Below are 72,089 nucleotides of genomic sequence, written 5' to 3'. Positions count from 1 at the left end.
CTTAGATCTTTAAAGATGAAAGTCAAACTTTTGTTTTTCTTGCTTAAACTTCTTGAAAGATGTTCTCATCACTTTCAAAGTCCTTGGATAGAAGGTTGATCTCCTTCTCCGAACCATCGGATGAGTCATTGTCATCCCAAGCAATATACGCCTTCTTGGATCTTCTTTCCTTATAGCTTTTCTTCTCATTCTTCTCGGGCCATGACTTATTTGAGGGGCAGTTTTCCTTTATGTGACCGGGTTGATTGCACTTATAGCATTTAAGTGTTGGAGAAACTTCTTGAGATCTCTTCCCATTATCGAACTTATGGCGTCTCTCCATTCTTCTATTTTTGACGAATTTATAAAACTTCTTCACAAAGAGTGAGAAGTCCTCTTCACCATCAGATTCTTCTTCTTCTTTTTCTTCTTGCATTGAGGAGGAGGCTTTGAGTTCTATGCTTCTTTTCCTTTTGTCGGTCTCTTCATTTTGGTTGAGACGTTGAAGTTCCATTTCATGTTCCTGCAGTTTGCAAAAAAATGTGGGGAGAGACATAGAGGAAAGATCTTTACTTTCAGAAATGGCAGTTACCTTGGGTTGCCATTCCCTACTTAAGCATCTCAAAACTTTATTGATTAAATCTTCATTTGCAAAATTTTTTCCTAAGGAGGCAAGGTGGTTGACTATGTGTGTGAATCTTTTCTGCATGCTTTGGATGTTCTCATTAGTGTTCATCCTAAATAATTCATATTCATGTGTAAGGGTGTTGACTCTAGATCTTTTCACATCAGTGGTGCCTTCATGTGTAAGTTGGAGAGTATCCCCCATCTGCTTTGCATTTGAACAATTTGACACTCTAAAATATTCAGCTATTCCTAGGGCAGAAGTAATAATGTTTTTGGCTTTAAGATTATATTGAATTCTTTTTCAATCTTCTTCAGTCCCTTTATCTCTAGATTTTTCTGTTGTTGTGCTAGTGCTTGCATCTACTATGGTGGGAACATAAGGTCCTATTTCTATTGTTTCCCAAATGTTTAAATTTATGGTTTCAATAAAGATTTGCATTTGGGTTTTCCAATAGTGGTAACCCTCACCATTAAAGATAGATGGCCTATAGATGGAGTTTCCTTCAGGAAACAGAGAATTTAAGGAGGCCATGAATGTTGAAGTTGTGAAACTTTTCTCAAGAAACCTGCTCTGATACCACTTGTTGGATCAAGTGGCCTCGGAATAATTAAGAAGGGGGGTTGAATTAATTATTAATGATCCTTGACTAATTAAAAACTTATCCTTCTTAATGTTACTAGATTCAATTAGGCTTTACTACTAAGTTATTAGAAAGTAAAGAACAAAAACAATAACTTAGACAAAAGTAAAGCGGAAATAAAAAGTACACAGCGGAAATTAAAGAGTGTAGGGAAGAAGAAGACAAACACAAGATTTATACTGGTTCGGCCACAACCCGTGCCTACATCCAGTCCCCAAGCAACCAACGGTTCTTGAGATTTCTTTCAACCTTGTAAAATCCTTTACAAGCCAAAGATCCAAAAGGGATGTACCCTCCCTTGTTCTCTTTGAACAACCAAGTGGATGTACCCTCCACTTGAACTGATCCACAAGAGATGTACCCTCTCTTGTTCTCAATATAACAACTCAAGTAGATGTACCCTCTACTTGTACCACAAAGGATGTATCCTCCAATGTGTTAAGACAAAGAATTCTTAGGCGGTTAGTCCCTTGAATTCTCTGTGAGGGGGATACAAAAGATATCTCAGGCGGTTAGTCCTTTGAAATCTTTTGTAAGAAACAGAAGATATCTCAGGCGATTAGTCCATTGAAATCTTTTGTCAAGAGGGAGAATGGAAGAAACAAAGGAATTCTCAGGCGGTTAGTCCTTTGAATCTTTTGGCAAGAGAAAGAAGTGAATGAAGAAGAAGAGTAGCACAAGTTTTTGAACAATGAACTTTTCTTGGAAGAGAAAGTATTGAACAAAAACTCTATGAAAGAAATCTGTTAATCATGAAAGGAATCAGTCTCTTTTCAGTAAAATTCGTGCCATGGTCATATATTTACAATCATTTGATGACTCAAGTTAAAGTTTGTGACTCTTGGAAATTTCTTTAAAACTAGTCACCTTTTAAAAGTTGTGACTCTTTTGAGAAACTAGTCACTTTAAAGGTTGTGAATTTTGAAAAACTCTTCAGAAACAAGTCACTTTAAGAATTGTGACTTTTGGTAATTTATTTTTCGAAATCAGTCACTGGTAATCAATTACCATCAAGGTGTAATCGATTACACATCAACAGATGTGACTCTTCATGTTTAAATTTGAAAATCAAAACGTTTAAAAAACACTAGTAATCGATTACAAATATTGTGTAATCGATTACACAAGTTTAAAATGATTTGAAAAAGTTTTATCACAATTTGTGACTCTTGAAATTTGAAATCTAACGTTTTAAAACATTAGTAATTGATTACATGATTATGGTAATCGATTACAACTATGTAAATCAGTTTTGAAAACAATGCAGACTACTGGTAATTGATTACTACCTTCTGGTAATCGATTACCAGAGAGTAAAACTCTTTAGTAAAAGATTTATTGAAAAATTCTTGTGCTACTCAATGTTTTGAAAAACTTTTTTAGTACTTATCTTGATTGAGTCTTCTCTTGATTCTTGAATCTTGATCTTGATTGTTCTCTAATCTTGATTCTTGAAACTTGATTGTTCTTGAATCTTGATTGTTTGAAAATTGCTTAACTCTTGATTCTTTGGCATCATCAAAATAATCTTAGAAGGAGGCTACGATGATGCGTTCTTCCTCCGGTGTGTTCTGATAATAAAAAAACTAGGAGATCTTAGAGATCCATCCCATGGCGTCATGACTGTCGAAGCATGGAACCTCTAGCTTAATAGGATGTCAGTGATGGGTTTGGAAGGGTGGTGGTGTTGGAGGAGAAGAAGGAGGTGGGGGGTGAAGTTGAAGCAGGTGGAGCTGTTCCTGGATGGAGTCGAGTCTAATGGTGAGGTCATGGTGAGCATCGGTGAGGATGGACTGGTTTTGGTAAGACGAAGGAAAACTTCTTCTAAACAATTGGTGGTCTTGGAACGGGTGTGGCACTTATCCATGAGGCATGGCGGTAGGTCGAACCAAAATGATAGGACCTCTCCCTTGGATTAGAGATCAAGGGTAATCTCCGTGAGAAAGAAGAAAGAACAAAGGCTGAAGGCAATTTTCTCTATCTTATTCATTACTGTATGCGCTATTTAAAGAGCCAATCATTGGTTGCTCCTAGAATCTTCTATTACAGAATTAAGCGCTTGCAGAAAATGAAAATGACAAACAATAATAGCTTTTTCTAACAAACTAGTGAGAGCACTAACTACACTAGCTACAACACTAACTACAACACTACTAATGGCCCATTGGTTCACGTAGTCCTGAAGGTACGCTGGCCTTTGGGCATTCCTCTTAGGTCGAGACTGGTGCATCCCATCAATTTCTATAGTTCCCTTTTAATCATGTTGAACAATTCCGTGAAATATTGAATGTACACACATAACCCTAAAAAGGTTATTCTATGTCGGTTATTAACTGTCGTCATAGGCAACGTCATATAAAGTCTTAACTTTCTACGACGATTCCATAAAAAAAGACGATTCTTAGCTAAAAACCGTCTTATAAGGGTACCTTTTTAAGACTTTTTAAGATGGTTTTTCAGAGAACCGTCTTAAAATATATTTTTTTTAAACAAAAAAGTTAAAAGATTTGAAGATTCTAAGATGGTTTTTGACCGTCTTAGAAAGTAAACATTCTAAGACGATTTTTCAAAGAACCATCTTAGAATGTGTTTTTTTTATAAATATTATGTTAAAAAATTAAATATTCTAAGACAGTTTTGGCTTAAAAACCATCTTAGAATGTCATTTTTCTAGAAAAAAAAATATTTTCTTTATTTTTAAAATAAGATGATATTTGTAATTATGAAGAAAAATAAAAAGTACTAATTATCTATAGAACATACATAATATGTTGCTTTAGGAATACCTGCAACCAGATAAAAAATTAAATGAATGATTTTGATTACATGAATATACATAATCATTGTCAAAAACAACTAACTTTACAAATACCTGCAACTATATGCAGAAAAGATAACTACAAACAAAAAAAAATCTAACAAACATTTGGGACCCTAGTTACTTCAATTGTTCAAGTGTAGGGATTTTTGCTGGTTTGGACAAGTTGTACCTGCAACACGTAACCACTGATACCACATGACCACCGACACAAAAAACTTTTCCATTATCCTAGTAAACACTGAAAAAGAAAGGATATTTACTACTTCAATATGATAATGGAAACTAATCAAACAATCATATATGCATAAATAGGTACTTCAATATTCATTTAAAAAATAGTTCATTTAAGAAAAAAATTAATCAACTCAAAAGATAAAATATTTAACTAAATAAGAAACTGCAAATTTAATTGCATATGGCCATTCCCAATCAATGCAATAAGATAATTTATCTTTTACCTTTAATATCACAAGTTTGACTGATGGGCCATTCTCATACAACTTTAGATTCTTTTTTATTTGACAAATCTGAAAAATAGTAAAGAAGCCACTGTCATTCTTTTACAACAAAATATTTTTTTTTTACTTTTAATTATTTTAACATCATTTCTTTGTTTAATGCAAAATATCTTTAATTACTGTCTCATCCTTGCAGCTAGCTAGCAAATGAAAAGGGATATGTATATCCTTTAAAAACTAAACCACTTGAGATCTCAACAATGATATAGCTTCATTGGTCGATCTTCCGACGGTGAATAAAATTAAATAGAAAAGTACCACTTTGGACTTAGTTCCTCTATTCTCATCATCTCTTAGCATTGATTAAAATAATAGCAAGAAAGACATAGTAGGGTGATGGACAGGAACTTGGAACTTTGAACTTAGTTCCTCTATTCTCATCATCTCTTAGCATTGATTAAAATAATAGCAAGAAAGTCATAGTAGGGTGATGGACAGGAACTTGGAACTTTGAACTTAGTTCCTCTATTCTCATCATCTCTTAGCATTGATTAAAATAATAGCAAGAAAGTCATAGTAGGGTGATGGACAGGAACTTGGAACTTACTACTTCCATACTGGTGGGAGCTTTTTAGTCTTACTGTAGTAGCGAGCAAGTCGGTGGATTCTACTGTCAACAAGAATCAACCTGAACTTGGAGTCCTTGTCCTTCTTGTTCCTCTCAAGATGGTTTCTAATTGAAACTACCTTCTTAATCAAATGGTACAAATTCTCTGGAATTTCAGGCACAGGCCCTGAAACCAACCATCAAAACATTTTGCAATTATTATTATCAGAGTAGTTTTAATAAATATACACTTACTTTTGAATTCATCTCATTTTTTTAACACAACAATAGATAGAGTACCAAACACCAATATTATAATAACTATGAATCGACAAATGAAGTAAACAAATAAGAATAAATGACAGCGACAATACACACAATTTTTCATACTTGAAGCACATGATTTTTTGGAGTTCGGTTATATAGTCAATTATGAGTGAACTAATACTTTTTTCCCACACCACTGATATTAGGAAAAATTTAGATATTGACAAGGTAAGTGCAAAATGAATATGCATATATGAACATAAGACATGAATATAAACTTAGTGCATTTTTATAGTTATTGTACACTTATTCCATTCATGCGGCAACATTAGCAGGCAGAGATCCAACTTCTACTTTTTTCCTGATTCCAGCTAGAAGCTCTGCAAAATAAACAAAGTATATGATATATAGGAAAATCAATTTTCAGGATTAGGATCAATAAAATAGAGAAGGGATAACTAGAGATATGAGAAGTGCACTTTTATCAGTTGTAAAACTAATAAACTAAACCTTTCAATTTGAGATAGATAGTTGCAGCATAAGTGTATAACACACTTGGTTCCAAAAGTTAGTGTATAACACACTTAATATATATACCACTAATGTGTGTCTAATGCCTCCCTTAAAAACAATGCTAAAAGGTAGCACACAATCTGTGGGAACTAAGGAACTTACGCTATGTCACCAGCAGTTGATGGTGGTGCACCATACTCATCAAAGAGGTGCACGAGATCTCCAAATTGCGATGTAAATCACCATATATTTTATTAGAGCCCTAAGCTGTAAGACGCTCAATTCACTTGAAAATATGTGTTATGCATTATCACAAAGATCTGTAATTTAGATATATAGTGTTTATTGAATGTTCTACACTTAACCCTACTCATATTTTCCTGGATTTTATAGGTCAAGTAGACAATTTTTAATAGTTCATGTTAAGTTAAACCAATTAAATATAGATATATAGTGTACTTGATCCACTACCATGGCCTAATTATTAAATAAAATATGTATTACTTCTAATAAAATTTAATTTTGATCCACTAGTACTAGTAGTGTTAAAAGTTTCCACACTATCATCCAATCATGTGTTTTCAATTTTCACTTCAATAAAAAGAATTTGACCATGATAACCACAATTAGTAAGGTTAAACTCTTTCAACAATGTGGCAACATACTATTGATAATGGAAGAACATTGCTGGCATAACATAAATTTTCCTACAGCAACAACCTAATGCTCCACCAATCTCTAGAGCAACAACCACCTGCAGAAAATTCCAGAAAATAGATATGGGGCTTGAACATTACTAGCACAACATAAATTTTCCTTGGAAATAAAAAATATAATACCCGTAGCTCTGTGATCCAACCTCACTCCACCAAGTGTAATACTATTTGACCAAAGCGAGCATAAGAACAAGCATCTCAACTTGCAAGATCAACATGAATTGACTGGCCATCCATCCATATATATATATATACATATATATATATATATACATATATATATATATATATATATATATATATGTATATATATATATAAAGAAAAAAGAATTCAGCAACTGTGTTAATTGTAATTATCTCTTGTAGTTGTTCAGTTAGCCTGAGCCAACACACTCTATGTCATAAGTGTGTGTGAATATTAAATTAAACTCGTATGTATAACTTGTAATAGAAATGGGAGGGGAAATTAAAATTAAAAAAAATAGAAAATATATGATATCTATGAGTCTGACCTTGAATGACATAACCAATACATTTCAATATTTTCTCAACAAAGCGTTTGTTTTATTACTCTTCTCACAATACCAAGACACCTCATAGTAATCTGTTATCTGTCACCTAAGAACCAGAGATATGTAGTGAAAGCAAAGACAAGGAATCACATTGAATAACAAGGATGAAAATCAGAAAAAAATTAGAATGAGAATTAACAATGACCAAGGTGTGTAACTCTTAGAAGTCTTTAAACTAACTCTCTCCAGAAATGCCCTCAAAAAGTCAAATGGCTTGCTTCCTAACCTTATTCCTCATGCGGTAAAAATGATTTTCATTAACCATCATAAATGGCAAAAGATCAACTGGAACATTATCCAAAAGTACCAAGTTCAACCGAATGAAACACTAAATTCCATATTGCTTCCATAACTCTTGAGTTGCTTTGATAACATCCTTGTGAGGTTTCTAAGGAATATTGATCAAACATTTTTCTATTATCGTCTAATGAAAGGAATAAGACTTGAAACACTACAACCTTCATTGATGTGCTAGAATCTCATTTTATCTCAAACAACAAACCTCAGACAGTAATGTCTCGAGAAACTCTATGTTTCTTTTGGAAGGGGGTTAAAGTGCATCCTAAGAGGGATTTTATATTAGGATTTAAAATTTCCCACAGGGACCTTGTGCCACTTGAGCTAAAACTCTTGGACATGACTCACATTATTTATTCATATACTTTATGCAAGATTGAGAAGATCAAAATTGAAACATAACAGAACGGAGTGACTACAGATTCTTAACATTTTTATACTAAGTTTGAGCAACTAAAGACCAAGTCCACCTAATAAACAAGAACCATCGATGAGGCTTGGCTTAATTGATATGATCAAATTGAGTTGACAAGATCATATACTTAAATCCTATATATTGTCCTTGGTTGGTAGGCCATCTATAAGTACCACAATACTACTATTAGTCCTCATTGAGACTTGTAAATTGTAATATGCCTGACCTAGAAATGAGGCAAACTCATCTCCCTATCAACCTTATTCTTACCCAAAAATAATTGATAAATAACAGTCAGTTTCATTCCATCGTTCTTTTTAAAGGAAATGACACAACTTGCTCAAACTAACAATTTGAAAATGTACCATAGAGAAACTTGTAAATACCTATTTCCATAGGCTTTACAAGGTGAGAAGGAAAAGGAGAAAAAGAGGAAACATTGCTAAGAAATGGAAGCATGGATTATCACTTATATATGTCCAATCAAACAATTGATCAAATGGTAAGAAAACCAAATTAGAAATTGTTCATCTGCATTCCATTTTAATTTAGGAAATTACTTGTGAAGAAGCAAAATGGTCAGGTGAGTTCTTTGGATTTGCCCATGTGACAACTAATTAATGTAAATTAGTAGCATAGTTAGTTCAAGACTACACACCTTTATGAGCTCAGTGGTTTCAACTCTAGGACCAACACCTTCAACAACTTTCCTAAAATCATCTTCAGTCCAGGTTTTTGGAACATTACCAATGAATAATCTATGTTTGGTTTCAGAAAGTGAACACCTCAAAGTTTTCCCTTGAAATCTTGAAAAATGTTAAAACAACAATAATTAGGAAAGGTACAACATGACTACAAATAAGAAGACAAGCATTTGAATTTCTTGGTGTAGGCAATGGATTGCCACAAGTTCATGACTCGGTGTGTCATTCTTTTAATATGATATCCAAGTTTGCATTAGATTCCTATGATAAAGAAAACAAGTGCAATCCTATAATTCAGAAAGCATATTTAAAAATGTAGCAGCAGAGTATTAATCAAGAAAGTACATTCCACCAACTTTGATCATAATTGAATATTCCAGATATAAAAAAAAAGTAAGCATATGCCACTGCATCTCACACTTTGATCTTGTCTAAAAATTGCAGTTAAGTGAAGAAAGTTAAATATTGACTCACCTCAAGAGTTTTTCCATCAGGGGTTATATCCCTATCATGGAAGCACCAAAAGTTGACACCAAGTTTGCTAATGAACTCAAAGTTAGCTCTCACTGTGTTAATCAAGAGAATTTTATTTTGTGACACAAACAAATATCTGAATATGAAGTATATCAGCTAGAGAGTCAAGAATTAACATACTTCATCTTTTAGCCATGTTTAATGAATTAGTACCATCTTCCCATGGCCATTATTTGGTAGGTGCACCAAATGGGTCAGCACCTGTTCCATGGAATGTATGCCAAAATGCAACACTAAATCTTAACCAATCCTGTAGGTATTATATACAATAAATTCAATTCAAAAGCCAATGGGTGTTGGTGGATGATGAAGTATAGATAAAATTGACAACTTGAATATAAACGAAAACCAACCTTCATCTTCTTCTCGAGAATTTTCTCCTCTGCATTATACCATTTAAATGAAAACACATTCTTACTTCACAGACCCTGAAAATTAAAATTTTGCACCAATCAGTAATCACACAATAGCAGTCCCCCATAAAGAATTCTCAAATTATTAATTTTACGTTAGGATCTTACTGCAAAACAAAATATGAAAACCAATTAAGTTGAGGAAGATCAGCCTCTTTCTCCCTCTTCTTGAACCAAAGCAAAACCTTAATTGAATTGGTATAACAACATCAATTGGTCATCCCCAAACAATCCAAATTTGGTAGAGAGATAAAAGAAAAAAGTAGATGAAATAAAAATAAAGAAGAGAGGAGGAGATTACAGTGAGAGGGAGAAATGAATCAGGCATTGGCAAGTTTGGGAAGTGGGATAAGGAGTTGTTTGGGGTTGGATTTTTGTTGGTGTTGGTGGATCTTTTGCATCTGGAGCATTTTCTCCATGACGAGCTCGTACTCGCACTTTTCGTAGGAGTGGCACTCATTCTCGCACTTCCAAGGGAGGTAGAACTCGGGCTACCTGCACCTGTTGAAAGGGATGCACAAGTGGGTACGCTGGTCCCTATACGCCAACGAAACCCTGGCCTCCACCATCTCCTCCTGCTGTGTCACTATCATCTTCTCCGATGACCCTTCCACTTTCATCTCTTCCCCTTCGATTGATCGACTCGAGATCTAAGTTTTAGAGAATGAAACACACCACTTTGGGGTCGTTGCATTCTACTCCGCGCATAGAAGCGGAGGCTGCATGTGAGGGGAGAGAAGTCAAGGTGGTTGTGTCAGTGAAAACTAAAGGGAGGAAGATGAAGGCGTCCCCGTGGGAGGCCGAATCGGGCCGCTGTCATTAAGGCCGACCTGAATCTCCCTAACTATTGGGGAAAGAGGGAGGAGAAGGTGTGTTCGAAACCCTAGATGTTGTTGGAATAAAAAATTCTAGGAGAGGAGGAGAAAGGAGAAAAAAATGAAAGAAAAGAGAAAAACCATGCATTCTTCCATTCCTTTCGAAGATGGTTTTCTAAAACCGTCTTTGTATTCTTGCATTCTACGTCAGTTTTTAAAAAATAGATGTCGTAATGCATTTTCAAATACGGTTTTGGTAAAACCACCTTTAAAAAGTTACAATTATTTACAAAAATGTCACTGCTTAACTTACGACATCAGTTTTTGTAGAATCGTCGTAAAAGATCATTTTTTAGTAGTGACATATTTTAAATGGTTGTTCTCGATGAACATTTATTGCTTAAGCGCTACTGGCCTACTATAGAAAAAACATAGTTGTTTGTAAAACGGATTCCTTGTCAGTAAATCTCTTATTTTAACACAAACTTATTTAAGAGGGCTACCTTATGATGGCTTGGATCTCTTTTTGAAATGTTCACGGTATTTTTTTTATAGTGTATTACGGTTTTTATGTTGAAATTAACTTTAATCTAGAAGATTCCATGTGACTTTTGTTCTAGTACCACACATGCCTACTTTGTGTGGGATAGTAGCATTATGAAATTATGGGTAAAATAAAGTAAATTAAATTTAAAAAAAAGTACTCCAAACCCACAACAGTTGAGAAAGAAGGATGGCATTTAACATTTTTGTTTACAATGAATTACTCAACACTGCTTTGATGCATCTCATGATTCATCCTGTAAAGAAAATCTTGAATATGCGGATCACTTGTTGTTTGCTTGCCCGTTTTCTTATTTGGGGTGGTAGAAGTGTTACAAATGGTTGGGACACCAGAAAGCCCTGCCATCTTGTAGCGAACCTCATTTTTGGCAACATTTGGGCACTTGGGCATGCCACAAATTCCTAACATGGGTCTTCCAAATCAGTACATGTGACACCCTCTGCCCGCACAAATATAAATAAATAATAAAAGGAAATAAAATCATACAAAATTTATTTAAAAGTTTTTAAACACATAATAGTAAAAGGAAAGAAAACCATGCGAAATTAATTAATAATTTTTTTAAAACACATTTAATTTAAATCAATTCGAAAGAGTAAAAGGTTCACATTCACTGAGTGAAATCATAGTAGAAATTGTTCGAATAAAAGATAAAGTTATCCTGGCTCAAAACAAGGTCGTCCATTCTAAATAAATATAAAAGAAAAACTAAAACAGAAAACATAACACAATTATATCATTCACAGAATTATAACATATGAAGTAAAATTCTATACCCCGATGTCACACTTATCAGAGCATATCCCTATCACAGGCTAAGTATCTTTATCTCCAACATGAAATTTATCATATGTTGGCTCACCTGAAACAAAATGGCAATCAGCCCAAACACAAACACACACCGGGAGTGAGTTATCACATTTCTAAATAAAATACAGATAAATAAAAGCATAATAAAAAATACATTATACAACTATTTATAACATAACTCAACTTAATTCAATTCATGTTATTTCAACACTTTATCATTTAAATTTCATATTTCAATCACCCATCACATTATTCATGAATCACCCACTCAATCAAGGCATAACAACACTCGTTGATTTCATAATAAACAATTCACATGTGTTATACAACAATTATATATACTAAGACTCAAGCCTAGATGCAATGTGGTACCATATCAATGAAATACCACTCTCACTAAGTAAAATCATAAGGTGACCAGTCAGGGTTACTCTGTTTTGTGAGAATGTTCCAACCACATGGAATCAACATAGGCTTAAAGGAGTACTCAAATCGAGTGTCTTTACCCCCAAGGCCTAGACTCCAAAGAATCCGTTTGGGTCTCACCTTCCTGATTCATGTCCAACCCCTAAAACAATTTTTGCATGCAGACACTGTTAATGAATTATACAATACTCATGACCTCACACTCATATTTCAAACATATTTAACAAGTTGCGCTACAGTTTAACCCTTCAGGATCTTAACTAGGAATCCTACATTTTTCCTTTAACACTGTGCATAAAAAATTTCTCGAGGTAAACACTGGTCGGGTTATTGTATAACTCATACCTCACAAGATAAGTAATATCACTACAAGTATTAATCACACACTCATTCACAGCCATATCTCATGTCTACAATTTAACATTTCACAATTTAACTAATTACAAAGTATACTTAACAATTAGAAAAAAAATATAATAATAATAACATAACACATCTAACTTCAAAACTTATAAACAAATAGATCTAACATATCAGTGTACAATCACATGTAATACTTTATATATATATATATATATATCACTAGATAAATATTATGTGCATATCAGTGCATAAAAAAACATTAATTAAATTTATAAGAAAACAGATGTATTATAAATATTAATATGCATATATAAGTAATTAACACACTAAAAACATTAATATAAATACATCAAAAGCTTATTAAGTATATGTATATAAATGTATTAACATAACATTAAAATACTAACATAATTATATATATAAATTATATTAATGTAAAAAAAATTAATATATATATATATATATATATATATATATATATATATATATATATATATATATATATATAACAGACATATAAATTCAGTACTTTTGTGCTTACGAGTCAAAGTTTTTATACAAGAAAGTCGAAGTATATATCTTATTTGATACAAACTCTTTTTTTTTTTTTGCAGATCCATTGTAATAATGAGAAAAATTTCGGCATATCCAAAAAACCGGTCAATAATATCAAAATTAGATAAATTGGCCCAAACCGGCTTACAAATGGGATGGCCAAATACATTACAAAATTTTGCTTTCGCCAATGATCTAATTAGAGGAATAATTGGAACTATTGTATCCAGCCTTTTCATAACCATTTTTATTAGAAATGAATTTTGCAACATATGATTTTGTACCACTGAAAGATTAGGCCGAATACTTAAAAAATAGCCCAAAAAGTGAAATGAATGTTGGGATAATTGGTTTATATGGATCGTTTCTCGTCGAGACCAAATATCAAAATGACATTGCCATAAATAGATAAAATTGTATTTCCATTTATTTATCAAAAGAGGAGTATTCTTTGAAACCAAAATGAATTTTCCTTGATATCTAACATAATGCATGAAATTATCCTTAAAGAATGATAAGGTATATGAACAATCCTTAACAGATACTTCTACAAGATGTTCTATTTTTTCATAGAACATCTTTATAAAATACATAACAAAAATGTATTATATATACATATATATATATATATATATATATATATATATATATATATAATAACAATAATATCAAACATATCATTAAATAAATATGATATGTATATAACGAATCAAAAATTATATACTTATATTGATTTGCATGAAAAACATGTATACCTATATCCTAAACATATTTCAACGAAGTCTCAGACATTAAAGAATTTCCTAATTACAATGTGAATAAAGCTTCAATCAATTTCTTCAAATGATTTTAGTCAATTCAATTATCTAATAACCTTTGCACATATAAATTTCATGATGAGAAGTCACCTACACGTAAGAAAATATAAAGCTTGTGAAATAAAAGTGTCAATATGTGTAGTGTATACACTGGGGCGTCGAAAATTTAAAGAAAAGAATCAACAAGATTGAAAGGCTAATATATCCTCTATAACAAAATCACAACCACACAATTTTTATGCTCCTTATAAAGAATCCTAACGCCTAAGGTACACACTCAACACAAGAACACATCAATTTTACAACAAATTCGCATCGAAACACCAATTGGTCCATCAAACACACTAAATCCGTGATTAAAACAAAACAACACATAGTTGAACTTCATAAAACATTCCAAAATAACCCAAAAATTGATCCTCGATGTAGTCGCTCAAGCGTTATTTGTTAGCAATGACATTTCTGGTGTTCTCTAGAGCTCCTCTTCCGATTGCTCTGTTAGGGTTCTTGTGCATCAGAAGAAGAAAAGATAACAAAATGTGTTTTTGTAAAAGCTGCTCTGAGTTAAAAGTTAGTTTATATAGTGGAGAAACTTATGACCTAATTAATTTTATTTTTTTTAAAATGGAAAACCCAAAAGGCACGTGTTACAGTACATGCCACAAATTCAAGGCCAAATGGCCATTTATGATTTAGAGCAAAACTGTACCAAATAAGTAGAGACTGTGATTACTGGAACTTCATCCTGAAGATGGGTTGGATGCGTGCTTCTAAGAAGAGTTTAAATGCACAAATTGAATTTGAAAGTGTATTTTGACTTTGAAAATGAGGAATATTACTCTTAGTTTTAATTATTCTATGTAGATTTACGTTTCATGGATATGAATTATTGCTTCCAAAGATTATACTACTTCATTTACACATTTAGTGGGTTTCTGGTTCTCTTGTGTTTTGTTTGATGCCTTTATTTATCTATATTGGGGCTTGATACAAAATTCCTCTAATGGCGCACGAATTGGAGTTGCTCATGACATGACAGTTAATACATACATGTGGTCTTTGAAATCTGGTTGTTCAAACTTTCTCATTTGGTGGAACATTATACCTGCATTTTTGTCTCTGCTGAGAGCAATTACCTATAAATTTAGAATATAAAAGAACATTCACATTACATTATTCCCATCTTTCAGGATGCTGACATTCTTTAATATCATATGTTGAATAATAGACTCTTGAGTGTTAAAAAGCATATCACCAACTGAAGACTAGCCACCAAAGGACATAAAAGGAAATCAGATAAAATATTGGTTTTTATTTAAAAAGCATCCTCAACACAATATACCAATACAGATATCAGGAAAGAATCATATAAAGGGTAATATGTCAGTGAAAAATGATGCCTTTGGAGTCTTTTTTGTATTCTGTCTTCCGTCATCTTTCCTTCAAATCTGTAGTTGAAAAAGCAGCAAACTATCACTATTGTTTAATAAAACAACAAAAAAGTTTGTGATGATTGTCATAGGTGTAAAATTTCGAACATTGTTACCATTTAAACAAAAAGGGTGTAATGTGGAATTGCTTTTGTGTTAGTATATCACAGAAGATGTGCTTTAATGGCAGCCTTTATTAATCCTCACAAAAAAATTGTTCCTAGTCACAGACCTGCATGCTACATAGACCCGGAGTAACTGGTTCACAAAGATTTTCAAAACAAAAACTACAAAAAACAGCAGAGAATATCACATTTTAAATTTCCTCTACTATGAGGGTAGCCAAACTGAAAAGAAGTAGTGATTCTTCAATTAATTTCCTGTCAAAAGTGAAACATTTTCCCAGCTAATTCATGACATCGACAGGCCCATTTCGATTGGATGTTTATAACATAGAGAACATGTTTGATCACACATTCACATTGTAATTTTCCACATCCAGATGGAAGCTCCCTGTTGCAGCTTTCACGACTCTTACAAAATGGACATGTTTTTCAAACACGCTGTGAGAAGGAATTGTGGAGGCTCCTATTTCAATTGCTTGATGCATTACCCTTTATTTGATATTGTAGCAGTGAAATTACCACTAGACCTGGAATTTAGATCCCTCTTTTGCGGTGCCTAAGGCAAACAATTCATCGATGATAGATCCCGCAGATTGATCTAGGAAATAAAACAATGAAACTGAAAGACCTATGAACAGTATGTATATCATATACAATCACAAAATGAAGCATCACGTAAACATGGTGTCGATGCATTAAATGGAGACCTTACAAGCTCCATTCCAAAAATTAATTAAGAAACATCTGTGTAGTTAAGTTTCTACCCTGATTCTGTTCCTATTCTAATACCAATTAGGACATAAGATCTAATATTCTCCAATTCTGACTGGAAAATTCCCAACATTGCAGCTGCACAGTTCAAGGCTTCCATATATCTGCTCTTATCAAATTGGGCAAAGACAGGGCTCCAAGTAAACTAGACATTGTGAAAGATGGCATTATTGATAATTGTCTCAAGCTACTTCAATTAGCACCTCAGTCTTTATGCTCCACAATAGCTGAGCTGTTTCACATTTTAAATAATAGTAGTGCAATAGCAGAGCTGTTTCACATTTTAAATGCCACAGAAATTGCAGAACCTCTTTTCCGTGTTTTACTCTGTTGAGTTTTCAGCTTATGGGGACAGCATATAAGCACTTGTAAATATATTGGAGGAACCTCAAAGTCTTGCAACCTTGAAGCTTACTCCAAGCCAAGTTGTTGGACCCTTGATTTCTCTTCTGGAATCCCCATTCCAAACAATTCAGCAGCTGGGCACAGAACCGTTATCTCACCTTCTTGTGCAGGAACATTTTTAGCAAGATATTACAACAAAGTATTCAGTTGTGCCACTCGTACAACTTTCAGGATTTGGAATATTGAACTTAAAGCAAACAATGATAAAAGCTTTGGAAAAAATTTCCACAAATTGGACAAAGGCAGTTACTGATGCAGGAGGTATTTTTGAGCTTGCAAAGGTTATTATTCAATAAGACCCTTAACCACCACATGCACTCTGGGAATCAGCTGCTTTAGTTCTCTTAATGTATTATATTCCAATGCCGATTACTATTTTAAAGTTCCTGTGGTGGTTCTTGTAAAACTTTTGCACTCAACACTTAGCATAGCCCTTAATGCTTCAAGAGTTCATGACAGAAGCGGTGCTTCAAGTGCTGAGCAGATGATGGAAGCTGTTGTTGGACCTTTTAAGATCTCATCATTGAGAAGAAGAATCTGGTAGATTACTAGATGTGAGAGTAAGAGAGATGAAGGTGTCTAGGTATGCTATAGGGCCTTTATCCAAGTATCTAACCAGATCACAGTCTGGCAAACTTCTTTCTGCTTTAGCTTTGGCCTTTGGGAGATCTTTCCCAGAATGTCGTGCATTGATAGGTTTACTTGAAGATCGGCCAACTGAAGAAATGAAGGGTGGTGGCTATTTGTGCATTGCAAAAGTTTGTCATGAACACCAGGACTAATAGTCAAGCCATTACAGAAGCTGGTGATTCAGGAACTGCTGCTGTCTCCAAACGCAGAAGTTGCTGCACAAGCCATACATTGCAAGAATATGTGTCAAATGAGTTGATCAGTTACATCATAATTGTCCATATTGATAGTGTTCCTTGCTTTACACTGATGCATACTTTTAGAGCAACTACTTTTGTCATGTCTCATAGCTCTCTAATCATGTCTGTTTTGTTTATTAGTAGTCTTTGGTTTGATGGACTAAATAGAAATTCTTTTAATTGCACATTTTTTCCTGTATGAAAGCTTCATGATAATGTTTGTTTAATTTACAAGGATTAGGTTTTGATAACTAATTGTAGTTTAATTATGGGAAACACTTTTTATTTTGCTGTTTGAACCAATATTATTAGAATTCAAAGAGATACCTTCAACTTGTGATTCAGCCTATGTTTCATTTTGAACTTTTTGGAAGTAAAAAAACAACCAAGTTTTGATTATTCGAGTGTTTTTTACAAGCATTACGTAGTTACTCTTCATAATGGACGTTTTTCAGAGTAATTGGATATTGTCAACATGTATGAATAAATTAATCTCCTTCCTGTTTTCTTTTCACTCCTAGTATAAATCTTTTAGTTCAATTATATTTCTGTTTTTAGATTTTAGTTTCATTTTAGAAAAATGGAGGATGTGTAAACATTTTTTCACTGTCAATCCTATTTATATTTAATGAGAAAATTAAATTTTCACATATAGATTGGAAAGAGAGTTATGGTCCACTGCCACAATCAATGTGAAGATTTTGAGAACTCTACGGGTGATATTCATGAACTTCGATAAGCTCCACACATCTGAAGCAGGAACTCTTTGCATTCCTCATTAGGTAGGGGCACGGAGAAGCGACTCAGGATTCTATACTTGTCACGTTTTGCTTGCTAGACAATCTTGGTCAACTATGCCAATAAGCTACGATTACTGCTGAAGCCATCCCAATTTTGCAAATGCTCATGAAAACCTGCCCACCTAGTTTCCATCCCAATTTTGCAAATGCTCATGAAAACCTGCCCACCTAGTTTCCATGATCTTCTGCACTGCTTATCAGTTTGTTTGATTGTCGCCATTAAGCGCGAAAACAACGGAAGCACTAATGCATTCTGCTGGTTGACAATAGGCAATGCTCCTCCCAAAACAAACCAAGGTATGTTGGAAGAAGAAGATTTTATTTCATTTGACACACCAAATACAAGAGTATGATCCCCTATTTATACTAGAATAGAGTGACTACTCACATAATTTGCTTATTCAAGAATATTGAATGCTCACATAATTGCTTATTCAAGACTTTGTAACTTACAACTTTACAACTTTCATCTTTCACAATTTAAGGCTCATAAAACTTGTTATTATTATTTTTCTATTTAATATCTAACATCCTCCCTTAATTGGAAAATTCTTCTGCACACCAAGTTTTGCTCGCAATCTTCGAAAATCTTCAAATTTGAGAGGCTTGGTGAAAACATCCGCAACTTGATCTTGAGTTTTCACATGAGTCAATTCTACTTCTTTCTTTGTAATGCACTCTCTAATGAAATGATACCTTGTATCTATATGCTTACTTCGTTCATGGAACATCGGATTCTTGGCAAGCTCTTGTGCAGATCTATTATCAACATAGATCTTTGTGCTTTCCTTTTGCAACAACTGAAGTTCCTCCAACAATCTTCTTAGCCAAATGGCATGACATGTGCAAGAAGTTGCAGCTACATACTCGGCTTCACAAGTAGAAAGTGTCACAATGCCTTGCTTCTTAGAACTCCATGTAAAAACACAATCACCCATAAAAAATACAAATCCGGTAGTACTTTTTCTATCATCAACATCTCCGGCAAAATCACTATCACAAAATCCCACAAGCTTATAGTTATTGGAGGGAGAATAAAACAATCCAAAATCAATTGTACCCTTCAAGTAACGAAGAATTCTTTTTGCAGCTTTTATATGAGAAGAGGTAGGAGCCTCCGTAAAGCGACACACAACTCCCACCGCATATAGAATATCGGGCCTTGTATTGGTTAGATACCTTAAACTCCCCACAAGACTCTTGAAGACCGTGGAGTCTACCTTCTCTCCTTCATCAAACTTTGATAACTTCAAGCCACCTTCCATATGTGTGTTCACGGGATTGCAATCAAGCATATTAAATTTCTTCAACACTTCTTTTGTGTAGCTTCCTTGTGAGACAAAGATATCATTCTCCGTTTGCTTCACTTCCATTCCCAAGTAATATGACATGAGTCCCATATCTGTCATATCAAATTCACGAGACATGGACTTCTTGAAGTCTTCAAACAAATTTGGGTTATTGCCGGTAAAGATAAGGTCATCCACATAAAGACAAATAAATAAGACATCACCATTATTAAAAGTTTTAACATAAAGAGCATACTCATTTTGACAACGAACAAACCCATTGTCTTGGAAGTACTTGTCAATGCGAGTATTCCATGCCCTCGGTGCTTGCTTTAGACCATACAACGCCTTGTTCGATTTCAAGACTTTTCCTTCTTGACCTTCGATGACAAAACCCATTGGTTGTTCAACATAGACATCTTCTTCAAGATAGCCATTTAGAAATGTCGATTTTACATCAAGCTGAAAAATTCTCCACTTCTTTTGAGCTGCCAAGGAAATAAGAAGACGAATGGTCTCCATGCAGGCAACCGGTGCAAACACTTCATCATAATCAACTCCATATTGTTGCTTGTAGCCTTTAGCTACAAGTCTTGCTTTGTGTCTCTCAACCTCTCCTTTTGCATTCTTCTTGATTTTGAACACCCATTTGACTCCAATTGCTTCATGACCTTTGGGAAGGCTTGATAACTCCCAAGTGTTGTTCTTCTCAATGGCTTTGATTTCTTCTTCCATGGCTTGTCTCCACCTTTTGTCTTTCATTGCTTCATCAAAGTTTAAGGATTCACTGTCAACAAAAAGACAAAACAAATCATTTATAACTTCAGTTTCATCATATAATTCTTGAATATTTCTCATTCTTCTTGGCCTTTCACTTGAACTCCCTTCGGAAGATGATGAGGCTTCATTGGTTGAAGGAGTTGGTGAAAGAGCTGGAGTTGAATCATTTGGAGTCAAGGCTTCTTCATCTATTTCTTCAAAGTACGGAAAAAAATCATAAGTGTTTTCTTTCTCCTCCCAATTCCATGTGCCTTCTTCATAGAACTCGACATCTCGGCTCACAATTGTCTTTCCATTGTTTGGATTGTACAATTTGTAGCCTTTTGAACTTGCATCATAGCCAATGAACACATGTTTCTCACTCCGATCACCAAGCTTGAATCTTCCTTGGTCGGGTACATGAGCATATGCAATGCTCCCAAATACTCTCAAGTGATCAACTCTTGGCTTCACTCCACTCCATGCTTCTTGTGGTGTTTGATCTTTGACATTCTTTGTTGGGGAGCGATTGGACAAATAAACGGCACATGCAACAGCTTCGGCCCAAAATTCCTTTGGCATATTTTTAGCCTTCAACATACATCAAGTCATATTAAGAATAGTTCTATTTTTTTCTCTCTGCTACCCCATTTTGTTGTGGAGATCTAGGAACTGTTAGAGGGCGACGAATCCCATATTTTTCACAAAATTCATTAAATTCTTTTGATGTGAATTCGCCACCTCTATCGGATCTTAGAGCTTTGATTACATAACCACTCTCATTTTCCACAAGAGCTTTAAAATTTTTAAAAACTACAAATGCCTTAGATTTTTGCTTTAGAAAATAAACCCAAGTCTTTCTACTATAATCATCAATAAAAAGCAAGAAATATTTATTGTTACCACATGAAGGAGGATTGATTGGGCCACACACATCGGTGTAAACAAGTTGGACAGGCTCATTTGCTCTTGAATTAGCTTCTTTTGGAAAACTCCTTCTTGCATGCTTTCCAAGGAGACATGTTTCACACAATTGATTAGGATGGTTGATGTGAGGCATCCCTTTCACCATATTCTCTTCTCCTAAGGATTTTAGTGCTCCAAAATTCAAGTACCCAAATCTCATATGCCAACACCATGATTCATCTTTTATGCTAGCCTTCAAACATTTTGCTTCATTGGTTTTAATATTCAAAGTGAACATTATATTTCTTGACATAAACACCTTGGCAATCAAATTAAATTTTTGATCTTGAAGCCATAAACAACAATCTTTCATATGAATTTCATACCCTTTTTCAACAAGTTGTCCCAAACTCAAAATATTGTTTTCTAGTTTAGGAACATAGTAAACATCCGTGATTAATTTGTGAGCACCATCTTTTAAAGAAATTAAAATGGTACCTTTTCCTTGGATTTGCACCTAGGAAGAATCTCCAAAAGAAACATTTCCTTTCACCTTCTCATCAAGTTCCACAAATTTCTCTTTGCATCCACACATGTGATTGCTTGCTCCATTGTCAAGATACCATAAGCATTTGTCTTCCTTCTCACCATTATTAAGTGATAGTAGTAGTGCTGGCTCTTCAACTTCTTTATCTTCTTTATCATCAACAAGATTGACCTTCTCTTCAACATTTGTTCTACACTCCCAAGAGTAATGGCCATATTTATGACAATTAAAACATTCAACATTAGATTTATCATACCTCCTTTCATATGCTTTTTCATAATTGTTTCTACCTCTTTCTCTTCCTCTTCCACAACTTCTAGTGGATTGATGGCTCCTCCATTCATTATTGTCAAAATTATCACGATCTCCTCTTCCTCCTCTTCCTTGGCCACGACCACGTCCTCTTCCACGTCCACATGCTTTTTGACTACTTTCTCCTCCATTTTCTTTCAAAGAAGCTTTGGCTTTGAGGACTTGATCCAATGGCTCATCATGTCTTCTATTGAACCTTTCTTCATAGGCTTGAAGAGAACCCATCAATTGGTCTACAATCATTGAGTCTAAATCCTTAGACTCTTCAATAGCACAAACCTCATAATCAAATTTAGCGATTAAGGAGCGAAGGATCTTTTCCACCACACGAACATCTTCCATATTTTCTCCATAACGCTTCATTTGGTTCACAATAGCCAACACCTTGTTGCCAAAATCTGAGATAGATTCGGATTCCTTCATATGCAATGATTCAAACTCTCTACGTAGAGTTTGTAGGTGCACCTTTTTTTTTTACCTTATCAACACCTTCAAGGGAGGTTTTCAAAATCTCCCATGTTTCTTTGGATGTGGTTGCATTTGACACCAACTCGAACATAGCTTCATCCAAACCTTGATGAATGAAAGTAAGTGCTTGTTGATCCTTCTTCTTCGACTTCAACAAAGTCTCCTTCTCATTTGGTGACAAAATAGCCTCATTTTGAGGTTGGATATAACATTTCTCTACAATCTCCCATGCATCTTGAGAACCTAACAAGGCTTTCATGCGACGACACCAATTATCATAATTCTCTTTGGTAAGACGAGGGAATTGAAACATACTCAATCCATTGCTTGCCATCTCTCAACTCACAAAGTGTTTCTCTCTCAACGCTCTAGAACTGAAGCTCTGATACCACTTTGTTGGAAGAAGAAGAAGATTTTATTTCATTTGGCACACCAAATACAAGAGTATGATCCCCTATTTATACTAGAATAGAGTGACTACTCACATAATTTGTTTATTCAAGAATACTGAATGCTCACATAATTGCTTATTCAAGACTTTGTAACTTACAACTTTACAACTTTCATCTTCCACAATTTAAGGCTCATAAAACTTGTTATTATTATTTTTCTAATTAATATCTAAGAAGGTATTCCCATGAATAATTTGAAAAATCTACAAAAGCTCTAAATATTGTCTTAGCCAATGTATATGATTGCAGTTCTTAAACAATTTTTAAGCTGAAACTGTTGGTCTTTTGTTCTTTGCAGTCCTCTTTTCTATTAATTATAAGCTTCATTTTTTACTATTCCTAGTTTTCATGTAGGTACCATGCTGATTACCAATTGCATTTGATATGACAACCGAAATTTTGAAATCATTTTACTTAAAATATTCATTGATCAAGGAGTACCCTATAATTTTCAACATCTCAAATTTCCAACGATTTAAAAGGGACTCAGTTTTGATTATATAATTCCACTTCATATTGAATCATATGGGATGTAATTTAACCGTGAACCACTTCAGTTTTACATATGGGAAAACTGCAGATTTATTTTTCTTTGTCCAAAATTTATTTACAAAGTTATTAATTGATTTGTCTGCCGTCTCTAATGAGGATTAAATTTTCTTATACAAGATAACCGATACCATTTATTGTTTTTGCTTCTGTTAGGTAGTGAACCATAGTACTTCTCTAGAATGGAAAGAAGGATTCAGGCCTAAAGCTACATATCATATGCAATTGCAAGAAAGCTTTTATGCTGGAAACTTCTTTGATGGCTTTCTTCAATCTTTCTCGTGTGATGATTATGATATATGGTTGCCCATTTGCTGTAAAGTATTACATCATTTTTCTTTCGTAGAACTGATGCACAGGCCTGTGACAGGCCAGTCTTAAAGCAGAAGGCATTCGATTCCTGGCCAGATTCTGAAGGGGGTATGTCGAAGAAAGTAATTGGCAAACTCTGCAAAAGAAAATTATCAATAACCCATTACATGGAGCATTGCATTTGACTAGTGATTTGCTAGATCTTATTCTGACTCCTCTAATGAGAGGTATCTCCTTCTCCAGTTTTCTTTTGCAGTTCTGTTTCTTTTTTACTGTAAGCATAATTTCTCATGTGTGTTCATTAATTGATTATTATTTATCACATACTTTCTCGTTATTTTCTCTACAATGTCATTCCTGATCTTCATGTTTGCTATAACATTTGAAGAGAATTTATAACATGATTTTGTGCTCTGCTTATAAATTTTATCATTAAAAAGTGTGAAATGAAATTATCCATATAAAAGTTTTAATTACGTTGTAAGAGGTAGAAGGAAAGGTTGGATAAAGACTGCAACCCGGGTGTTTCAAGCTCTGAGAATCGCTGTTAATGATGAACTGAAGACACTTGAGGATTCCCTCTATTCTTCTTTTGATTGCCTTGCACCTAGGAGTAGGCTTGCTGTCATATCTTTTCACAGTCTAGAGGACAGAATCGTGAAGCAGACATTTCTTGATATCATTAAAGGGAGAGAAGATGTGGATGAAAATGGAGAGCCTCAACAGTGATTTGAGGAAGACTAGTGATGAAATCAAGGAAAAAAAACATGGATAAAACAAGTAATGCATGGATCAAATGGAACAATTCTCACAAAAAGACCGATAACGCTATCAGGAGAAGAAAAAGAAAACCGCCGAAGAACAAGTGCAAAGCTCAGGGTTAATACAGAAGCACTCTGAAGATAAAAACATGTCAAATTGTTGTCTGGTGCACGTGCTACAACTTCACTAGACAACATCTGCCTAACGTCAAAGGAGGAATCTAAGGTCGTTGATGAGGTCTTATTGGGAATCTTCCTAATGTTGTCAACGAGCGACCATGAAGTCCTTGGCAGATCTATCATGACGAAGTGCAGATCTATGGCGTGGAGTGCATATGTATCACGATTTCGAGGTTCGTTTTCACAGCTTTCATGCCCCTTTCATTGTGTCACGACTTCGATGTCGCCAACTCAGACAAATCTATAATTTGTCATGTTTTATGATTGTTGTTGTTTTTTGAATAATGTCTTTCATTGATTGTTTTTGTTTAGTAAGTAGAGGAAGAAGAAGAGGTGAGAGAAGGTTACATTTTCTACTTATACTTGGACGCCAATATTTATCTAATTAACAACATCAGTTTATCGAATCAAATTAAAACAAATTTCTTAAAAAATAAAAGATCAAATTGAAAATAAAATAAAATAAAAGACTAAATAGGTCATTTTTCATTTGAGACTGACATTGGAAAAAAAGAATGAAAAAGTTAAGTAATAAATTGTTAATGCTTTCCTTTATTTATGCGGAGAAGTAGTTATAATCTCAATAACATTGTGAGAGTAATCATTGTTTTTTATGTCAGATTTTCATTTTATATGGGTAGTTTAAAATTTAAATATATAAATGAATGGAAAATACTAATTATGCATTTATACTTAAAATGAATAGCAATAAAAAATATTTAATGAAATTAAAATTTTAATTATATTGAGTATTTAATATTTTATTTTTATAAATAATTAATAAAATTATCAAATATTATTTAATTATTGTTCTGACAAATTATTAATTATAAGTTCATTATTTGTATAAGTTAATATTCTTTAATATGCAAGAAATAAGAGGCATATGTCTGATGCCTTAAAAATAGTGGTTAAGAGGTAACTAGGATTAATCTTACAGGGAGAACTTTGCGTAATTTAAATAGATTATAAATTTATATTACATTCTCATTCTTGTATAATAAAAGTATTAATTAGAATATTTAATATACTTAGGAATGAATTATTTTTAATTATTTAAAAAACTTTAAAGTATGAATGAAATGGCTTTTACATCTTTAATCTAATAAATACTTTTTTTTTGGTATAGATAAATACTTTTTTTTATTAAATATTGATTATGTTTTTACCTTTTTTAAAGTGTTTTAACATTTTACAAAAAAATTGAAATAATATAATGGATATAAAATCTTTTCAAGGAGTTTCTTAAAGGGTTAATTATAAAATATCTACAACATGAATTAAAATATACATTAAAAAACAAATATTATGTTAGTTTTAAATACTTCATAATAATTTATTTAAAATAATAATTAAGGATAATATTATATATATATATATATATATATATATATATATTATGCATATATATTTTCTATTTTAAAATCTTTCATAAACTAACTATTTTAATTAGTACAGTAAGAAAAATAACAAGTTTTTAGACACGCACAAGTACTGTATATATAATATAAACAAAATTTATGTATATATAAATAAAATTGATTGTACAAATGTACAATTTATAACATTAAATATTACATTAATGTTTGTGTGTGTTTTTTCCCCAAATTATAGGTGTAATATATCATTAATTTTATAGATGATTAATCCTTTTTAAAAATTTTAATTGATCATCTTTAATAAAAAAATTTATTTTTAATTATATTTAATTCATCTATAAAACTTCAACATTAAACCTCAAAAGATTTGACCCTAATACCATTTGGACAAATCCTATTTTTGGATTTAGCTCCTCATCTTCTATATGTAAGAATAAAAAAACATGTAAAACAAATTTACAATAACTCACAATTCAAAAGCAATTAAACTAAACTCTTTGGTGAATTTAAATCCTCTAAAATGAATCATAAGTATATTAGAAGATAAAGTATAATAATAATTACTTACCTATTTATTATGACATAGTTTAGAAGGAATTGATAATCTTTTTTATAACACATTTTAGAATTCAAATGAAATATTTAATTTTTTTCCATTAGTTGTTGTTATTCAATATTTTAAGTATTTATGTTTTTATTGATAGTGATGTATAATACTTGTAAATTTTAATATTTTCACATAACGCGTAACAAGTTAATAACTATTAATAAAGAAATAATTTATGCATTAGTAACTTAAAAAAACAATAAAATCAATTAAATTAATTATTTTTATTGGTGTGATTGATGTACAAAGTGTTTTATAATAAAGACCCAAGGGGAGTATTAATTAGAAAAATCAACATTAATTTTTCAATTGCATTGTACTTTTGTTAACTATTTAAATGAATTCAAGATTAATAATTGATTAAAAAAATCATGCCTCCCCTCCTCGCAAATAGCAACACTTATGCGGTTAATAACCTCTGTTTTCCGTTAAAGTTGTCAGTAACAGACAGCAGCATTTCCCCAATTCCTTGTCCAACTATTCTGTAATCTGCTTTTGTTTCAACCTTTTCTTCGTATTCCTTCAACACCCAACAGATTAATGGGTGATCACTCTAACTACCATTTCCTTTCTCTTCTCTCTGCAATCAAACACTCCCATTCTGAGTTCTCTTTCTCTGTTTTAGCCTAATCCCTGGTGCTTTGATTTTGCAGCAAAAGCTATCCTTTTGAGCAACAAATGGTACGGACATGGACAATTTTGGGTCACACGTTCATCCCCCACCACACAAAAATTCAGCCACGGGTTAGCTAGTTAGTTTTTTTTTATATATAGTTGTTAGAATGTTAGTTTTGTTAACAGTGGGTATCGAATCCGTAACCTTACTCCCCTTCTCTTTTCTTTTAACTATTCAACCTGCCGTATAGCTTCAACTTATCCGAGTTATATTGTGTGAACTTGCTTTAAGGATAAAGTTTTCCCTTGCTATGTGTACTTGTGTACTGATGAGATCTTGTAGTACTTCTTGTTTATTTTTAGAGCAAATTATATTGACATTCCCTTGTAGTTTCTTGAGATTGCACACAATATCTTTGCCTTACTTTACAATATCTCTCCTTAAGGGGGTACTGTACGGGTTAAAAAGGCAAGGGTATGATGTGCAATCTTAAGAAATCACAGGGGTGTCAGAGTAATTTGTTCTTATTTTTGTTTTTTTTTTTGTTGGATTTGTTGTGGAACTCAAATATTGTGAATTGAGATCTTTGCTAAGAATTGTTAGCTTTTTTTTACCATGAATTGAAATATTTAGGAAAATGGATCTCAAGGTGAAGGCATTAACTTCCATGAATTCAAATGACAAAAAGAAGGCAAATTTGTTTGCTGCAAAAAAGGAGAGAATTATTCTGCCAACATATAATGATGATCTTGGAGGCAATAAATATCACATCAGTGAATTTCTGAGCCAACCTAGTGGAATCGCAGCCGTATTGAACACGAAGGCCTTCCAATCATTTCAATCTCTTGATGCTAACACATACAGGTCTGCTACCTCCTTAATTCTGTTTTGGTGGCTTGAGTAGTTCTTTCAGGTTTCAATGGTTTGGATACTGCAAATTTTGTTACTCATCTAGATTGTGACAAAATAAATTAGAGTAAATTTCAGGACCAGATTACAGGTTATGGTGCTTACCTAATTCTTTTCATACATATTTGGCACTGACAATACAAATGAGCATAACAGGCCATGTGTTGAATTTTGCTCAAACTGAAGCTACCCAAAATTATTAGATTTTTAATAAATTAAAAGTATTTCTTGTTTATGAAGATCACGTGTAGATTAACAGGTGATTTGCATGAGTCCACAAGAAAGTGGAGCTGTTTCTTAAGTATTTTTTATAAATTAAAAGTATTTCTTGTTTATGAAGATCACGTGTAGATAAACAGGTGATTTTCATGAGTCCACAAGAAAGTGGAGCTGTTTCTTAAATTTAGGTTCTCACAGTTCCTACACTTTGAAATGGTTCAGCTGATGGAATCAGTTATTCTTATTCAAAATAGGTTGAAAATACTATTCATAAAAAACTGTCAAAACACTTGAGTTTTAGACAACAAATACTTCTTTTTCTGAATGTTTTAATGAACTTTGGCAAATATCTTACTGCACTAGGGTTGTGGCAGAAGAAGTATGATTCTGAAAGCAAATAATTATTCTTGTATGCGTAGGTGTGAACTGCCTAAACTTCAATTTTTAAACTTTGAAGCTGCCCCATTGCTGGATCTGCGGGTTACCTCAACAGATGAAGATTGCTTGGTTGAGATGCTTTCTTGTAAGGTGTGCCCCTCAACCCAACCAGAAAAGAACAAAAATGGTTGGTTCATGACGTAACAGCTTCATTTTTGGTGAGAGTAATAGAGACACTAAAAACACATTCATTATACACACACAAGTTAGGATCCTTTAGCTGTACACTAAAGAATGTTTTATAGGAATTGGTATTGATACTAAAATAAGATATAACCCAAGGAAATCTCCTTTACATGGTAAAATACTTCTCAATAAACAGAAACACAGCCGAACATAAGAAACACAACTATAAGAGATAAAAATAAGAGCTGATATATATAGATTCTGCCCTCTCTGGCTTAAGCCACCAATTCACTCTTAAAATTCTGTTATGCCACACCATTATTTGCCCTGTCCTTATCCACGTTTCCTTCTGTTTCTCTCTCTCCTCCTCCCCCCTCCCCCCTATCATTGCACAATTCCCCTCTCCTATACCTTGCCTTCATGTGTACATTGCATTACACTCTCCCACCACTTTTCCACCTTACCCTAACTGCATTTGTATTTCTCCTCTCATGAACCTTTGCAAACAATCCAACCCATTCTACTTTCCCGCCGTTATCTTATACATGTCTCAAAGACCCATCAGTGTTCCACACTATCCACTCCCAGATTAATGAGTATTCATTGTGCATGTCATATAAAATTTTACATTAAAATTAGATGTAATTGTTTAAAGTTTCTAAAAATTTGTTGTATGAAAACTGGATTTCTTAAAGTAAATTTTTTAGTACTTAAAGATAGTGCTAAGTATGTATGTTTTTTTATATTGGTTTCCACAGATCCTAACTGTGTGTTTGTGCGTGAGAGAGACAGAGTCAATGAATAAATATACACATACACATAGTAGTAAAGTTGCTTAATTTCTAAGTTTGCATGTGCATTTAAAAAAAAAGTTAGTTATATGCCTAAAACACGCATATTAATTAATGCCCTATGATTCAATAAATGTATATAAACCTTAGTTTGATTGAACATGAATTTTTGAAACATTACTTTTGTCACTCATCCCATTTAATTGTTGGGTACTTTACTATATTATTCAGTTTGAGGGTTCAGAAGTTGTGAAAGAGCAAAACAACCACTTTTCAGGTATCTACAATGTACTGTGTGCATAGTCATACCTTGTTTTATGGGATATAAATTCTTCGCTTTGTCAAATTAAATTATAAAAATGTTTATTTTCTATCAAAATCCTTGTGCAAAGAAACTGCTCTGTCTTCCATAGAACAGAGAGAAAGATGTTTGGTTTTCCTTACAGCATAGCGCCATAGGCCATACTATCTTTTGTAATATTCCCCACCCAGTGGTGCTGAAAATACTGGAAAGGACTTAAGATGAATGCAAAGAGACAAAATTGTGAAAATGCGATGGGATTTATGTAGTTGATCAGATACAAAACCATTTAGTTGGCCTCTTGATGAAAAGAACAAACTGATTTTTAGACTCCTTAAAATGGAAATTTCTCCAGATATCAAGAGAAATTTACTCAAGAACCTTTGATATTATTATCTTTCTAATAGCTAGTCTTTCAACACAGTTTTCTGCTGAATTCAAGTTTATCTGCAATACATGTTTCATGTGACATTTTTGGCTACTTCAGTGTTTTATGAATTGTCACGGTAATGTTTGTTAATAATTTCTATGGATTTGCAGCATTCATGAGAAACCACATGACATGGGGTGGTGCTGGTGCCGAATCATTTTTAGAAGTTGATGTTAATTTGAATCTCACACTTGAGGTTTGTCTTATCCTCATAAATATATAAATATTACATATAATGTTACATCCATATTTGTTTCTCTTTCTTGGGATAGACGAGTGGTAATCCTGTGTGTTATGATGATTGAATTTGTTTTCAAGGACCATGAAGGCATGAACTGCCTTACTTAGATCACCCTCATGTAAATTATATTGTAGCCTAATGGGAAAGAAAGTCCATGGATTCAGTTGAATTTTATTGTGGTGAAAGTGCAATTTCTGTTTTGTTTCTTTTCTAAGAAACTGATGAGTTAAAGTTGACCCATTCCTTCTTAATCCTTACTAATTCATTTTCTGTTGCTGCATATTCATATGTTAAAGGTCACCTGTTTTGAAATTAGTAACCATTAAACTATATTTCAGTTTGACATTATGGATTTTTGCATTTGCCTCTCTCATCTGTAAAAGAAAGATCTCTGCCTGCAGATCTACACACAACCATTTACCATGATGCCTACTTCAGCTGTTGAGGGTCCTGGAAATATGTGAGTTATTTAGTACATAGTTTTTATTTAATCCTTTTAGGTTATGCACTCCGCATGGTCAAGTTCTCTGATGATATATTTATACATAAAGTATTGCATGTAGATTCTCAATTTAAAATTACCAACTATTACTGGCTATAGATGTTATGCCTAATTCTGGAAAGGAGGAAGATATACAATAGCCACTTCTTGGAAATTGAAAGATTCTAGAATACTGGAATATAAAGTTAATATGAGGAGTAGGAAACTAATATATTGCAGTTATCTATCAAGTTTTATTGTGGACTAAATTTAGGGAAAAATCTTCAGCCATTATTTTTCTGATTGATGGCTTAGTATCTCCTCCTTCTTACCCTTTTCTATGATGTAGCCTTTGTAAGACCATAGAGGTTTATCATCATGTAAATATTTCACCTTAACATTTCTCCTTCAGATCTGTCGAGTTGAGTAAGCTTCCTACTTAAATATTGACATTACCAATTATGGCATTACATATTGTATTAGTAAATATTGAGATGGAATTCCTAGTGATTCTTCAGGATGTGCACAAAATTTCTACTTGCTATGGATTCTATTTTAACATAAATGATAAATAAGAACTCAGTCTATGCAAGGTGATTGGAGTCATATTCAGCGATTAACATAGTTGATAAATAAACCTGTGGCCCTCTGGGAGAAACCTTTTTTTACAATTTGGACTTTAAATGAAAAATTATTTGAGGTTTAGAAGACAACAGAACTTAAAATTCTCCAGGGAATTTGGTGATTTTTTTCTTCATTTCAACGTTCTATGTCTGTGGCATATACTTTGTTTATGCTTGTGTGTAAAATCATTTTGTTTCTTTTAGAGGATTTATTTAGGGGCCTATTTAGGCTCATAAAAGTGGTTTATGACATTCAAATTTAGCTTATTTCAATAAACTTCACTGTAAACTTATGAATAAGTTTCATGTGATAAGAACTTATTCAACAAATACTAAACTATTTACTCAAACACGTCTTAAATATGAAAAGTAAAGGTGCCCTTGTCTTGTACTCAAAGTATGTCTTACTCTTGTCTATCATTTTGAAGAAAACTTAATAACTTGCCGTTTTTGCTTAGGAAGATTAATCTCTTTTGGCTATGTACAGAATGATGCAAGCTTTGGTGGACAAGCTGGTGCCACTACTACTTCAGCAGACGCTGCAAGATTATGATGAATGGGTTCGAAAGCAATCATACACTCTAAAGTCATTCTAGGTACAGAAAAGCCACTAGTACAAATTCTTTGGGTAGAGACAACAGAGAGGGAGGGAGAACCTTCGATGTTTAGGGAAAAGAAAGAAACATGAATGGTGAGAATTTGATTTCTAAGAGACCTCTGTTGAAATCTGTATCCATGTAAACATAACTCTTCTGATTAATAACAGGTGTCTCTTTCTCTCTTCTATTTATTCTATCTGGCAAGAAATGATAACAAAAATGAGATGCAGGGATACATCCATAGGGAATAACAGTACATAAGAATTTATTTTTTATATATAAAAATTCAATACCTCGATAAATTAATCTTAGACTCTGGTTAAGTATATCGTCTTCAAAAAGAAAAAAAAATAACGGTAAATAATAAATAATAACAGCTTTCAAAATTTAATATTAGACTTAATTATATTTTTCACCATTCAAGTATCACAACTGCAATTTGGGTGGCCCAATAAGAATTGGGCCAATTGAGTCTTTTATCTTTGGGACATGCTAGGTGCATCCAACAATTATGTGAATGGGCATAATTGCCCTTGTTTAAAATTTTAAAAATGAAGCGCACCCAGCAGTCCCCACCTTTCCGCCTTCTTGCTTTTCTTCTCTTCCTTCTTCCTCCGCGCGTCTCTTCCTTCTGGCTGCCATTTCCGTTCGTTTTCAAAGCTTTTGTGGTGTCGTTGCTGCGTTTCCGCCGTCAAGGTTAGTATCCCCTATCTCCCCTCCCCTCCTAGGTTGTTTATTTAGTTTAGGAGAAGTTGACTTTAGGGTAGAAGACTTGTCTGAAAACTGGCACCTGTAACGGTTTGTTCATCTGGAACAAGCTCTTCCGGATGTTATTCCGAAAGAACTTTTTCCGTAAGAAGAAATTGAAGCTACCGAAAGAAGTTCTTCTGGGAGTGTCTCCGGAAAAACTTCTTCCGATAGTGTCTCCGGAAGAAGGTTCTTCCGGTAGTAGGAATTTTTAAAAAAAATTAGTTTTGTTTTTTTATATATAAATGAAGTTGTTATTTTTTTTATAAATTAAGTTGTGTATGTTTTGTTTTGTAATAATAGAAATATTTATTCTTGCATGGTGGTATGTAAAAAAAATTACTTAAATATTATATATTAGGTTAAATTTTTGTTTTTTATATTTTTGTTTAGTGGTTGAGTGTGTAGGGTTTAGTTTAGGATAGTCAACAATGCTTAGGGTAGTGTGATTAGGGTTTATAACGTAAGGCTGAAGATTTATGTAAATATATGTAGGTTTTTAATTATATGAATAGTTTATTTGACCCAAAAAAATACATGTTCTTCATGATTTGTAGATCATGGTTAGAACACGAGGTTTAGGTCGTGCTTTAGCTAGGGTTATAGGCAGAGGTAGACCGGATGAGCATGATGCAATTGATGTTCCCCGGAGGCATAGGCCTACAGCATCAGCCCGTAGGCAACAAGTACATATTGCGGTTGATGAGGATGTTTCTTAGGTGACTGAGGATGTTCCTCATATGGCGGAGGATGTTTCTTAGATGACTGAGGATGTCCCTCATATGGCTGACGATGTTCCTCAGATGAGTGAAGATGCACCTCAGATGATTGCGGACGTAGATGCGACTATTGCAGAGGAATTAGGTCGTGATGGTGCTGAGGGGTCACATGCTGATGAGGGATTCCCTGGTGAGCCACGTGACCCATCAGTGTTGACTTCATTTGCGGAGCATGTTGCACATGCCATTTGGACTGGACAGGTATTATAATTTGTTAATTTTTTCTTCTTCTTGATTTGTTTGTCATTAAAAAAAAATATATTTGTATATTTGGAATGATTTGTACTTCAATTCAGGAGCGTCATGAGCCGAAGTTGGTGTCGCACGGGAGGAAGGTGGCTTTAATTGGGAGGCCAGTGCCTGAGATTGAAGGGCTGGTTGCTGCCACAGGATTAAGTCCATTGATCGGGTGTTCAGTTGCAACCGGTGATCCTGGACTTATTGATGTGCCATCATTTTCTTCTATTTTCTAAACCCTTTTTGCACCATTTTAATTATTGATTGGTCTTAATTGTCAATTAATCAGACAGTTTTATTATTTGGGCTCATTTAGCTAATTTGATGTTTTTAATCTAATTTCAGGAATTAATGAAACATTGGGCTTAATCCGGATTTTGGTTATGGACTTGAAGAGGGCAAATAAAGCAGCGCTTACCTTAGTTAATTTCTAATTAGGAAATTTCGCAATTTTATTTTATGTTGTTCAGTGTTTATTTCGTTTTGGGCCAGAGTATTGTAATAGGGCCCAGTGACTTTGAGTGACTCTTTTTAAATAGCAGCCTTGGGATTCGTGCAAGGCTATTCTGTTATGCTATTTTATTATTCAGAGCTTTTGTTTTAGGTTTTTACGTTTTTCTATTCTAAGGCTACTGTTTTCGTTCTTAATGCAATTTTCCGTTTTCTGCTTCTAATTACAATTCCGCTCTTGCTTATTCTTCTATTTTCATTTACGTTTCTGTTTCATTTACATTTCTGTTCATTTACGTTTCTGTTCACTTACGTTTCTGCTTCATGTTTCATTTGCGTTTTTCTGTTTGAATCTATGGAAGGCTAGTTTTTCTGGTGTTGTTTCCTTTTGAGGACGAAGCCCAACTCTCTTTGAGGTTTCGTTTGTAATGTGGTTTCCTGGCAGTTTTCCCTTCACCGGTTATCCCAAATTCGTGAACATTAATCAGTGCACGCTTCGTGTTCGATTAATTGCCTCTGAGCCTAACTTGCGTTCATGCTTAATGGATGAAGGGCTAACTGGTGTATGTGGTGCCTAATCACGTATTGACAACCCTAAGTTGATTTTCGCTTAGTAAATTGAAATAGGGTTGGATTAAGTGGTTGACTGTTAGGGACGAATTCTCCATAACCCAGGATAAGAGAATGGCTTCTGAATCAGAGGAAACAACTCGTTTTTAATATTAGTAGTTTCATATTCCAGTTTACTTGTTCTGCTCTTTAATCACAAAACAAACAAACCCCCCCAATTGTTACTGTTACTGCGCAAGTATATTATGAACATTTGGTTTGTCATTGCTCGTTGGGAAACGACCTAGGATCACTTCCTAGTTACTGCATTTTCATGTTTATTTGATTCGAGTACGGCCTCGATCAAATTTGGCGCCGTTGCCGGGGAGCAGTGTCCAAAGGTTCATAATAGCTAGCTAGTGTTGTGTGTTTAATTCCTTCGTGTTTTATGTTTAATTGTTAGTATTGTATTAGTATGTGTGTTAGTGCTGCTTAGTGTCCTGGTATTTTGTTTAGTGTATGTTCTGTTTCAGTTTTCCTATTAAGCGCTTCCCCTGTTTCAGTTTTGGGTGTTTTGCTGTGAATAGTGTTTTGCGACGGACTTAGCAACCACTTTTGCTTGCGGCAAAACAGAGTAGTAGTAGAAATCAAGTAGAGACGGATTTTAGCGACCACCCATGCTGAATTATTTGAGATTTTTTGTTTTAGTAGCTAGAGTTGTTATTTTTGGCTGAATTTTTTTTGTGGTAACTTCTTTTAATCTATATTTTGTGGGAAAAATAGCTAGAGCCTTTAGTTTGGTCAGATTTGAAAGTTTCAAAAAAGTAGCAAATTTTGTGTTTGTCGAAACTTCAAACGACCATAACTTTTGCTCCGGTTATCAGAATCGCAATTATTATATATGTATTTGGGGTAGAAAAAAATTTCCTACGCACAGCAACCTGCCATAGGCTGGCTGAGGTCTCCATCGTCCAAAAATAGTGATTCTGTCAAAAGTTTTTTATTTTTTAAGTTTTATTCACTTATTTTTCTTAACCTACCATTTTTAGCTTCCATAGTTAGACTTTGAATTTTTGCCTGAAATTTTTTGTGCTATCTTCTCATCATTTTATAAGGTTACTCACAAAATTTCAAGTCATTTGGATATCATTTGAGGGTAGTTGTAGTTCAAACCTGCACCTTTATTTACATGACAAAGCAACTAGTTGTGCATGCTGAATGTAGTGTATGACTAGAGACAATCCATCTGACTTACAACCCTTTGATCCTGAGATAGCTAGGACATTTCATAGATTAGTTAGGCATCATTTTATACCTTTTGATCATCCTGAGCATTCCATTACTGGTGAATCTGTGCATTCTGTTATTGGTGATTTTGAACATCCTGATTTTGAGCATTACAATTTTGAGCATTCTGATTATGAGCATTCTGATTTTGAACATTCTGAGAACATGGCACAACCTCCACCCCGTGAGAGGACTCTAAGGGAAATGGCTGCACCTGATTTCACCTACGAAAGCTTGTGCATCCAATACCCTGATGAGGATGTCCCATATGTTCTTAAAACTGGACTGATTCATTTGCTTCCAAAGTTTCATGGCCTTGCAGGTGAAGACCCGCACAAACATTTGAAGGAATTTCATATTGTCTGCTCCACCATGAAACCCCCAGATGTCCAAGAGGATCATATATTTCTGAAGGCTTTTCCTTATTCTTTAGAGGGAGTGGCAAAGGACTGGCTGTATTACCTTGCTCCAAGGTCCATCACGAGCTGGGATGACCTGAAGAGAGTATTCTTAGAAAAAAATTTCCTTGCTTCCAGGACCACAGCCATCAGGAAGGATATCTCAGGTATTAGACAACTCAGTGGAGAGAGCCTGTATGAATACTGGGAGAGATTTAAAAAACTATGTGCCAGTTGCCCTCACCATCAGATTTCAGAGCAGCTGCTTCTCCAATATTTTTATGAAGGACTCAGTAATATAGAGAGAAGTATGATAGATGCTACCAGTGGTGGAGCCCTTGAAGGCAAACTGGATGCATTGGTCAACTTGGTAACCCAGCTGGCCTTGAACCAGAAATTTGTACCTTTTACAAGGGTCTGTGGTTTGTGCTCCTCTGCTGACCACCATACAGACCTTTGCCCTTCCATGCAGCAACCTGGAGCAATTGAGCAGCCCGAAGCTTATGCTGCTAATATTTACAATAGACCTCCTCAACCTCAGCAGCAAAATCAACCACAGCAGAACAATTATGACCTCTCCAGCAACAGATACAACCCTGGATGGAGGAATCACCCTAATCTCAGATGGTCTAGCCCTCAGCAACAACAACAGCAGCCTGCTCCTTCCTTCCAAAATGTTGCTGGCCCAAGCAGACCATACATTCCTCCACTAATCCAACAACAGCAACAGCCCCAGAAACAGCCAACAGTTGAGGCTCCTCCACAACCTTCCCTCGAAGAACTTGTGAGGCAAATGACTATGCAGAACATGTAGTTTCAACAAGAGACCAGAGCCTCCATTCAGAGCTTAACCAATCAGATGGGACAATTGGCTACACAATTGAATCAACAACAGCCCCAGAATTCTGACAAGCTGCCTTCCCAAGCTGTCCAAAATCCCAAAAATGTCAGTGCCATTTCATTGAGGTCGGGAAAGCAGTGTCAAGGACCTCAACCCGTAACACCTTCCTCATCTGAAAATGAACCTGCCAAACTTCACTCTACTCCAGAAAAAGGTAACGACAAAAATTTACCTAACAATTTATGTGCAGGTGAATCTTCCACTGGTAATTCTGATTTGCAGAAGCAACACATTCCTCCTCTTCCATTCCCTCCAAGAGCAGTTTCCAACAAAAAAATGGAAGAGGCAGAGAAAGAGATCTTAGAAACATTCAGAAAAGTAGAGGTAAACATACCTCTGCTGGATGCAATAAAGCAAATTCCAAGATATGCCAAATTCTTGAAGGAGTTGTGCACTAATAAGAGAAAGCTTAAAGGAAGTTAACGAATTAGCATGGGCAGAAATGTCTCCGCATTGATTGGTAAATCTGTTCCCCAAATTCCTGAAAAATGTAAAGATCCAGGTACATTCAGCATACCTTGTATTATAGGGAATAGTAAGTTTGACAATGCCATGCTAGATTTAGGAGCTTCTGTTAGTGTTATGCCTCTGTCTATTTTTAATTCTCTATCTCTAGGTCCCTTGTAGTCAACTGATGTGGTAATTCATTTAGCTAATAGAAGTGTTGCCTACCCTGTTGGTTTCATAGCAGATGTCTTAGTTAGAGTTGGTGAACTGATTTTCCCTGTTGATTTTTATATTTTGAATATGGAAGATGGATTTTCTCAAGGATCAGTTCCCATCATTCTAGGCAGACCCTTTATGAAAACTGCTAGAACTAAGATAGATGTTTATGCAGGCACACTATCCATGGAGTTTGGTGATATAATTGTTCATTTTAATATTCTGGATGCTATGAAATACCCATCTGAAGATCTTTCTGTATTTCGTGCTGAAATAATTGGCCATGTTGTTGATGAATACATGACTGATCTTTACTCTAATCTGCATACCTCTCACTCTTCATCCATTGAGTCTGAAATTGTACTTGATCATATGTCTGAATTTGATGCTGAAAGTGAATCTGAAAGTGATATTGATTTCATGTCTGGTGGTGGTGTTTTACCTCTTGAGATTGATTTTATAGAGTCAGATAGGACTAACCATGTTTCAGGAAGTATACATACCTCTGACTTTCTTTATGAGGTACAGACTGAGAAACCATCTCCTTCTACCACTACCTAGCCAACCACACCAGAATTGAAGCCTTTGCCATCAAATTTAAAATATGCTTACTTGGATGATAGCAAAAGTTTTCCAGTGATTATATCTGCCTCCCTTACTGATGAGCAAGAGGAGAAGTTGTTGTCTGATCTCAAGAAGCATAAGAAGGCTATAGGCTGGACCCTGGCGGACATTCCTGGTATTAGCCCATCCACATGTATGCATCAAATAAATTTAGAGGATGGAGCTAAACCAGTAAGACAGCCACAGAGAAGACTCAACCCGGTGATTCTTGATGTAGTGAAGAAGGAGATAACCAAGCTTTTGCAAGCTGGAATCATTTATCCTATCTCCAACAGCCAATGGGTGAGTCCCGTCCAGGTAGTCCCGAAGAAGACCGGCCTCACAGTGATAAAAAATGAGAAGGAGGAGCTGATTCCTACTCGGGTGCAGAACAGTTGGAGAGTCTGCATTGACTATAGGAGGCTGAACCAAGTTACCAAAAAGGACCATTTTCCCCTGCCATTCATTGACCAGATGCTTGAGCGCCTGGCAGGTAAATCTCACTACTGTTTTCTTGATAGTTTTTCTGGTTATATGCAAATTACTATTGCTCCTGAGGATCAGGAAAAGACCACATTCACCTACCCCTTCGGCACTTTTTCCTATAGGAGGATGTCTTTCGGCCTGTGCAATGCCCCTGGTACCTTCCAGCGGTGCATGATTAGTATTTTCAGTGACTTCTTAGAAAATTGCATAGAGGTGTTCATGGATGATTTCACTGTGTATGGATCCTCTTTTGATGGTTGTCTGGATAGTTTGGAAAAAGTTTTGAATAGATGCATTGAAACTAACCTTGTTCTAAATTTTGAAAAATGTCATTTTATGGTTAAGCAAGGTATAGTTTTAGGCCACATTATTTCCAATAAGGGTATTGAAGTAGATCCTGCAAAAATTTCTGTTATTTCACAATTGCCTTACCCCTCTTGTGTGCGAGAGGTGCGATCTTTTCTTGGTCATGCAGGATTCTACAGGCGCTTTATTAGGGATTTTAGCAAAGTAGACCTTCCACTGTCCAACTTGTTGCAAAAGGAGGTGGAGTTTGACTTTAATGACAGATGCAAAGAGGCTTTTGATTGCCTCAAAAGAGCACTGACTACCACCCCCATCATCCAGGCACCCGATTGGACAGCCCCTTTTGAGCTTATGTGTGATGCATCAAATTATGCATTAGGGGCTGTCCTTGCTCAGAATATTGATAAATTGCCCAGGGTGATATATTATGCTTCTAGGACTTTAGATGTTGCCCAAGCTAATTATACTACTACTGAGAAAGAGCTTCTAGCCATATTTTTTGCTCTTGAAAAATTTCGATCTTATTTGCTTGGTACCCGCATTATTGTTTATACTGACCATGCAGCTCTAAAGTACTTGTTGAAGAAGGCTGATTCTAAGCCTAGATTGATCCGATGGATGCTCTGCCTCCAAGAGTTTGACTTGGAGATCCGTGATAGGAGCGGAGCACAAAATCTAGTTGCTGATCATTTGAGTCGGATCGAACGTGTATCAGATGCGGATTCACCCATTCAGGATGATTTCCCGGATGATCATTTGTATATATTGTATAGTATTTCTGACTCTCTTTCTACTCCCTGGTTTGCTAACATTGTCAATTATTTAGTTGCTTATGTTTTTCCTCCCTTAGCATCTAAAGCCCAAAAAGATAAAATTAAAAGTGATGCTAAGCATTTTATTTGGGATGACCCCTACTTGTGGAAATTGTGCAGTGATCAGGTCATTAGACGATGCATTCCAGATCATGAGACTGACTCAGTCCTGCAGTTCTGTCATTCTTCCGCACCGGGAGGTCATCTGGGTGTTCAAAGGACAGCTCGCAAAGTGCTTGATTGTGGTTTTTATTGGCCCGCCATCTTTAAAGATGCGTGGAAGATCTGCAGCACTTGTGAGCAGTGTCAGAGAGCAGGAAATACACTTACATGGCGACAACAAATGCCTCAGCAACCTATGCTATTTTGTGAGGTGTTTGATGTCTGGGGTATAGATTTCATGGGTCCTTTTCCTGTCTCTTTTGGTTATGTTTACATTCTCCTTGCAGTTGACTATGTTTCAAAATGGGTGGAAGCCAAGGCCACTAGAACTAATGATGCTAAATTTGTTACAGATTTTGTCAGGTCTAATTTGTTTTGCAGGTTTGGAGTACCTAAAGCAATTGTTAGTGATCAAGGAACCCATTTTTGCAACAGAACAATGCATGCCCTGCTTAAAAAGTACGGGGTGGTACACAGGGTATCCACACCATACCACCCCCAGACCAATGGACAGGCAGAAATTTCTAACAAGGAGATCAAGAGAATTTTAGAGAAGATTGTGCAGCCAAGCAGGAAAGATTGGAGTACCAGGCTTGATGATGCTCTCTGGGCACATCGGACTGCCTACAAAGCACCCATAGGAATGTCTCCTTATCGGGTTGTCTTTGGAAAGGCATGTCATCTTCCAGTGGAAATTGAGCACAAAGCATACTGGGCAGTGAAGACTTGCAACTTCTCTATGGATCAAGCTGGTGAGGAAAGAAAGTTGCAACTGAGTGAGTTAGATGAAATCCGCCTAGAAGCCTACGAGAATGTCAAGTTCTACAAAGAAAAGACCAAGAAGTTCCATGATAGCATGATAGTTAAGAAGGACTTCATGGTTGGGCAAAAAGTGCTATTGTATAATTCTAGGCTTGGACTCATGAGTGGTAAGTTGAGGTCTAAGTGGATTGGTCCTTTTGTTGTTACTAATGTTTTTCCTTATGGTATAGTTGAGATCAAAAGCGACTCCACAAACAAGAGCTTCAAGGTCAACGGACATCGACTTAAGCCATTCCTCACGAACCCTTCTTTAGTGGACGTAGTGATGGAAGAGACTTCCTTACTCCACCCTACTCTTCCTCCACCATGACTTAGGGAGTTCTTCTTTTCCTATCTCCTTCTTTGCTTTTATTACACTTGTCCAATTCTATTTGATGGTTTAATTGTTTTAATCTCTTAATTGTGCTACATTGAGGACAAAGTGTTGTTTAAGTATGGGGGGGAGTGTTCTTTGGTTTTTGTTAGTTTTGTTGGTTTTGTTAATTTGTTAGTTGTGTTAATTTGTTAATGTTGATTAGTTTCGTCGACTTTGCATGTTTTTCTTTGAATCATAGGATATGTTCAAGAAATGGGTAATTTTTTTGAAAATAAAAGTTTTTGACATTTTGTGACTTGAAATCCTTGATTCTCCTCTACATGTCATGATAGTTTTGAAAGCTCAATTTGAAAGTGATGAGTTTACCTTTGTGAGAATTTGAGCCATCCATCATCATAATCATTTGGTGTGTTTTGCCCCATTGATTGCGTGCACAATAGCCTTGGCTTGATTCTTGTTGATGCTTCCTAATTCACATGCATATTTGGATATGATTGAGGCAATTTTGTTCTTATAAGCTTCTAGCCAAATGCACTTACCTTGACTTAATTCCTTTGATAGCCCTTTTGAGCCTTGTTTCCCTTTCCTTGTTTTGAAGCTCACTACAAGCCTTAAGTGAAAAACCATGATATCATCATATCCTTAAGGAATTTTGGAGCTTTGGAATTGTTTTGGGAATAAGTGTGGGGGTTTTTGTTTCATTGGATAACATGTTTTGTTGGCCATGCTTCATGATATATTTTGAGCCATACTTGATATACATTGCATATTGGTTAAATGTTGGACATGCTAAATATGATGTTGTTTCTCAAAAGGCTACAGAGCAACAAAAAAAATCGAAAAAGAAAAAGAAAAACAGTAAAGTTGAGTGAATAAGAAAAGAATGATGAGACTCTTGGTTCTACTCTTTATGTTTAAATTTTATCTTTACTTCTTTTTATTTTCTTATGTTTTCTTAATATGCTCTTATTCCCCATTGCTCCTCTATTCCTTTGCGATTCAGCCACTTATTCCATATTTTTCCATACCTTACCTTTGGCCCCATTACAACCTTAAAAGACCTTTTGATCCTCATGTGCTTGTGTTTATGGGTTGATTGTCAATTTTAGAATCTTGCCAAGTTTATGTGGTGTTTGTTTTCATGGGTGCTTTGAGGGTAAATAGTAGCCTAGACACTTGAGAGATAGAGTGTATATCTTGTGAGGCTTTATCACTTTTCATTCTTGAGCTGATTAACTATTTTGCCATGATTAGGTTGCTTGGATGATTTTCATGAATGTCTTGACTTTTTGGATCTCCTTATGTTAGATGTTACCCATTCCTTTCATTCCTTGATGTTCATTGAGAAATATGTGAATGTTTTTGTTTGTCTCTCTTTGATATCCTTGGATTTTGTTCTTTGTTTCATTTTGCCCAGGAGTGCAAAAGGCTAAGTATGGGGGGTTTTGATGTGCCATCATTTTCTTCTATTTTCTAAACCCTTTTTGCACCATTTTAATTACTGATTGGTCTTAATTGTCAATTAATCAGACAGTTTTATTATTTGGGCTCATTTAGCTAATTTGATGTTTTTAATCTAATTTCAGGAATTAATGAAACATTGGCCTTAATCCGGATTTTGGTTATGGACTTGAAGAGGGCAAATAAAGCAGCACTTACCTTAGTTAATTTCTAATTAGGAAATTTCGCAATTTTATTTTATGTTGTTCAGTGTTTATTTCGTTTTGGGCCAGAGTATTGTAATAGGGCCCAGTGACTTTGAGTGACTCTTTTTAAATAGCAGCCTTGGGATTCGTGCAAGGCTATTCTGTTATGCTATTTTATTATTCAAAGCTTTTGTTTTAGGTTTTTACGTTTTTTTGTTCTAAGGCTACTGTTTTCGTTCTTAATGCAATTTTCCATTTTCTGCTTCTAATTACAATTTCGTTCTTGCTTCTTCTTCTATTTTCATTTATGTTTCTGTTTCATTTACATTTCTGTTCATTTACGTTTCTGCTTCATGTTTCATTTGCGTTTTTCTGTTTGAATCTATGGAAGGCTAGTTTTTCTGGTGTTGTTTCCTTTTGAGGACGAAGTCCAACTCTCTTTGAGGTTTCGTTTGTAATGTGGTTTCCTAGCAGTTTTCCCTTCACCAGTTATCCCAAATTCGTGAACATTAATCAGTGCATGCTTCGTGTTCGATTAATTGCCTCTGAGCCTAACTTGCGTTCATGCTTAATGGACGAAGGGCTAATTGGTGTATGTGGTGCCTAATCACGTATTGACAACCCTAAGTTGATTTTCGCTTAGTAAATTGAAATAGGGTTGGATTAAGTTGTTGACTGTTAGGGACGAATTCTCCATAACCCAAGATAAGAGAATGGCTTCTGAATCTGAGAAAACAACCCGTTTTTAATATTAGTAGTTTCATATTCCAGTTTACTTGTTCTGCTCTTTAATCACAAAACAAACAAACCCCCCCAATCGTTATTGTTACTGCACAAGTATATTATGAACATTTGGTTTGTCATTGCTCGTTGGGAAACGACCTAGGATCACTTCCTAGTTACTGCATTTTCATGTTTATTTGATTCGAGTACGGCCTCGATCACTTATATCCGCATTTGTGGAGAGGTGGCACAGGGAGACCAGCATCTTCCACCTTCCAGTGGGAGAGTTGACGATCACACTGGATGATGTGTCGTCACTCCTCCATCTACCTATCAGTGGCGCCTTTCACAGCTTCGAGGCTCTTTTTGTGGACGAGGCAGTATTTTTGTTGATGGAGTTGCTTGAGGTGTCCGGTGAGGAGGCTAGAGCCGAGACAGTACAAGCGCGCGGGGCATATGTACGCCTGTCATGGGTTCGGGAGATCTATGAGATGAGATGTTAGGCACGATGATGGATTGTAGCAGTTCGTGTTTATCTCCTACACCTGGTCAGTTGCACTCTTTTTTCTAACAAGAGTGCAACAAATGTTCATGTGGTGCATCTAGAGGCTTTTCGCGACCTGGGTCAGAGTGGGGGCTATGTCTGGGGAGCTGCCGCGCTGGTTCATATGTATGACCAGTTAGATGAAGCTTCTAGGACCATGACATGGCAGATTGGGGGGTACCTTACTTTATTACAGGTAAATTTTGTGTTCGTAATATGTTACATTGGATTATGATGTAAACATGTTTTTATGTTATGTTAACCTCATTTTTTTTGTAGTGTTGAATCTATGAGCACTTTCCGAGCGGAGAGGGTGCTATGCCAATTTGGGTACATTCAGAGCATCCCTCCACCGCCTATTAGCACTTCATTGTCATTATGATATAGATGACAGGTGGATGCATTTCTCAGACCACGTAGCAGCTGTGGGTGACATTTGTGTAGTGCCTGGGCAGGTATCTGCAGATTACATGGAGTGGTTTTTCCAGATATCTCACCCATTCATCATACCAACGCAGGCAGGTGATCAGCCCAGACATCCACCTGCCCCAGACCATGAGGACTACATCCAGTCGGACATCCCAGAGGTTCCAGTGGCATTTGACCCCCTCGACATGCAGTGGTAAGATAAGTTGCGCATTTAATGTTTTATGAATTGTTATTTATTTTAAATTTTGTAATAAATGTTTTTTATGACTGTCACGGGATGATTACGAAGGCTATGAAGCGATCGTAGAAAGGTTGGAGCGTGTGCTCAACCTTAGGATGGTCACTGCAGGCACAGAGTTACATGATATCATGCAAGATTGCCTCAGGATCGCCAGGGGGGTGCCAGCGCAGATGGAAGTGTTAGGGCTCGACAAAGACGGCGCATAGAGCATTGATGATGTTTTTTATGTTTTGTAGTTGACATCATTTTTTCTATTTGTTACACTTTTTGTTTAATATAGTTTACTTTTTGTGCACTCTATATGACACACCGATTCCGATTCCGATTCCGATCTCGGTCCTTAAGCGAAGTTTTGGACTCTTATGAAGTTTGGATAAAAAATGTGAAGCTAAAATCATGACTTTCCTTCATAAGAATGAGATTAAAATTATAAATTTTAAAAAATAAGATAACTAAATGTTTATGTTTTAAAGTAAGATCAAAATAAAATAAAAAACAAGGATTTGGACCCTTGAAACATGTCTAAGTATCCATGTTCGGCGTTTTTTTAAAATTATGTACGAGTCGCCTAAGACATTTGAGGGGCGCTATTTCTCATGTTTGGACGTCAAAGAACTAAAAAAAATAATATCGTCATACGGTTCCATCAAATAATACCTCAAAAAGCAATCACAAAATTTTTTTAAAAAAAAATAGGATTTGGACCCTTGAAACATGTCTAAGTACCCATGTTCGGCATTTTTTTAAAATTATGCGGGAGTCACCTAAGACATTCGAGGGTCGCTATTTCTCATGTTTGGACATCAAAGAACTAAAAAATAATAATATTGCCAGCCAGTTCCATCGAATAACACCTCAAAAAACAAGCACAAAATTTTAAAAAATAAGATTTGGACCCTTGAAACATGTCTAAGTACCCATGTTCGACGTTTTTTCAAAATTATGCGCAAGTCGCCTAAGACATTCGAGGGGTGCTATTTTTCATGTTTGTACATCAAAGAACTCAAAAAAAATAATATCGTCAGCCGCTTCCATCGAATAACACCTCAAAAAACAAGCACAAAATTTTTAAAAAATAGGATTTGGACCCTTGAAACATGTCTAAGTACCCATGTTCGGCATTTTTTTTAAATTATGCGCAAGTCGCCTAAGACATTCGAGGGGCATTATTTCTCATTTTCAAACGTCAAATAACTCAAAAAAATAATATCGTCAGCCAGTTCCATCGAATAACACCTCAAAAAACAAGCACAAAATTTTAAAAAATACGATTTGGACCCTTGAAACATGTCTAAGTACCCATGTTCGGTGTTTTTTTTAAAATTATGCGTGAGTCGCCTAAGACATTTGAGGGGTGTTATTTCTCATGTTTGGACGTCAAAGAACTCAAAAAAAAATAATATTGTCAGCCAATTCCATCTAATAACACCTCAAAAAACAAGCACAAAATTTTAAAAAAATATGATTTGGACCCTTCAAAGTATGGCTAAGGTCTGAATAAAATAAATTATATTTGGACCATTCAAACAACACATTCAATTTTATTATGGAATTCAAACACGCTGTAAATAGATAAAAGTTACATGAAAAACAAAAAAAGAAACGTTGCATTCAGTCGTTTAACGACGTGGTAGCCACATTGTCTTCGAATTCCATACCATGTTTAGTAAAAACAGCTAAAATTTCTATTGGTCCATATTTCTTCCAATAGTTAGACTGTACTAACACCTTCAACACTTCATCATTGGTTTTCAGCTCATTAATTTCATATTTTATAAATTTATCTGAATACTCAAAACGTCCTGGTTGCCGAAGAAACAATTGTCTTACCGTTTGTGATTCGTGAATTCCATGAGGGGGAATCCCTTTAGGTGCAACTTGCTTTATCAAATCCTTTAGTTCATCGATGGTACATCCTAAAGGAATTTCAAATTTCTTTGGATTTTTTCCTGTGAACGCGCATCCTACAAATTTGTTCTGGGGTGGCATGTTCCATCTCCCGTTGTAATACATGAGCGCATCATGAGTAGGGGACGTAGTGCGTTCAAGTAAGTTTATTACTTCATCTGGTGTTCTTCCAACGGTGCATAATAACTCAATTGGACCAACACATGAAAATTGATCATTACGCATTAACATTGTGTTGACATCGTCATCATTTATCAATTGCATACATTGAAAGCGAATTTGGTTACCTGTATGGGTGAATGGTTGGCGGTAGTGAATTTCATCCAAAAATTGTTTGTCGGTTAGCTGAAGGATATTTTGTATTCTGGTTTTTAGGCTTTCAAAATCATAGCTATTTGGTACTCAAATGGGCACCGAAGTGGAAGTTTGGAAGTAAACCCCACTATCATTGTGAATAATCGATCCATTTGGAAAAATGAAACCCAACCTTGAGTTGACAATCGTCTGACTGCTACTTTCTCCTAAAAATGTCATACTTTATGTATCAATTGGGAGAGTATGTGAAAGCAAGATAATGTGTGATTTATTAGCATTTTTCGTGTCTCATATATATACATGGTTCTCACCGACAGATTGCTTCACTTTTTTTTTATAAAAAAATAGACACGCGTGAACATGTTTCGTGTTTATGTTTCCTACTAAACCAATGTCGTGCATCAGAATGTGTTGTCAAGTCAGTCAATGTCGTGTCACGCTCAAACTTTAATACGCATGCATATCATTATGTGTTGTCAATTATGACAACGATGTATCGTACATGCATAATTGATTTTGGTTGCACCAGCTAATTTTTTTCTTAACGCAACGAGTACTTAATAATTATCCTTTAATGGCTTACAACAAATTATATCGCATAATGAATAAATTAGATAAACAATGCATGTTCAGTCTTCATTTAGGTCGACATAGTCTCTTTTGAATGACATCAAGCTTGTGTACTGCTGCATTCTACTAATATATGAAGTTGGTCATTACTTTGCCTGAGAATAGCAATTGGTTGACCACAATAACGCTAGAGGCGGTAAAGGACAACGGTCTTTCAAATAAACCTGTTGTGCGTGAACAAACATTATTAACTCAAATGAAACAGGGAAGTGATTGCATAATTCTTTGACTAACTACCTTCAATGTACCTGAACAAAATGATTTCCAAACACGTGACTGACACATATCATGCGGTGCACAGAAGAATTGGGTGGTGGTTGACTTCTAAGAGGAAAAAATGTCATGCTTTGTTGTCGGGATAACGATACAAGGATTATGTTATATCGTGATGCAATGACATATCTCATCTCTGTTATATCCATCCACTTGTCCACACTAACCTGAATCAAGCATACATACACATCTAAGTTATTTAAATTTTGTTCTTAAAAAAAATAACCTAAAAACTTACCTTGGAAAACCCATCAACAAGTAGGGACAACCTTAATTGTTCAAATCTCTCTGTGCCACCGAAGAGGTTGGTATAGTCATGCGACCATCTGCCAAGTTCTTTAATCAATTCGTTGCGCACCAACGACCAAGAATCTTCCCTCATACCTAATAAAGCGATAATGGACCAATATCCACAGTTACCGTCCGCTTTCACATCCACAACATTGTGAACGAAACACTGTATAGATGGCACAAATTGATCATCGGGATGCTCCTTGTTGGCTTCAGCGGTTCAGAACTTGATGCACTACGTTTCACTGAAGAGTTGCTGCTTTGAACAGAATGAAAAGCATCAACATACTCCCAGTAAGACGGATCATGCTTTGTGGATCTTTGGCTTCTTTTCATCGATTTCTTCGGTGCACCTTTAGTGTTGACCTTTGACGGAGGAGAGCACATAGAGTTTTTATCAGGGTATGCAATATCTCGAAGTTTACTCCTGAGAGTTACTTTGCCACACTCATCAAGTTCCTCAAATCTTTTAGATATGGTTTCAATCTCTTCCTTGATGCTCACTTCGGCCTCACATAATCCTTAATCTGAAAAGCAAAGTCTCCTCCAGAACATATGAACTGAATCCACTGGGATGCTGCCAACAGTATACCTAGAAAGCTCACATGCATAATGAAGACCGTGCGTGCTTCTCATAGTTGGAACAAGTGGCCTCGAAATAATTAAGAAGGGGGGGTTGAATTAATTATTACTAGACCTTTATTAATTAAAAATTACCCTTCTTAGGCTTTTACTATAATGTTAAGAAAAATAAAGAACAAAAATATAAACTTAACCAAAAGTAAAAGCGATAAATAAAGTGCACAGCGGAAATTAAAAGAGTAGGGAAGAAGAAGACAAACACACAAGAGTTTTATACTGGTTCAGCAACAACCCGTGCCTACATCCAGTCCCCAAGCGACCTGCGTTCCTTGAGATTTCTTTTCAACCTTGTAAATTCCTTTACAAGCAAAGACCCACAAGGGATGTACCCTCCCTTGTTCTCTTTGAACAACCTAGTGGATGTACGCTCCACTAGAATTGATCCACAAGAGATGTACCCTCTCTTGTTCTCAGTCACAACAACCCAAGTAGATGTAACCTCTACTTGTACCACAAAGGATGTACCCTCCAATGTGTTAAGACAAAGTTCTCAAGTGGTTAGTCCTTTGAAACTTTGTGAATGGGGAAACAAAAGAATTCTCAGGCGGTTAGTCCTTTGAAATCTTTTGTTTATGGGAAAGGGAAGAATCAAAAGAATTTTCAGACTGTGTCATTTCGAATTCTTTGACAAGGGAGAAGGGAGACACAAAAGAATTCAGGCGGTTAGTCCTTCGTTCTTTTGGAAAAGGGAGAAGAGAGAAACAAAAAGAATTCAGGCGGTTAGTCCTTGGCGAATTCTTTTTGGCAAATGGAGAAGGGAATGAAAAAGATGAATAGCACAAGTTTGGTTTTCAAGGTTTGGAAAAACTAGAAAACTTTAGAAAGCTTTTGACAAAGAGAGAAGAAGAAGAAATTCAAGAAGATGTTCAAAGAGACTCAAAGGTTGTAAGAGATTGTAATGAATGTATTCAATGTGTTTTTTAAAATGCAAGTTAAGGTCTTGCTTTTATAGACTCTTCATGTTTGGTCAAGAAAACCATTAGAAGAGTTATAACCTTTAGAAAAACTTGAAAACCTTTGGAAGAGTTACATCTTTTGATTTTTATTCAAAACTTATCACTAGTAATCGATTACCAAATCATTGTAATCGATTACACAAAGCTTTTTTGTGAAAGGATGTGACTATTCACATTTGAATTTGAATTTCAGCGTTCAAACACACTAGTAATCGATTACCAATATATTGTAATCGATTACACCATTTTGAAATTGATTGGAATGTTGTAAATTCAGTTGAAAGCTTTTTTTTTTAAAACAAAACTTGCCACTGGTAATCGATTACCAGAGAGTAAAAACTCTTTGGTAAAAGATTTTGTGAAAACTTCATGTGCTACTCAATGTTTTGAAAAACTTTTTAGTACTTATCTTTAATGAGTCTTTTCTTAATTCTTGAATCTTGAGTCTTGAATCTTGATCTTGATTATTCTTGATTCTTGATTCTTGAAACTTGATTCTTGAATCTTTCTCTCGATTCTTGAAGTGTTCTTGACCCAATCTTGAACTCATTCTCTTGGGCTTTTTGTCATCATCTTTGTTATCATCAAAACTCCTTGAATCAATCTTGATTCATCACCATCATGAAGCTTGCTTCTACACTCATCACACAACCACAAGAAGAGGGATCGTTGCTGAGATAACGTAGACGCTCAACCTCAGCAGCAATCTCATTTAAAGCGTTCCTTGAAACCATTCCAAGAAGCCTCTTGTATAAGGTTTTTTTAAATACATGTCCAACCACACGCGTACTGGTTTCGAAGGATGCTTTAATTTCAACGTGTTACAGCGTGATCATGTTGTTCATGGCATCCCAAACACTACACAGGTCTCCAAGGTTATTGTGTAATACTCTTATTAGAGTCCAATGAGCAGATTCAACCTTACATTTAAAATACACAACAAACATGAAAAATATACAACAATTAAATACCATTTATTAATAATCCTTACTAGAAAAAGTTAAGATTTTAATACCTGTTTGTTGTTGTGTTGCCTAGGTGCATGACCTTATTCGTCCAGGCTGTAACAAATTTTTCCTTGTGTGGGATAATCCATGTCTCGTTAGCATAGTCAACGAACATTAGCCAAGGTGAACAAACAATTTGAAACTTATGAATGGACTCAGCAAATTGTTGTTCGGACGGACAATCAACCAAAGTACCTCAGTTATCCATCACATAGTCCCAGACATTTTTTTGATCGATTAAAGATTTGCACTTGGCCTTCACATTCTCATCGATGTGAAACCTGTACAACAAGTTTGTACACTCCGAGAACACAGTTTTCACTACATTCATCAGTGCTAGGTCTCTGTCAATGACAATAACAATAAGGAGGCGATCGTTTCTTAAAAATAGACCTCGAAACTGTTCCAAAGCCCATACAATATTATTAACACGCTCACCCTCCAGATATGCAAACCTAGCAGAGAATGTCATCGTCGTTGGTGTCACCCCAACAAAGTCAAGTAGTGGGAGTCTGTACCTGTTTGTTTTTTAGGTATTATCTATAAAAAAAACACCAAATGACATGCATTGCATAACTTTACTGCATCTGGGTGACACCAAAACAGATCACGCACCACAACTTCATCCTTCAATCTATGCCAATGATTGTATTGATCACGTTCAAAAAGCTTCATTAGATGTTGCATTTCAGTATTAGCTCCTCTAATGGAAGAACGATATGCACTTCTTGCATTGTAAATTTGTTTGATTGTTGTGCAAATTTTGGCATTGTACTCCTTCAACGTTAGCAAGATGTTTTTTGGTTTCACCATCGACTTTGTCATATCAGCAATAATTTTCTTTTCATCCTTGGTCAATCGTCCAACGTATGAATGTCCAACTAAGGACTTGGCCAATTCATGATTGTGAATCCTACAGATCAACTTCACCATCCAACCTTCCCCTCCATGCACTGGTTTCCCACGAAGCCTGAAGGGACAACCACATTTCCTACTCCCAGTGTCTCTTCTAACAAATTCTTTATTCCTACACTTGTACAGACCACTCCTTTTACACCCAATTAACATAAATGAACTTCTTCCTCTACTACCAGTATCTGTGTTAGACCTCATAATCATTGCAACAAATCCGTTTTCATGGGCAACTGTTCGAGCCCACTGCAAAATATCATCTCGAGTACCAAAGACCTACAACGCAACCCTGACATATTAATTTTCATAGGAAACATACGTTCATTATCAAACTAATGAACATGATTGCCTGACTGGTATTAAAAGCATTCGAACAATCAACATGTGGTTGATTCACACCACATTCTTCTTCATTATCATAATCCATATGAACTTCTTGTGACATCGTATAGTCATACGTCCATTGATCTTCGTCCATCTTAACGGCATATTAATAAATTATGCATCATACACAAGTACATACAAATTGTCATATTACCACAACTAAAAATTGACTAAATAATAACTAACATACATATTAACAACTAATACTACTACATTCAAAATGTAAAACTAAATTATTTACATAAAATAAATTTAACATTGTAACTAACAACTAATTAAACATTTTACTACTACAACAAAATACAATTATTTTACCTAAATCATTTAATATTATACCTATATTATTATACCTAATTAAACCAATTATCCAAAATTTCAAAAATATGAAATAAAAAATTATAAATTATAATATTCATATATATTAATTTTTTCACAAATTTAAAAACACAATTCTAAAAACATATAAACAATACAGATTACGGAAGTACTTCTTTCGGAAGAAGGTCTTCCAGAAACTACTTCTGGAAAAACTTCTTCCGGAAGTTCAGACTGCTTCTTACGGAAGAAGTTTCCGAAAGACCTTCTTCTGGAAGAGGTTTTTACCAATTACGGAATGACTTCTTCCATCAAAATTTTACTGAATAGCAACTTCTTCTGTAACAAATCTACACCAAAAAAATAAAAAGATAAAATGCGTACCTCCGACGAAATAAGAACAGCAACAACGACGACAAAAACCACCAATATTTAACCTTCACCGAACGACTACTTCGAACAAACTTGCAAAAACCACCCAGCACAAACGGGATGAAACAGAAAGAAAGGAAGCGTAAAACTGGAAAACATTAGGCAGGCACAGTAAATTTAAAGAAAAACAAGACAAGGGCAAAATAGTCATTAAATATGCATTAAATATTTTTTATTTAATTCGGGTTACTATTACAAAATTTAATGCATGTCTAATTCACGTTACTTTTATAAAATAAAAAATATTTATTTAATATATATTAAATTTTGTAATAGAAATAAAATGTTGTCATAGTAAATATTTTTATTTTTTAAAAAATATACGGATTAAATAATTTGTATCATTTAAATTAAAATTAATTGCCACAAAATTTATTATTTAAATTTGCATGCGCATTAAATATGCATTAGAAATGTTAGTGATAATTATGTATAGTAATATTATTTATTTTTAAACGTAATTGACTCATTAGCTCAGTTAGTTAGAGCGTTGTGATAATAACCCAAAAGTCATAAGTTTGAGTCTTGCTTGGGCCATTAATTTTTTCCTAAATACTTTTAAATAAAAAAAAAACCTTACGGAAGAAGGTTCTTCCGGATGAAGGAACTTCTTCTACTTACGAAAGAACTTCTTCCGAGAGAAGGTTCTCGCATTTATTTCAAACTTTGGCACTAGGATAATTTTGCCCATTCACCTAATTGCTAGGTGCACCTAGCATTTTCCTTTATCTTTTTCTTGTATTTACAATCAAATCCCTCTATTTTTTTATCTCTGCCACGACAAACTGAACATCACACTATATCAACCAAATAAGCTTTTGATATTTATACCCCTTAATAAATAAGTATATCTCCCATCCTTTTATATAATTTTATTACAAAAATACCATTTTATATAAAACCAATGTAAACTCTAAAAAAATCCTAATTTTGCACCCCTCTTACATTTTCATTGTTCTTTAAACTAATTTTTTGCACCATCTTCATTCTTTAAACCCTGTTTATACATCTCCATCAACCCTTATCTATTTTCATCTCTCTATTTTTCTCTATAAAAAAAAAAAAATCCATAGTTTCATTGATTTCCAAGACGAGGTATAGTGGAAATTAGTAAAATTAACAAGATTACCGATCAAAGCAAAAGTGTGATTTTACCACAAGCAAGGTCCAACAAGTTATTCATTCTCAGCCACGTTTCTAAGAATCATTTCAAAATTTTCAGCAAATTTTGCTATAGCATACTGATCCAACCTGTTGGGCCATTGCAAACGTGTATAAATTAACTGCATAATATCACCATTATTCGTCGTTGTTGAATGAAAAAAAATAAAATCAGCATAGATAAAATTTTGAAAGTTTTATTTTTCTGGTTTTCAACACCAATTATACAAGCGTTTGAAATATTTCAACCAAAAGTGAGCATGCAATTATAGGGATTAACATTCCACCAATATCCTATTATAGTGGGCTAGTGGCCTTCTTGACTTCACATCTCGTTGCAAAAGAAAATTATTATCTTTAACGCAAAAATAGTAGTCACGCTATTCCACTTCCACCCTTGCATATATACAACACCTGCAGTAGATTTTGTATTTTATTTTTAAAAAAAACTACCAGTCACAACAAAATAAAGAATTTTGGTAGAAAAAAAAAACATAATACAGAATTTGAAAAAAGCACGCATTAAACATAGTTCAAACACAAATTACATCCTCTAAAAAGCAAATGTATAAGACAACTGACACATCTAATTCAAATATTAAAGCAGCAAGTAAGCATTCTCAATATGCCTGGATCACAGTTCATGAGTTACTTTCACGCCTCACTCGAAGGAGAACCTTAGTATCTGGCTCTCTTGGAGCGGCTTTCCCTCTCATAACCTTTCTTTCCCCGCTCTTCCTCCTCCCTTCTGTGCTTTCTCTCTCCACGACCATCATCATCCCTTCTGTGCTGCTTTCTTTCTTCACGATCATCTTCATCCCTTCTGCACTGCTTTCTTTCATGACTAACATCATCATCATCATCCCTTCTGTGCTTTCTTTCTCCACGACCATCTTTATCCTTTGAATGCTTTCTTTCCCTATCATCATCCTCCCCCCTCAAGTTCTTTCGTTCTCCATGCACATCCTCATCCCTTAAGTTCTTTCTTTCTCCATAAACATCCTCATCCCTTCTGAACTTTCTTCCTTCCCGATCATCCTCATCCCTTCTGAACTTTCTTTCTCTATGTTCATTCTCATCCCTTGTCTGCTTTCTTCCTGTTCGGTAATCTTCATCCCTTCCACGCTTTCTCTCTGCACCGTCATCTTCATCCCTCAAGTTCTTTCTCTCTCCACGGTCATCCTCATACCTTCTGTGCTTCCCTTTGGAATCATCCTCATCCCTTGCATGCTTTCTTTCTCCAAGATCATCCTCATCCCTTGTGTGCTTTCTTCCTATACGATAATCTCCATGGCCATCCTCATGCCTTCTGTGCTTTTCTTTAGAATCGTCCTCATCCTTCACATGCTTTTTTTCTCCAACATCCTCTTCCCTTGCAAGCTTTCTTCCTGTGTGATCATCTTCATCCCTTCCATGCTTTCTTTCTCCACGGTTATCATTATCCCTTCTATGCTCATGCTCCCTATGATTATCATCATCTCTTATATGCCTTCTTGTTTCATGATCTTCACCATAGCGAGCAGTTCGACCAACAAAATGTGATTCAACATCCTTGTTATAATTTCTTCCTCTTTGCTCAGAACTATCATCATCATGCCCTGCAAGCCTAGCTAATTTAGATTCAGACTCAGTTTTTCTATCATCTTCATTATGCTTGACCAATGTGACGGCCCCCCTATCTCTGTCTCCATCAATTTTCCTGCTGCTACCTTGTGTCATTTCTCGACTTCTACTATTTGATCCCTTTGCAAAATCTGTCCCATATGACTTTTTAAGAGAGTCCAATGCATCAATATTAGCAGTATTCTTCCCTTTCTCTGCACCACTATCTCTGGCTTCATCTCTGAATTTATTTTCTTCCCTGCCATATCCTTTACCTTTCTTTGCTACAACAGGCCCACCTTTTTTTGTTTTTTCATATCTGTGATCACTAGAATCGCTGTCTGAATCACTGTCACTGCTACTGTCATTAGAGGAAGTGTATGACCCCCTTCTAACATATCTGTCTTGACCTGATGCATGCTTAACACCATCTCTATAAGAGTCCTCATCATCAGAACTATGCCTCTTTGTCTTCTGCTTCTCACGTCTACCATATTTTTTTTCCTCCCTATCAACATCAGATTCCACCGCAGAATCATGAGGTTTTCTCATTTTTGAATGTTGCTTCCCTTCCCAAGTCTTATGCTTGGAGACATCTTCATGATCATCAGAATCATCATCCGAAAAATGCCTCCTATGAGACTTATCTGTCTTCTTATAACTTTTTTTTGCAATATCGCTGTCATCAGAATCATAAGAATTGGTATCATCACTATCCTCCACCCTACCTTTCTTGTGGTGCTTAGGTATCTTCCGCTTCTTTTCAGCCTTGACCTTCCTCTTAGCATCACTATCAGAATCAGATTCATCACTACTGCTTGTGTACTCTTTACCACGCTTCCTTGTACCTCTCTTCTCATCAGACAAACTGCTGTCTGAATCAGATGAATCATCCTCATACTTTTTCTTAAGAGTTTCAACCTTCTTGTGGTGCCTTGTATCTTTAACACTCTTCTTCTTAGTATTTTCATCCTTTTGATCTTCAACCATTTGTTTCTTACTGAAATCTCTGTCCAAAAAGGCATGTTCAGGCTTTGAATTACCCTCCACATTAGAACCATTTCCCCCATCATTTCCAAGCTCATCAGTCCCATCTGCATTTCTTTCATTGGCTTCAGACGAGACTATGCCAAGAGCAGCCTTCAATGCTTCCATCTGCTTTTCCTTCCTAGCAGCAATTTGATGAGTCTGTGTATTTGAAACCCTGAAAAATCCCCCAAAAGAATTGTTATTGACATCAACTTTAGACACTATTCACGAAAAAAAGTGAAATAAGTTTCTCCGTTACCAAACAGATAAAGGGCAATTAATTAGCATGACATTAATCTGCATATAATTACATCCCTGCCTCCAAAACATCCATCAACAATAACCAATCTCAAAAACAACCTTACATTCAAGTATCCAGCATGCAATTTTATGTTATCAACAGTGCCAACACAATAGTTAGTTTATGTCATTAATGAACCATCCAAGACAAGTAAATCCTCATTTTAATCCTTATGATATTTGTATGCATCATTTATTTTAGTTCCTAATTGTGCTACAACTACACTATAGTCTCTAATTTAAAAAAAGAACATTTGCATTATGCCTTAATGTTTTCTTTTTTTGCTCAGCAAACAAATAAATATAAATATAAATATATAAAGCACAAGAAGTGCATGATAATACAACTAACAGATTCAAAAGGCCAACAGGCTTTCGTAACCCACTACCAACCAGGGAGGAGAATTGAATCTTGGCATATACACCAATTATATGCATATAAGAAGATACAATCTCACAAAAAGTATCTTACCAATAATTAAAAGCAATACCCTACCCTACCTTTTCCTACACAGTCAATGTTCATAAATGCCACCAAAATATTGACACCTAACCAACTAACCTTTACAGCATTTAACCATCTTCAATGTGAAATACTATAAATGTCACCCCTTCCAGAAAAGACCCACCGCCAGTGGTCTCCCATATGTTCATTGTAACAATCATAATGGGATCAGTAAAAAAAGAGAGAGCTCCAGCCTCACACCAGCTTTGATGACCATGCCATGCCTGACATTTTCCAGGGCTCCATGAATGTCAGCCCACCTACCCATTGGATTCCGGCCTCACCACTTCAAATGTCTACATTCTGACTCACCAAATAACACAATAACCACTTCTGTCATTCCACAAACTGTGCACTCATTAATTTTAACCCATTTAACAACTATTGAAATCTTCCTCCACACCTCTTCAACACAATTGTATTATCATTTGCAATTCATTTGCCACTGTACAAAGGAAAACTCAAACGAAGTTGTAAATTGTTTTAACCAAGCTCACGCAGAGAACAGAATATCTAGCAAGTTGCAACACCTCCATCTTATCAAAAACACCATTCTAGAAAAACACAAATGTCCCTATGTTTCCAAATATTCCACAGACCAATGCACAAACAATACTCCACAAATCAGCTGATTCTTTATTTATACAGATGAAACAATGTTGTAGAAAATGCTATATGCATAGCAGGATCCTCCGGTAGAACAGAAATCAGATTAACCCAAGAATAACAAACCTGCCAAATTTGTAGAACCTTTGTGCACGAAACAGAATATGGTTGACAGATTCAGTTTCAAAATTACATAAAGGACACAACATTTGATACAACAACTGAATATTCCTCAACAAGAGGTTTTGCCTCATAGGTAATCTTCTCAGAAAAGCTCTCCATACAAAAAAGTTAACCTTTGGAGGGATCTTCAATCTCCAAACCTGAGATAAGTTGCCTTGAACTTGTGGCCTTTAAAACAACTGCTCATATGAAACAATGTTGTAGAAAATGCTATATGCATAGCAGGATCCTCCGGTAGAACAGAAATCAGATTAACCCAAGAATAACAAACCTGCCAAATTTGTAGAACCTTTGTGCACGAAACAGAATATGGTTGACAGATTCAGTTTCAAAATTACATAAAGGACACAACATTTGATACAACAACTGAATATTCCTCAACAAGAGGTTTTGCCTCATAGGTAATCTTCTCAGAAAAGCTCTCCATACAAAAAAGTTAACCTTTGGAGGGATCTTCAATCTCCAAACCTGAGATAAGTTGCCTTGAACTTGTGGCCTTTAAAACAACTGCTCATATGCTGAACTTACTGAAAAACTGTTATTTCCTTTCCATATCCATTTATCAACTTGATCTCTTTGTTGTGACACAGTTCACAAACTACCTTCCCACTCTTCCACCATGATTCTTTCCCAATCAAACCACCCTCTTCACCAACTTAAATCCCACACCAAACTTCTCCATCCCAATGTCCCAAATTAGAAATATTTCCTTGTTGGTTATCAGAATTTGAGAAAAGCCTAAGAAAAGAGAAAGCTAAGTTGACCAATTCAAGCATCTCTCCCCAAAATCTAAAAAACTCCCCGTTCCCAACTTTCCACTCCACCAAATTATCAAACCACCCTATATTATTTAGGCCCTCACACACCTTCACAAGTCTCTCACAAAAACGAAGCATTATGCCCTAAAGAAGTGGCAGTGTTTGAAGTCAAGAATTAAAGTTAAGTTTTAGTTGAAAATATGCATTAATAACTATAACCTGGGATGGACAATTTAGTTTATAGGAGTTTGTCAATTATGTATCTAATATTTAGCATGCTTCTGATGTAAATATAATGATCTTGATATCATCATCTAAACTTAAGGATGTTATCGGTTTGTTTTTAAGATTATGATATTGTTAGTATTTGAATTTTCTGTTAAATTAGTTTTATTTAATTTATAGAGTCCAACAATAAAAGTTTAAGTGATCCTCCACATAACATTTTTTTGTTCTCAGATCAAGCTTTCTGCTCTTAGAAAAAACAACAGTAAAGTTAAGGACTAACTAAAATGACAGACACATACAATAACACATAAGGAATGCAAACACATGCTGTTTGATTTAAAGCCACACATCAATTCACAAAAATAAAACAAAAATTAAAAAGTGCTAAATGAAACAATTATCTCACAACCCTAACACAAACATCAAAATTCAAAATCAATTACTTCTTATCTGATGCAGATACAGATGCAGGTCCATCTATTTCCTCAGTGGCAGCAGTGGCTTCCAAATTTAGGCGAGCCTCCATGAGTTTTTCAGCGATTTCCGCATCAGTGTAGCCCTGATCAATAAGTTTGTCTTCAAGGATGGTGAGCTTGAGCTGAATCTGACGCTTGCGATCATGCTCAAGGATATCTTTGTTGGGCTTCCTGGTAACACCAGCAGTGCCCTGATCTGCCTCAAACCCCTTTGTGTTCTCAGCAACCTTTGAAATCTTCGGCTTCACAAAGAACTTGTTGCCCTGAATGTACCCATTCGTACCCGACCCTCTTGGGGTCTGTAACCCTATTCCGTTGTACATATCAATCCACTGAAATTAAAACTGAAAAAATAAAGAGAAAGAACAAAAAGATTAGAAACACTAAGTTTGACGGTAATTCAGAGATATCATTCTCAAAGTTATCATAGCAAGGAAGAAACATTCTCTATCACTTAACAAATTGAACATGGAAAAAAAATAGTTTTGTTGTAAAAAAATTAATAATAATAATGTGCAACACAACATTCATTGTCGTACACTAATAGATAAAAGCAAACTATCATAAGAACATAATATAACAAAAAGTAAGAATCTGTGTAAAAAGAAGAAATGAGAAATCCAATTTAATAGCTCAAATAACAATCGAATATTGTTATTTTGATTCAATAAAAGTGACTGATGATCATGTCCATTCAGTAATTTGCTATACAAACTAGAAGTTGCATTTAAGTTGTAGGATCGTCCTGCAGCAGCAACCTGACTTTCTAAAACCCTCAATCATAAATTTCAGACCCATCATCATTTCTCAACCCTATTTCATTTTTTTTTTTATGAAAAAGAAGTATAACTTACAAAACAGGAAAAGAAACGAGAAAATATTAGTATAATGTGAAAATCTCTTACAAATGAAAAATAATATTTTACCCAAAAAAAATTCTGTCGCCAAATGCCAATTTCCAAGAGAACTTTACAACCATCTGGCAAAGTCTTTTCGAATTGGCATAGAACAAAAACCCAAAGACAATATTAAGTGCACACCCCTGACGGAATAGCCAACATGTGCGTGAACTCAGTGAGAACGAAAATTTCATATAAAAAATAACTACCGTGTGAACCCAAGCACTAAAATCTGCCCATTAATCAGATGCAGCACTCAACAACGAAGTGATCCATGTTTAATAGAATTGCAAAGATATAATAGAAGAAATAAGATTAGATCTTCGATCCCTTACAATTTTGCTGGAACAGCAATTGGTATGAAAAAAGATTGGGAACAATAACGCTTGGATCGAAGAAAAGGAGACTTGGAAACTATACCTCCAAAGACGCGAGAAAGAGAGGTCTGTGAGCTGATTAGGGTTTGTAATCGTAGCGAATATTAGAGCTCTGCTTGTCACCTTCAAATGAATGTTTCTCCCAATTTCAGAAATCGGGATTGGCTGCGTGAATAGTGAAAACAAGACTAAAAGAAAAATCAAACAATAAAAAATAAATGGGCCATGATAATCTTGTCCAGTTTTTGAATGGGGATTGCTATTGGCCCATCTACATTTGTTATTCGCCCTAAGTGACACTTTTTTTTCACAAATATCCTTTTCACGAATATATGATTCCATTGTTTATTGATGAGGGTGCGAATAATGAAAATATAATTTCGTTGTATAGTATGTAACAAAATTATGTTTTTAGAAGGGGTGAAAAAAAAAATAAAAACACAATTTTGTTGCACATTATACAAAGAAATTGTGTTTCTGTTGTTTTTTGAAAGGGTGAAAAAAATGAACAAGAGAATCACGATTTTATTGTTTAATTTTTTTCGACCCAAAAATAGAACTACACTTTTGTTGCCCGTTTCCCTCTTCTTCCTCTACAAGAACAAATCTAATGATGGTGGGGCACGCGAACCAAGGCAAAGAGTTGTGATGGTGCTATGGTGTTTGGACATAGTGGTGAGGATGTGCAGTGGTGGCTGGGACGATGAGGGGTCACGTGCTAGCAAATCTGAAGTTGGGAACAGCGCACGACACTAATAGTGGTGTTGCATTTAGATTTAACCGATGAGGGGGTCGCACAATGAGGTGGTGACGCAATGAGGGGATTTGTTTAAGGTGGTGATGCAGTAAGGTCAATGTTGCACGACGAGGTGGTGGTGTGTGACCTTGGTGTTGGGATAAGAGGGAGGGTTAAAAAAGTATTTACTCACGTTTTTAGGGGCCAATAGCAAATCAATTGGAGTCAATAACAACTCTTTTTTTTAAATCTGGTGTGAATCTATTTTTTAAATGGTCCTAGGTATGCAATAACATCTAGGAGATTCAACCTTTACTTCCTGCAGTCCATTTTTTGCTTTTGGCACCTCCAAATAGACTCCAATAGATATCCCTCACTCAGGCACCTCCTATTACAAAATGGTAATTCCAAAAAAGTATTTCAAAATAGCTATTTCGAAATACGAAAATCATATTATGAAATAGTTATTCTAGAATAGGATAGCAAATTTTCCTACACCCCTTCAATTCTTCTTTTATTCACTTATTCATTTAGAATTGTCTTTGGATTAAGGAGAAGCCCGAAGAAAACCTCTCCCTCTTCAATGTTGATGTTAGGGTCCATGTTAGAGAACAAGTGGTGGTCATCAAGGAAGTTGATTGGCAAGGAGGCCTTGACGCCTAAAGGAGTGTGCAGACTCGAAGAATGGCACGACAAGGATGCACTAATGGTAGAGTCAACCTTGCAAGTAAAGTCCATCGATGCCTGCTTGAATAACGTCGCGTTAAGAGGAGGTCGGAGAGGGCGAAAGCAATGGTCATGCTTAACGAAAAATTTGAGATACTGTCTCCACCAACACCACCATAGGTTCAGAGTTGAGGTGCAAGGAAAGGGAAGGGTTGCGTTAAATCACGAAGGAGAAGGAAAGGGAGCTAGGGTCAAGGACATATTTGTCCATTCACTTTTCTTATGAGGTGTAGGAACTAATTATTTTTCTCTTTTTACCTCTACTTTTATTTTGGTATTTTGGAAATTGGTTTTGGACCTTTTTTCAATAATTTTTTAAATTTAAAGAAACAAAAAATGGAAATTATTTTTGAACCTTTTTTAATAATTTTTTAAATGTAAAGAAATGGAAAATGTAAAAAGAAAAAATAACTAAGAGTACAAATAAAATTATCTTTTTAAGAATATTTTAATGTTGAAATTTAATTTGGGTTCTTATTTCACTTTTTGTGGTCCTTGGTTGCCATGTAGGATTTAAGAAATTTTTGAAGTAGTAAAACTAATTCTTAACTTACTCTTATGAAACATTTAGTACAAGAAAATTTTTGTTTCCCAAAGACTTAAAGTTAAGAAACTTTGTTTTTTGAGTTTGATTTATTTTTTTAAAAATGACATATATAGGGGACAATGTTTCTTGAGTGTGTGTTTTTTAGTTATGTTTTTCACAAAATTATTTCCATGTGAAGGTGGAAACTAAATATCACATTGTTCTTCTAGTAGATCATTTAATATGATCAATAATTAATGTTTTTGATAAAATAAAAAAAAAAACTAGTATGGTACCCGTGCATTCGCACGGGTAACTCGACTTGTTGCAGCCTACAATCGATTATTTTTGTTATATTTATAGAGAAATGAAGTACTTTAAAATTTGAAATGATGAATTTTATTGGCAATTAAGAGTACCAAAGTATCAAAAAGACATGCAAATAATTGAAATGTTGAATATTGTTATACTTTCATGTTTTGTAAAGAAGTACTTGTCAATTCCTTAAGTAATCAGGTTGGAATAAAAATGACTACATATTAGGACATGCTAGAAGGCCTATATACAAAAATCCCTCATAATAGCCTCCTCTGTTGTGTTCACATATGCCATATTAGCCTTCATTAAAATCTAATGATACATTGGTGCAAATGCACATATATTACTACTGCTACTGTCAAATTGACACCTATAAGACACTCAATTAAAAAGCACATGAATCCTAGCTCTTGATACAAAAGACCTAGCTAGAATTTTGTACATCGCCCTCTTCAAACATAATCCAATAGCCATTGTGACTGCAAATAAAAGAACAAATCACATTTGAACTATGGTTTAATTATGTAGACAATAAACAATGCAATGATTTGCATTTTAAAAATTAAATCATTTGCTTATAAGAATCAATTTGTTTAAAGCAATGGTACGAATAAGAGAATAATAAAATTTGTATTCTATATCAGAAAGTCTTGTATTGTGCAGCCACAGGAGCAACCTCGTAGCTATTTGGTTATAAAGAATCATTTGCTTATAAGAACCAATTTGCTTATAAAAAATCAAATCATTCTTTTTGAGCAGAATCTAATTGAAACCTTGTGATAAGATCAATTAGCATAGTTTGTTGTTGCACTAAAAGTTATGAATGATAAAGCAATGGTAACGAATAAGAGCTTAATAAAATGTGTATACCATATCAAAAACCTTGTATTGTGCAACCACAGGAGCAATCTCCTAGAAACTCTTGCATGTAAAATTCTTTAACCTGAAATAGAATTATATTATCTGAAAATGTAAAATTGTGAAAGTAAATACTTCCCACACCAAGGTGATATATATATATATATATATATATATATATATATATATATATATATATATATATATGGGTAAACAATTACTTACTACTAGGGTTGAAGCATTGGAGTAGATAATCAAAACATAGGGCCATGGCCTTTTTGTTAGACCTCTCATGATGAATACAAACATATATATTCATTACTTTGTCATTGGTCCTTGATACAAAGTAAGAATAAATACACTCTTAGACAAAATAAAATATAGGGAGTATAATGCAAAAGTGTACCTCCATTTGAAGTCATTGTTACTATAGGCAATCATTGAAAACTCACAATTCAACTCACAAAATAGAGAAAGAGAATAGGAAGGAATCTTCTAGCCTTAGCCTTTTGAAGGTGTGTAAATCAATAGAGTATCACAGACTTTATATAGGCAAGGCAAGGGACACATTCATAAAATTGAGAATGTAACTGTCCCTTTAATTTGGTTCCTCCATTAAAAGTCAATAATTCAAAAAATAAAACGTGTAACAATTACATTAAATTCCTATTATGGCCACATTGATGTTTATATTCTAACATTCTCCCACTTGACTAATATATATTAATAATCTTTATTTTGACAATAAAATATGGTCATGTCTTGTCAACTTAAACTTGATATTGTCACTAAAAGTAATTATAGATGAATCATGGTGGCTATATTTAGATTAAACATTTCCTTTCATGTATTACAATATGTAACCTTTTCTTAGTGAAATATAGGATCCTAATTTTATTGATTCAATTTGAATCCTTTCATGACTAACTTAATGTGCACAATGTCATATAAAAAAACACAAATATTATTATAAACTAATAAGACCCATATGAACTACATGATTCTGAAACACTTTAGTCGACAATCCTTTTGTTAATGTATCATTAATCATGGATTCAATGTCTATGTACTCTATAGAGACTAATTCTCTCTTAATGTCTTTTCAACAACTAGAAACTTAATATCTATATGCCTACTTTGACTTTCACTCTTATTATTCTTTAAGATGAAAATTGCAGCCGAATTATCACAAAATATTTTCAATCGTCTTTCAACAAAATTTACAACTTTAAGACCAAAAACAAAGTTCTTCAACCATTTAGCCTGTGATGTAGCTTTGTAGCAACCAATGAATTCTACTTCCATAGCGGATGATGCAACAATTGTTTGCTTTTTGCTTCTCCAAGAGATAGTAGCACCTTTGGCTAAAAAGAACATATAGCCTAAAGTGGACCTTTTAGAGTCTATTCATCCAACAAAATCTGAATTTATGTATCCTTTTATTTCTAAAACATTAGAATGCTTGTATACCAACTTATAATCCTTGGTTCCTTCAAGGTATCTCATAACCCTTTTTGTTGCTTTCCAATGTTCAAAGTTTGGATTACTTTGATATCTCCCTAGTATTCCTACTGCAAAGGCAATATTAGGGCTATTGCTAACTTGAACATGCATGAGACTTCCTATTACTAAAGCATAAGGAATACTTTTCGTCTCTTTTTGTTATAATCTTGTTTGGGAACCTTGATTGAGACTAAATTTTTTCCCTTTAACTATAGTTGTAGCAATTGATGACAATTCTGCATATTAAATCTTTTCAAAACTTTTTCTATGTAAGCCTTTTGAGATAATCTCGATGTTCTTAGAGATCTATCTCTATGAATTTCTATTCTAATGACATAGAAGGCTTCACCCGTATCCTTCATATCAAAGTTTTGTGAGAGGAAATTTTTGGTATCATGCAAAAGACCCAAGTCACTACTTGCAAGTAAAATATCATATACATATAGGACTAAGAAAATAAACTTACTCCCACACACTTTAAGATACATGCATTGGCTTACAACATTTTCCTCCAATCCATATTTGGAGACCACATTATGAAACTTTATATACCATTGGCGGCATGCTTGTTTTAGCCCATATATAGATCTTCTAAGCTTGCAAGCTAAGTGGCTTCCCTTTTTGGCTTTCAAATCCCATAGGTTGAGACATGTACACTTCTTCCTCAAGATCCTCATTTAAGAATGTTGTTTTCACATCCATTTGATATAGAAACTAGAATTTGCATTAGTTGCAGGGTTTTCCATACCAAATAATTTGTTGTATTCAATTATTTGTTAATATTACAATTAAAGTCTTTAAGGTGTGTATGTCTTTTTCTCCACAACAAAATTTGAAAACCCAACCAGAATGCCAATTAATCAGAGGAAAAACAGAGAAAAGCAACCAAAACAACAATCGTTCTTCGAAATAGGAAAACAAATAATTTCAACAAAAAAGGGAAACGAAACGGCATAGGCAAGAAAATTGTTAAGAAATTATGCAATTTGGGGGTAAGGGTTACAAATAGAAACCCCAAACTAAATCGAAACAGTGTTTCCCGCGTTGCTCCTCACGACGATGATGAATGAAGAACGTTAGAACAAAACAAATTTACTTTTGGTTGTAGTTGACCTATAAAATTTTGATAGGTTTATGTATTTTTGCAGTACCGATAACAGAAAGTAAGGCCAAAAACAAGAAGTGGGATAGGCTTCTTTTTTAATGTTAGGGGACATTGGGTGTTGTCATTTTATTTCACGTTATATTTAACTTTGCCTGTTAGGATTTTATATTTTTGTTTTATGATTATGATGAAATAAATATCATAAAATAAATTATAATAAAAATTAAATAATAATAAAATAATTAAGTAAAACTAGAAATACTATATTTGGATAGTAATATTGATCTTAATGAATGAATGTCTAGGTTTGGATTTGAAATTCGCTCAATTTTTCTCTTGTTCATACCCAATTTACTAATGTATTTTATCTTAACTCCCACATGATCGCAGATTCTAAACTACTTGTTCGATACCCAGTTCCTTGAACATACTGACATAAGCAATCAATATTAATAGTCAAGAATTAGGGAGACTTAACTAAGATTATTCTATCCCTAGAGATAATCTCAATTAAGTACTTGATTCATGTTCGGGTTTCTACAAGATTTGTCAAAGCGCAACTTAATTCCAAAATTCATCTATAAGATGGTCAATCAATTAAAACATTAAGTACAAAAGCAAATAAAGAACTCAAGATGAAATATTGAATTTATAGAATTAAAGCGAAACAATGTTCATCCTTTCCTCTCCTATGTGGGAGGAATTGTACTCATAAAAATAATACTATAAAACCTAGAGTATCTAATGGAATAATGGAGACGTCTAGAGGGTAGAAGTCTAAAATATAATTCTAAAAATGTTTGGGACTTCTACACCGTTACAATGAATAGATAGTCTCATATTTATAGAATTGTAACTAAGTTTAATCAAGGAGATAATCACAAGAAATTACAAATAAATAATATCTCTAATTAATTCAAGTAATTATCTTCTTTTTCAGCTGATTTATCCTTGAAAAATATCTTACTCTTGATTTTCGGTGCTTTTATCTTCAATTTTCACAATTTCTCCTTCCTAAACTTTCTACTAATTTCGGACCTCCAGAGCTTTGGCCAGAATGACTTGTTTTTGCTGAAAAACTATAAAATAATTCATTAAAAATAACTAGAACATAAAATTCTACTTAAGACAAAGTATAATTTGAATTTAAATCTAATTTGATTTAAAACAATGCCTAAAGTTAATTAAAATGTCAAATAAACATAACAAAATGCATATAAAAATCTGATAAATTTGACATTTATCATTGGGTAAGGAAGAAGTTTGTTTATGTTTTGAAATCATGATTGAATATGTTTCTTGGAAATGAATAAATTTTGTTTGGTTGATCATTAAGAATCTTTAAATAAGTTTCCAACGAATCAAAAAGTGACACCATATTTTTACTTATTATTTTAGTTATTTATCATATTATATAATTTAATAAAGAATATCAGAATATTAAAAGAAAACTAAGATTCTTATCTTCCTGAAAAAATTTCATGAGAAACTAGTTAAAATACATTTCTAAGAAACATCATTTCTCAATAATTTTATTTTTTAAAAATGAATATCAAACATGAAAAACTAAGTTTCCTAACCTATGATTTTAAAAAAACAAAAAATTTCTCTTCTACGAGACGCTCCTTAAAGAAAGTAGTGGGATGTGAGGCTTTTTAGCCAATGTGAGGACTTTTTTATTTAAAAAAAACTAATAACAAATGACTTTTTATTGGTAGGTATAAAATTCAAATTTTAATTGTTCTATCTTTAGTTCACTCTTGTATTTATATACATACCACATGTATCTTCTACATTTGAAGTATTCAAGATGTCGCATAAAACTAGTAAACCGTAAAGTTCTCTCTATATTTAACCCATACAGAAGACTCCAACTTAGACATTTAATTTATTTAAACTTTCATCTTAGTCCCATTAAAATCCAATAATATGTAGGATAAGATGCGACTAATTCAATTTATTTTAATAATATTTCAACATTAATATTATATAATAAATATAAATATAAAATTTAAATTAAGATATGCTAATAAATTATAGTGTTATATATAACGACATTAATTATTTTATAACATAATTAGTTTATTAGCTCAGTTGGTTAGAATATCGTGCTAATAACACAAAAGTCACAGGTTCGATTCCTGCATACGAATTGGGAAATCCATAAGCCTCATACAGATTGGGCCAATCTGTACGAGGCTTACAAATTGACCAATTTATAAGAGACTTACAGATAGGACCATCCGTATCAGCTTTACAAAAGGGCAAAATTGGAATTACCCTGTTCTACTGGGTGTACCAGCAATTGTGTTGGGTGCACAAAGCAATGCCCCAAACCATTTTGCTTTATCATGGGTTTAACTGCTTGTCCGCCGAGGTGGTTGAGGTTTTCCTGTGCAGAATCGATATTCAGTGGGCCAGATAGGGAATTATCCACCGAGTGTTGCTAGGTGCACCCAACATTTTTGCTGGTGCACCCAGCACTTGTAGTGAAAAGGCCGTAATACCCTTGACTTATTTTTTAAGAAATTAACGCGAGACTCTCTCTCTCCCGCCCCGCCTGCGTTTCCGCTTCTTCTTCCTGCGGTTTTCTTCTGTTCTTCCTCACAGCCTTTCTGCTTCTTCTTCTTGCATTAACGTGAGACTCTCTCACGTCACCGGCGTTGCCATTTTCGTTTTCTGCTTCTTCGTTGTCGTTAAGAGGAGGTTGCGGGAAGAGGTTCTTCTTCTTCTTTGTTGAGGAGCTTGCCACCATTGTTGTCGTGAATAGGAGGTTGTCGTGGTGCATTGAGGAGGCTTCCGTGAAGAGCAACGCCGTCGTCCACCATCGAGGGAGCTTCGTCACCGTCCACCATCGAGGTAAGCGTTGTGACCATTAAAAAAAAAGTGCATAAGAAAGAAAGAGGACATTTGTCCTAACCATTGTCAACAGGTTTTCTTTCCTAGACCAAACTCTCAACCGCTTGGACTACCTGCCAACTTCACCTCCTTGTCTCACCTTCTCTTCTTTTTTTTTTTGTTACTCAATTCTTCAAAGTGAGAGATAATCATCATGGTGGAGTTATTCTTGGTCATTTTGGAAGCTACAAAAAGAAAGAAAGAAAACATGGGTTCTGCTTCAAGAGTTGAAAGTAGCAACTACGATTACTACTTTAAGGTTTTGTTGATTGGTGATTTTGGTGTTGGCAAGAGCAGTCTTCTTCTCAGCTTCATCTCCAACTCTAACTCCATCAATGACCTCTCCCCCACCATTGGTACTTTCTTTCTTTCTTGCTTAGGAAAATGGAACTAGGTGGCATAGGATCATATATACCACGTTCTTGCAAATTCAAGAACTGTTCCTCTCAAAGGAAACCCTAGGAACTGAGCCACTACCAATTGTATGAGGAATGACATATATTCTGCTTGGTAAATATGGTGCATACCTCTAATACATGCAGTATTATAAATGTACCAGGAATGGCATATATTCTGGTTGGTTTGATAGATTTTTAATAGTCTAAAATTTCTAAAAAATACACATTTAAACTAAACTTTTCAAATACATAAATGTAATGCTGACAACTTTGCAAATAAATAATAGACTGAATGACAGCCCTACAGTCAATGAAATCCTAACAACTTGTGTGACTTTGAGTCGATGAAATTTGCGTTAGACCAATGAAATTTGAGTGAATGAAATTAGTGATGGAATTTGTGGTACTGATTTGCAGATCATGGTTAGGACCAGAGGATTAGATCGTGCCTTAGGTCACGTTACTAGTAGAGGAGATCATGATGATTCCGATGATGCTCCGCTGCGTCGACGGCCTACCACATCTGCACAGAGGCAGCGAGTACCTGTGACTGCGGCGCACGATGAGCCAGTGCTCCCTGCGCCAAATGTAGAGGCTGACGTATTTTCGGATGACCCGATGGCACCAGCTAATGTAGAGGACATTGGGCCAGACATTCCTGATGACACAGGTGCCCAGGCTGCAGAGGATGAGGATGAGGGATTTCTGGGGGGTCCGAGCGACCCATCCGTGTAGACCCAGTATGCGAATCACATTGCTTGCAGCGTATGGATGAGAGAGGTATTTATAATATTTATTTTTAGTTACTTGTTAGTTATACTTGATGATTGAAATTAGTTTTCCTTTAAATGATGATTTTAACGAATTTTGCGTTCCTTTATACTTCAATTCAGGAGCGTCCTAAGTTGAAGTTATCCTCTCACGGGAGGAAGGTCCATAGTTTAGGCAGGCCTGTCCCTGCCATTGAGGGACTAGTTGCTGGGACAGGACTAAGTCCTCTGATCACGTGTTCGGTAGACACTGGCGATCGGGGACTTTTGTCCTCGTTTGTCGAGCGGTGGCACCGGGAGACGTCTAGTTTCCATCTCCCCGTGGGAGAGGTGACGATCACGCTGGATGA

The 72,089-nt window shown here is 34.8% G+C and overlaps 4 protein-coding genes, 1 non-coding gene and 1 pseudogene across 10 annotated transcripts; 2 read left to right on the top strand and 4 right to left on the bottom strand.

Annotated features, from left to right (window-relative positions):
• Positions 1-8,839: 8,839 nt before the first annotated feature.
• LOC114383894 lies at positions 8,840-10,184 on the bottom strand (annotated as a pseudogene).
• Positions 10,185-21,787: 11,603 nt separating this feature from the next.
• LOC114383892 lies at positions 21,788-22,931 on the bottom strand. The gene is made up of 2 exons (XM_028343604.1): positions 22,619-22,931; positions 21,788-22,527 (listed from the first exon to the last, which is right to left on the bottom strand). The coding sequence occupies exons 1-2, from the start codon at positions 22,929-22,931 to the stop codon at positions 21,788-21,790; spliced, it is 1,053 nt and encodes a 350-aa protein (XP_028199405.1).
• A 4,311-nt stretch (positions 22,932-27,242) lies between these two features.
• On the top strand, positions 27,243-32,802 carry LOC114383547. 5 transcript variants are annotated; one of them, XR_003660539.1, is made up of 8 exons: positions 27,245-27,381; positions 27,491-27,581; positions 28,087-28,317; positions 29,001-29,109; positions 30,168-30,213; positions 30,778-30,863; positions 31,247-31,368; positions 32,500-32,569. XR_003660539.1 is itself a non-coding variant. In XM_028343232.1 (8 exons), exons 1-7 carry the CDS (start codon positions 27,378-27,380, stop codon positions 31,332-31,334), a joined length of 606 nt encoding a protein of 201 aa, XP_028199033.1. In that variant the 5' UTR covers positions 27,245-27,377; the 3' UTR covers positions 31,335-31,368; positions 32,500-32,802. The 5 variants fall into 5 exon arrangements, 4 of the variants coding, with proteins under 4 accessions (XP_028199034.1, XP_028199033.1, XP_028199032.1 ...); XM_028343232.1 differs by having other exon boundaries at positions 31,296-31,368; positions 32,500-32,802; XM_028343230.1 differs by having other exon boundaries at positions 27,248-27,381; positions 31,310-31,368; positions 32,500-32,802.
• An 892-nt stretch (positions 32,803-33,694) lies between these two features.
• LOC114383328 lies at positions 33,695-34,679 on the top strand. The gene is made up of 2 exons (XM_028342978.1): positions 33,695-34,338; positions 34,434-34,679. Exons 1-2 carry the CDS (start codon positions 34,120-34,122, stop codon positions 34,608-34,610), a joined length of 396 nt encoding a protein of 131 aa, XP_028198779.1. The 5' UTR covers positions 33,695-34,119; the 3' UTR covers positions 34,611-34,679.
• A 2,524-nt stretch (positions 34,680-37,203) lies between these two features.
• Positions 37,204-37,310, bottom strand: LOC114385592. Its single transcript, XR_003660959.1, has one exon. It is a non-coding gene; the product is annotated as a small nucleolar RNA R71 (small nucleolar RNA).
• An 18,032-nt stretch (positions 37,311-55,342) lies between these two features.
• Positions 55,343-62,091, bottom strand: LOC114383086 (protein starmaker-like). Of its 2 annotated transcripts, none has more exons than XM_028342679.1 (3): positions 61,860-62,091; positions 60,593-60,969; positions 55,343-57,744 (listed from the first exon to the last, which is right to left on the bottom strand). In XM_028342679.1, exons 2-3 carry the CDS (start codon positions 60,946-60,948, stop codon positions 55,617-55,619), a joined length of 2,484 nt encoding a protein of 827 aa, XP_028198480.1. In that variant the 5' UTR covers positions 60,949-60,969; positions 61,860-62,091; the 3' UTR covers positions 55,343-55,616. The 2 variants fall into 2 exon arrangements, with proteins under 2 accessions (XP_028198480.1, XP_028198479.1); XM_028342678.1 differs by having other exon boundaries at positions 61,945-62,091.
• Positions 62,092-72,089: the final 9,998 nt, after the last annotated feature.

This window comes from Glycine soja, chromosome 14, assembly GCF_004193775.1.
Source record: "Glycine soja cultivar W05 chromosome 14, ASM419377v2, whole genome shotgun sequence".
Taxonomy (NCBI): Eukaryota; Viridiplantae; Streptophyta; class Magnoliopsida; order Fabales; family Fabaceae; genus Glycine; species Glycine soja.
The sequence above is the reverse complement of the archived record's forward strand: the minus strand, read 5'-3'. Positions and strand labels throughout refer to the sequence as shown.

What these genes read in the sequence shown, in the direction of transcription:
- LOC114383892 (XM_028343604.1), bottom strand. Translation starts at nt 22,931, where the DNA reads ATGGCAAGCAATGGATTGAGTATGTTTCAATTCCCTCGTCTTACCAAA. An exon ending in TTTGAAAACCTCCCTTGAAG is followed by an intron (nt 22,528 to 22,618) that starts GTGTTGATAAGG and finishes AATCTATCTCAG; the next exon opens with ATTTTGGCAACAAGGTGTTG.
- LOC114383328 (XM_028342978.1), top strand. Translation starts at nt 34,120, where the DNA reads ATGACTGAGGATGTCCCTCATATGGCTGACGATGTTCCTCAGATGAGT. An exon ending in ATGCCATTTGGACTGGACAG is followed by an intron (nt 34,339 to 34,433) that starts GTATTATAATTT and finishes ACTTCAATTCAG; the next exon opens with GAGCGTCATGAGCCGAAGTT.
- LOC114383547 (XM_028343230.1), top strand. An exon ending in ATTTGAATCTCACACTTGAG is followed by an intron (nt 30,864 to 31,309) that starts GTTTGTCTTATC and finishes CTCTGCCTGCAG; the next exon opens with ATCTACACACAACCATTTAC. An exon ending in GTTGAGGGTCCTGGAAATAT is followed by an intron (nt 31,369 to 32,499) that starts GTGAGTTATTTA and finishes GGCTATGTACAG; the next exon opens with AATGATGCAAGCTTTGGTGG.
- LOC114383086 (XM_028342679.1), bottom strand. Translation starts at nt 60,948, where the DNA reads ATGTACAACGGAATAGGGTTACAGACCCCAAGAGGGTCGGGTACGAAT. An exon ending in GTATCTGCATCAGATAAGAA is followed by an intron (nt 57,745 to 60,592) that starts GTAATTGATTTT and finishes GGGATTTTTCAG; the next exon opens with GGTTTCAAATACACAGACTC.